This window comes from Triticum dicoccoides, chromosome 3A, assembly GCF_002162155.2.
Source record: "Triticum dicoccoides isolate Atlit2015 ecotype Zavitan chromosome 3A, WEW_v2.0, whole genome shotgun sequence".
NCBI classification, from domain to species: domain Eukaryota; kingdom Viridiplantae; phylum Streptophyta; class Magnoliopsida; order Poales; family Poaceae; genus Triticum; species Triticum dicoccoides.
In genome coordinates this window covers 362,220,080-362,292,168 of record NC_041384.1, presented here as the reverse complement: position 1 = coordinate 362,292,168, position 72,089 = coordinate 362,220,080, and positions in this window count along the sequence as shown.

Genomic DNA, 72,089 nt, shown 5'->3' with positions numbered 1-72,089 from the left:
TGCCCACCGCCATGGAGAAGAACCTTGCCACCGTGCTCCTTGTGACGGTGGATGGCAGGAATGAGGGGGGAGAGACAGTGTTCCGGGCTGGCTCCACCAAGCTGGAAACCTTGGGCGGCACCTTGTATCCCTTCTTCTTAGACAATGTCTTCACGGGGCTGGTCCCCCCTTCTCCTGCTTCTTCGACACTGTCCTTCGCCATTATGATCTCCACACCCTTCATTTTCATCCCAATTCCATCCTTCTTTTGTCGATCTTTTCCTTTTACTGCGAGGCATTTGTGGGGGAGATGCCGTTTGTGGCGCTGCTCTGCCATTTCTTCTACCTCCGAATCAAGGAAGGCTCATGCTCAGGATGTGCCAACTTTGTGGTGGCCAACGGCAGCAATGCTATCTTGCGAGCCAGGAAGAAGGTAGAAGATTTCAGGAACAAGTGGGTCCTCATGGGTGCCTCGCGCTCTTGCCCTCGACTGGCGCTGCCGACCGGGATGCCAGTGCCTCACGAGGGATGGAATCATGAGAAGCTCAATGATCCCCGGGTGGAGCAGATGATGGAGAGGATGGTGGCTAACCTGAGGCCTAACGACTCGAAGGCGGAGACTCTGATGGGGGCTATGATCGTCAGGGAATTCCTGATGCAGCGCCTGGCTCCGCTCCAGGCATGCTCGCGCCCCTTGTGGGAGCTCGCAGGCGAGGGTGGCATACTCCGCCTGCGGCTGGACGATCTACCAGAGGAGGAGTTGAACAAGGTCCTGCGCCTCCTGGTCGAGAAGGACCAGGGTTGCCTTCCGGACAGCCATCTGCTGCTGTACTGTCGCCCTGATGGGGCGAAGATTGCTGCTGCTATGTCGGTCTTCAATGAGCGCGGGCTCGTACCGCTGGCACCAACCGGTCCTCCGGGCTCCCCGGTTGTGGTGGCTTCCGGCGTGTCCGATGAGGAGGGGGGTCGGACTCGGAGGAGACTAAGGAAGGTACGGGGGAGGTCTCCCCCCTGCGCCAAACTGGCCCCCTCCTCGTCCTTTTTGACGATGATGGCGACGCCGGCGAGCACCCTTCTCGGGAGCCCCTGCATAGCGTCGGGTTCACCACAAGATCCAGGGGCACCCCTCCGAAGAAGCCGACGCTAGGGGTCTCGAAGGAGAGCCGATCGGCGTTGATTCCCTGAGGTGGTGCCTCCGACTTTCCGCTGGCCGGCACTGACGCAGGCCCAGGCGCCATGCCCCTATCTGCCCTTGGGGCTCGTGCGCCCGTGCCCCAGCCTGTAAAGACCAAGGGTATGGTGCTTCTGAAGAGGGCGAGAGACTACACAGTGACCATGCCCCGCCGCCCGCGACCGCGCCCCACCGCCTCAGTACCAGGTGCCGCCCTTCGCCGCCCTGTGCCGTCCGCTGCTGCACCTCCCCACCGGCTTCCGCCGTCGAGCGCCGCCTCCTCCTCGCTGCACAGCTCCGCCGCCACCCGGGCCGGATCCGGCGTAGATCCGGCCGGAGGAGCTCGCCGGACCTCACCGGCCATCATCTTCCCCGTCGTTGGCCATCTTCTTCCCCGTCGTCGGATCCGAACCCCTCTGCCTCGATCTGCATGCAAACCTTAGATCCAGAGGTGATTTTCTTCAAAATCCCCGAAATCCTTTTCCATGTGCACATGTTTGACCTGCCATATCTCCATGCTCGTTGCTCTGACTTGCGCATATGGTATACCGAAATGTTCGTATCGTGATGCTCTACATGCTAGTGTCATGTGCATGCATGTTACTATCCATATTGATGCTCTAATCTTCATTGCAAAAGTGCTATATGATGTTGTCTGCTGGTATCCATCATAACTTGCTGATTTGTCTTTTTCATAGCATTTTGTGTGTGCACCCTTTGAGCATCATGTGTACATGTTTTAGGAGCGTCTCCATGCCATATTTACAGTGGTGCAATCCTTGTATTTTTAGGAGCTCTGTGGTGACTAGCACAATCATACCAAGTAGGCCACATGATGTTGTTGATTTCAGACACTAAGTATTTCTGCTAAGTCTTTTCCTGTTACATTGTGTTACTATGTTGACATGTTCCCACAAGTAGATCCATGCATATTTTGATGCAGTTCAGTAAGAATGTTTTGAAGATATGCTTATTCTCTGTCCATTCATTCCTCTGGTTTTAATTATGGGGTAGTGTAGCTTGTCATTACCATGCTCTACGTTTGCTAAATATTGTTGCTGTCAGTTTGTTAACAGGAAGTGCATTTTTTCCATGAGTTTTGCTAGTGATCCATGCACCCTATGACTATGCCATTGCCATGTTTAGCCTCATAAATGTGTCTTCCTACTGTTGGTTACCCTGTGATGCCATGAAATGCTTTGTGGTGAGTGACATGAGCTTGCAGAGTTGTTATCATGAATCTGTTTCTGCCATGCCATGTTTTTCTACAAAGCCTGAATCTGTTCATATCACTTGCCATGTTTGTATTGATGCTACCATCTTTTCTGGGGGAATTTGATTATTTGCCACCCCTTATTCTGTACATTGACAATTTGCCACAGATTACATTGTAATTGATCCGGTGACACTTTTTACATGGAACATTCATAATTTTCCCTATGCCAGGTGGGTCCCGCAAGAAAAGACTAAAATACCCTTGCAGCTCGATTGAATAGGAATCGCTAGAGGAGCTCGGTCGTTGTTGTTCTTATCCCCTTCTCTCGCACGCAGGAGACGGCGGCAGCTCCTCTGCGCGACTCCGGTGCTACTCGACGGCGGTGGCTAAATCCCGGCCAGGAGGTGAGTTCTCCTCTCCCGCTCCCTTCCTCTCTCACGCTCCTCTCCCCGGCCACCTACGGTTAGGGTTACCTGGACGTGGAGCGACGGCGGCCGGCTGGGTTATGTTGCTGATGCCGCCACTACTGTGTGCTGCCGCTACCGCCGCTGCTGTGTGCCGCTGCTGCTGCCGCCGCCCTCCTGTTTTTTGTACTGCTGCTTGTGGGCTACCACCGCTGCTGTGTGCAGCCACCACTACTTGCATTTATTGGATAGATGGAACCTAAATGGGATAGAAGGAACCCCATATTAATGGACGTTGCTTGCTTGTTGTTGTAGATCTCATGATTTCTTGCTTGCTACTGGAGCCTCATGATTGTTTGCTTGCTTGTTGTTGCAGACCGCATCATTCATATGAGCTAGGTGTAGGAGATGGCTGAACCGGAGACGGGTGAGCATGTTGTTGTAGATGGCTTCGACTTTCCTCCTTTGTTTGTTCCGGACCTGACGTGAGAAAGCAAAGTAGCTTCTTTTTGGTGCTCATCTGAATGCACGTTAGCAAGTAGACGCTAACTCCATCATATATTGTTCGTTATTGGTCATTGTCGAGTAGGCCGCCTCCGCCGCCATTGGTGTTCACATTGACTATTAGAGTAGCTCCTTATGTCTACAAGCTTGATGATGGGAGCGAGCAAGTTGTTGACAAGCATGATGTTGTGTTTGATTTCAACATTTCTGGTATGTCATGGGTTAGCTTCAATGAAGCTGTGGCAGAACATATCAAAATGGGGATAGGAAAGGAGGTGCGGTTGTTTGCATTAGACACCGTCGAGAGCACAGTTGATCTTGTACTTAATGGTCAACAACTGAATATGCACTTTATTGGAAATCATTGGGACTTTGAGGCCAAGAAATCATTTCTGTTAGCTGAGGTTGTTACATTGGAGGCACCCAATGCAAACAAAGTAGGAAAGAGGGCTTCAAAACAGCCAACTGCTCCCAAACAGCCACGTGCTCCCAAACAGCCACGTGCTCCCAAAAAGCCAGCTACTCCCAAACAGCCAGCTACTCCGAAAAAGCAAGCTGCTCCTAAAAAGCAAGCTGCTCCGAAAAAGCAAGCTGCTCCTAAAAAGCCAGCTGCTCCCAAACAACCAGCTGATCCAAAAAAGACAACTAACAAATCTGTAGAATGTAGTGCTAGCTCCTCTGTTGTTGTTGACAATTCGAACTTTTCAGCTTTCGAGATGGCACAGACAATGGGTAGTCAATATAGAGTTTTTCCTGATGATTTGGAGTTTTCACCGGATGATATTGACCACCCAGCCACAATGCAATCGCAAATTTTGATGTGGTTGATAGTACTGAGAGATGTGAGTCCTCCGTGGTTAATCAGGAAGAACCACTCATAGATTGGAGCTTGATTGAGATAGCTCCTCCCATAACTGAAGAAGACAATATGTGTGATCCTCTTGGTATTAACGATGTCGACATTCCCATAACCGAAGAGAATATGTGTGATCTTCTTGGTATCAACGATGAGGCAGTCCCCGAGCCACCGCCTTCTCCACCTAGTGAGGAAGTTTACATGACCGATGAGGAGGACCGTCAGCTTTTCATTGAGGCTGCCATTCCTGTGGATGATAGTGTGCCACCGGATGAGGAGATTGCATATGACAAAGAGAACCCGCAGATGTATCTTGGTGCTTTGTTTCCTTCAATGAAAGATTTTAGGATGGCTATTAGACAATATGGAATTAAAAGGGAGATCGACGTTTGGGGATATAAGACTGATAAGAAAAGATATCTTGGCAAATGTAGAGCCAAGGGTTGTCCATGGAGGATTACAGCAAGCGTGAGGACTGATGGACAAAGCACAAGGGTACTATTGTTTTTTTAAGTATTGTTATTGTTGATGTTTTTTCTGTGTTTATCCTATGTTGTGATGGGCTTTTAAGCATTGTTATCGTTGATGTTTTCTATGTTTATCCTATGTCATGATGGGCTTTTAAGCATTGTTATAGTTGCTGTTTTTTCATGTTTATCCTATGATCTGATGGGCTTCATATTGTATTGCAGGTTACCAAGATTTTTGTGAAGCACAAGTGCTCCTCTATCGGTAGGATAAAAAGCAGCATGCCATCTCAAGGATGGGTAGCACAGAGGACCGTACCCATTATACAGAGTGAACCTACAATTGGATGCAAAGAGCTGTTGGAGAATTTGCAAGATACATATGGCACTACCATTGAGTATCATACGGTGTGGAAAGGCAAAGATATAGCACAGAAAGAGATTTATGGTAGCATGAGGCAAGGTTTTCAATATTTGTTTAACTTCAAGGCAGAAGTTGAGAAGAGATCCACAGGCAGCATTGTAGAGGTTGATATGAAGATGGTTGACGGTATAGTTCGCTTTAACCGATTCTTTATGGCTCTTAAACCTTGCATTGATGGCTTTAAAGCTGGTTGTAGACCATATCTTAGTATAGACTCAACTGCATTCACCGGTAAATGGAGAGGTCACTTAGCCACTTGTACAGCATTAGATGGGCATAATTGGATGTATCCTGTAGCATTTGCATTCATTCATGGTGAAACCAACGAAAATTGGACATGGTTCATGTCACAACTCAACAAGGCATTAGGTCATGTTTCCCCTCTAGCTATATGCACAGATGCATGTAAAGGTTTAGAGAATGCAGTCAAAAAAATATTCCATCATGCAGATCAAAGGGAGTGTTTTAGGCATCTCATGGCTAACTTCTCTAAAAAGTTCCAGGGAGATGTGTTTGGCAGAATGTGGCCAGCTGCTAGGGCATATAGGCCACAAGTTTTTAACAACCACATGAATAAAATCCTAGCAGAAGCACTTGATGTGCATGAATATCTTTCAAGGTACCACAGCTTAAAATGGATGAGATGCATGTTTGACCCGTCCATTAGATGTGATTACGTCAACAATAACCTTGTTGAGTCTTTTAATGGTTGGATTAAAGATTACAAAGATTTGCCACCTGATGAGCTAGCTAACACTCTTAGAGAGCTAGTCATGAAACTTCATGAGAAAAGGAGAAAGATTGGAATGAAACTAAAAGGAAAAATTATTCTAGCAATCATCCAACAGATTCATAATAGGACGAGGGGACTTAAACATTTGAAAGTTGGGAAATCTGGAGTTGCAAGTTGTGAGGTGAGGGACACAAGTAAATACAACTTGCGACATGTTGTGAAAACTGACCAAAGCGAGTGCACATGCTTGGAGTGGCAGCACATAGGGAAGCCTTGTGAGCATGCACTTGCTTTCTTGCTAGATAGAAGGAACCCCAGATGGGAGGATTATGTGCATGACTATTTCTCTCTAGAGAAGTTTCGGGTAGCATATGCTGGAGAGATTGAGCCATTGACAGATAGGTCTCAATGGCCACATGTACAATTTCCATTTGACATGGAGGCTACATTAGACAAGAAAAGAGGTGTTGGAAGGCCTAGAAAGAACAGGTACAAGAGCTTCCTTGAAGGTGGAGATGGTGGTCCTAAAAAGAAGAAAGAGCCAAAACAGCTAGGCAGCAAGAATAGATGCAAAAGATGCCACATTTTAGGCCACAGGTAGTCCACGTGTTCGTTGAATGGGTCAAAGCCAAGGTACTTGTAAATGATCAGTTTTTATTTCATCACTTGTTTTACTATATGTACTAACTTGTTTATCTGCAGGAAAAGAAAGAAGAGAGCACCAAAATATCCAGCCGATGATGATGCCTCAGCACCGGAACCTGAAGTTGCAGCCGAACAACCTGAAGTTATCACTCCCAGTAGGAACATGATCACTATAACACAAAGTCTTCAAGGCAGTCCCAATCCAGTGACAAGAAGGTAACACATCCACATACTATAGCAATTTTGGCTTGCACTTATTACATTTCTCTATACATGTAGCATGTTGGCTTCAGCGTTGGCTGATGAGGCAACACATACTACACCACAACTTGATGTGGCCGTCACTCCAACAAGGCACATGATCACTATGCCACAGAGTCTGCAAGGAAGTCCCAATCCTGTGACAACAAGGATGTTGGCCATGGCATTGGTTGATGAGGCATCGCAGAAACCTACCCCTACCATGCAGGACACCATGATAGCATACGACATGGCCTCAAGCTCAAAAGCTAGAAAGTTGACCCCGAAGAGAAGGAAGTACTAGTGATGTGCTTGATCTTCTCTATACTTTTGGTTGTAATATGATAGACTTAGCATCCTTCACTTTGGATGTAACATGGCAGCATGGCAGCTACTATTTCTTTATGTTTTTGGTTGTAACATGGCCAGTTACTATGGCCTTGTGCTTTTGGTTGTAAAACATGGCAGTAAGAATATATTGTCTTGATATTGTGTCATGGTGTATGAATATGTCCATCTGGAATTATATGTTTGAATTTTTCTGTTTTGTGCATACATATCTTCAAAAGTGAATTAACAGGCAAAATGCTGTCCAAATTGAGCCAAAATGCTGACCAAAAATTGAACATTTTTTTGAACCACCCAGAAAAAGTTCTAAAAATTAGAGAAATTCAATCATATATGTACGACTAATCTGGGAAAGTTTCATGCAATTTGGATCATTTGTTGAACGGAAAAATGCATTTCAACTTTGAGCTTGACTAGTTTGACCACATTTTGACCGATATTTAAAAGTTGTCAAAAAAAATGTAAAAATTACAGTAAATCATTCATATCTGTGTGACTAATCTGAGAAAGTTTCATGCAATTTGGATCATTGGTTCAAAGGTGTTCTGCATTTCAACTTTGAGCTTATGGAGATATATAATGGAGCTTAAGGAGTTTGAACAGGGGATGGAGGGGGCGCAGGGAGCAGCAAGGCAGCATGAGGCAGCAGGAGTTTAAATAGGGGAGGGAGGGGGCGCAGGGAGCAGAGGGTGAAGGCAGCAAGAGGAGCATGAGAGCAACAGTGAGGAAGAGAGAGAAGCAAGTACAGCAGCGGCGGGCGAGCAGCACACACAACAGTGGCGGCTGTATTATGGACGGGAATGACAGATGTGCTCTGTTTGGGTCCAGGGGTACAATGGTCCTCTATTTTGTGTACTTAGTTTGTCTATTATGTCCACAAATTGTTTTTGTGTTGAAAAGTGGCAAAAGATCAAAATACAAAGTAATAAGTGTCAACAGATCAATTACAATCTAACTAGTGGCAAATTGTCAAAGTCCAAAGTAAAGAGTGGGAAAAATCAAATCCCCCTCTTTTCTGTGCATTTTTAGATCAAGTTCAGTAAGGGAGTTTTGTTCATTGCCTTTAGTACTAGCATTCCATGCCCTTGTTTGCCATGTTATGATCAGCATGTTGTTCGCTAGCTCTAAACATTGCTACCTGATGCTGTGTGACGCCCGGATAATTAAGCAATAATAACCCTCTACTAATGATGCCATGTCACGACGGTTACTGTTACCGAGCTCACTTTGATTCAAATCTCGTTCGAATTCAAAGTTCAAAATCAAGTCAAACGGGAAAAGTTTTCAAACATTAAAACTAAAATGTTCTAAATATGACAAATAAATCATAAGTAGTAATGGTGGAGAAACCACATTCGGTTTTTAATATTTAAATGCTCCCAAATAACTGAAACAATGGCTATAACAATTAAATTAATGCCTTTTATAAGGTTATAATGTTATAACTAAAGTAGTAGTGTGTCCAAATAATTGTGGCAGTGGCCTAAATTATCAATACTAATTTAGGTGCTAACTCAGTATTTTATAAAACTAAAATAAAAGAAACTATAAATAAAAACAGTAAAGAAACAAGTGAAACAGAAAGGGAATACAAAAAAAGAGACCTAGTCCTACAGGGCACCTTGGCCTACTAAACCAAACGGCCCAGCCCACCATCCCCACCTCCTTCTTCCTACTGCTCACCAGGGGCTGGGTGGTCGCCGTGTGCCCGACCACGTCGCGCATCGACCACGTGTCGGCAATCCGTTGCACCCCAAGCATCTACAAAGCCGTCTCTGACGCCGTAGATCAAAACCTACCCCCAATTTCCCCCTCCTCGCGCCACCTTCGTCTCCACAGTGCTCGTCCACCCGCTATAGTTACCGTGTCATCGCCATTGCCGTGACCTCGTCCACTCCCTCGCCTCGTCCTCATGTCAGGAAGCACCACCATCGCCTGCTTCGCCTCCCTCGCCGGTGGATCGAAGCCGGGAAACCTCTACGCCGACGCCCATGTTCGTTCCCTCCGTCGGCGTCCGCCTTGGCCATCACTCCGACGCTCCATCACATCCCCGGCCCCCTTCGACCTCGACTTCCCCTCGACCCTGCGCCCCCTGTGAGGCCCTCCATCGTCCCCCCTCTTCCCCTTTTGTTTCAACCGCCGTAGATCGCCGCGACGAGCTCACGATGAGCACGCACTCATCGCGCCTCTGTCTTGCACACGACCGCACCCGACCACCGCTCGGCTCCACTCGTCGTGAGCCCTGGATGCGTCCGCGCGCCTTGGCTACCCTTGGCCACGTCACCGCCTTGCCTTGGCCGTGCCTGTGTCGCCCAAGGTTTGGCCACCCACCGTGCCTCTGGTCGCGTCGCTGCCCACTGCACCTGTTGCCTTCTCCTTGCCACTGCTCTGCTACTCTGCTTCCAGCGCGACTGTTGCTCGTCCGTCGCTGCTCTGTACTGTTGCCTGCTGCTACTGCCTTCCCATGCCGCCCGCTCGCGCTTGCTATTGTGCTGCTTGCTGCGGCCTTCTGCTGATGTTGCCAATGCCGCTTGCCGCTTGCTAGCGCTGCCGCCGCCGTTGCTAGCCAAGGCCGAAGCCCCGAACCCCCTTGCACGAGTTCGCTCCTCCGCACATGAGTCGGTCGTGCGTGCTTCCCCGCTACCTCCCGCTCGTCTCGCCCAGGCCACGGCCTTGCTGGTGCACGCTTGTGCGTGCCTGGCCGTGGTGGCCTGCTGGGCCAATGCCTTGTGTGGCCGGCCCTTTGATAGGTTTAGGGCTAATCCCCTGTTAAATAAACCCCACCCAATTAGTCTAGTGCCCTATGACAGGTGGCCCCACCTCTAATAATCCAATTAAAGAAAATGTTAAAATTGTGTCATTGACAGTTGGGCCCCACTTTGACCCTATTAAATGGACCCGCAGCCCCACCTGTAATACACATGGCTGGAGTAGCAATAGGTGACAAAAGATAATTGGAACACTGCTCTCTTTTGGTCTGTAATGGGAACCTTGGCTCTGAAGTATCTAGTCTGCAGACAAGATTCCCAAGGCTATTCTATTTTGCCAAGGACACCTGGGTCTCAGTTAAGGAAATTTTCAATACCCAGGATATGCACCAACTTTTTCACCATCCCTTATCTGCTCAGGCTTTTGATGAGTTAAACCTGATAAAGGATTTGATGGATTCACACAACAGAGACCCTAGTTCGAGGGATCTTTGGTTCTGGCAGGGCTCTTCCAAGATTTTCAAGCCCAAGATGTTTTACTCCCACACATTTGTGTCTGAGTCCTTCAATCCTTTGCTCTGTTGGATTTGGAAATCCTCCTGTACTCTCAAGATCAAGGTCTTTGCTTGGATGCTTATTATGGACAGGTTGAACACCAAGGATATGGTTGAGAGAAGCCACTGGCACATGGAAGATGGAGTCCATTGTAGGCTCTGCCCCTTGCAGGCTAGAGAAACCAGTGATCACTTATTCTTCAACTGCAATTTCAGTGTAAGGGTCTGGAATTATCTGCAGATTGATTGGTCTGCTGGCACCTCCATGATTGAGCTGGTTACTCAGGCAAGGAGTAGTTTTGATAGGCCTTTCTTCTCTGAAGTGGTATTCATTGCTTGCTGGAATATTTGGATCATCAGAAATGCCAAAGTATTCAGAAATGAGAGGGCTAGTTTCAATAAATGGAGGTTTGCTTTTAGGCATGATATTAGCCTCATGCAGCACAGAATCAAATCTGCTTACAAGGATGACTTTCTCAAATGGATCTCTTTCCTCCCCCCTTAAGCTAGTTTTGTAAGACTCTCTTTTATACCTTGTACTCTGGTTACTCCTTGTAATCAACTTGTTGTATCTGTTATTTATTTCAATAATGTTTTGATCTGCTGTGGGTGTTTTGCCCCACAGTTCACAGTCAAAAAAATAGGTGACAAAAGATTTTTTTTTATATTTTACTTAATAATCCAGAAAATGTTTAAAACTTTGAAAATTAATATAAAATAATCCATAACTCGGATGCAAATACTTTGTACATGAAAGTTGCTCAGAACGATGAGATGAATCCGGATACGCAGCCCGTTCACTCGCCACACATTCCTAGCATAGTGAACACGCAACTTCCCCCCTCCGGTTCCCCTGTGCGAAAACGTCAAACACCGGGGATACTTTCCCGGATGTTTCCCCCCTTCGCCGGTATCACCTCCTACCGCGTTAGGTCACCCCTAGCACCGCGTATTGTCATGTTATGCCTTGTGGTGCTTTGATTGCATTGTTATTTATTGTGTTCCCCTCTGTTACTTCTTTCCGGTAGACGCCGAGACCGCTGTCGGTACCCCTGTTGTCGACTACGATGTTGACGACCCCCCTCTATTGCCAGAGAAACCAGGCAAGCCCCCCCTTTAATCACTAGTTATCGCCTACTCTTCTCTCTACTTCTTGCATTAGAGTAGTGTAGCATGTTACTGCTTCCGTTAATCCTATCCTGATGCATAGCCTGTCCTTGCTACTACTGTTGTTACCTTTACCTGCAAACCTACTGCTTAGTATAGGATGCTAGTTTATCATCAGTGGCCCTACATTATTGTCTATCTGCCATGCTATACTATCGGGCCGTGATCACTCGGGAGGTGATCACGGGTATATACTTATACATAATATATGATACTTGTGGTGATTAAAGTCGGGTCGGCTCGTAGGAGTACCCGCGAGTGATTCCGATGTTGGGGGCTGAAGGGGCAGGTGGCTCCATCCCGGTAGAGGTGGGCCTGAGTTCCCGAAGGCCCCTGACTGTTACTTTGTGGCAAAGCGATAGGGCAGGTTGAGACCACCTAGGAGAGAGGTGGGCCTGGCCCTGGTCGGCGTCCGTGGTTATTTCAAAATAACACGCTTAACGAGATCTTGGTATTTGATCCGAGTATGGCCACTGGCCTATACGCACTAACCATCTACGCGGGGACAGTTATGGGCACTCGACGTCCTGGTATCAGCCGAAGCCTTCGTGACGTCAGCAACTGAGCAGCGCGCGCCGGGTTGGACCGTGTAACGCAACTTCCTTTGTAATGGAGGTTTCTAGGTCTGCTCACCGGCCACGTACGCAACATGCAGGTGTGCAATGGGCGATGGGCCCAGACCCCTGCGCCATAGGATTTAGACCAGCGTGTTGACCTCTCTATTGTGCCTAGGTAGGGCTGCGACGTGTTGATCTTCCGACGCCGGGCATGACCCAGAAAAGTGTGTCCGGACAAAGGGGATCGAGCGTGTTGGGAAATGTGGTGCACCCCTGCAGGGAAGTTGATCTATTCGAATAGCCGTGTCCCTCGGTAAAAGGACGACCCGAAGTTGTACTTTGACCTTATGACAACTAGAACCGGATACTTAATAAAACACACCCTTCCAAGTGACAGATACAACCGGTGATCACTCTCTCACAGGGCGACAAGGGGAGGATCATCTACTCTCTTCTCCTGCTGTAAGATGGAGGTTACCAGAAGCGTAGCCTTCGATAGAACTAGCTATCCCCCTCTTATTCCGGCATTCTGCAGTTCAGTCCACATATGATAGCCTTTTCCATTTGATACCAATGCATACATATGTAGTGTAGCTCCCTGCTTGCGAGTACTTTGGATGAGTACTCACTGTTGCTTTGCTCCCCCTTTCCCCCTTTCTATACTCGATTGTTGCGACCAGACGTTGGAGCCCAGGAGCCAGATGCCACGGTCCATGATGACTACTACAACTCGAGAGGTGCCTAGTACTATGTGCAACCCGCCGACAATGACCAGGAGTAGTTTAGGAGGATCCCAGGCAGGAGGCGTGCGCCTCTTTCGATCTGTATCGCAGTTTGTGCTAGCCTTCTTAAGGCAAACTTGTTTAACTTATGTTTGTACTCAGATATTTTTGCTTCCGCTGACTCGTCTTTGATCGAGCTCTTGTATTCGAGCCTTCGAGCCCCGTGGCTTGTAATATGATGCTTTTATGACTTATTTTATTTGTAGAGTTGTGTTGTGATATCTTCCCGTGAGTCCCTGATCTTGATCGTACACATTTGCATGTATGATTAGTGTACGATTGAATCGGGGGTGTCACAAGTTGGTATCATAGCTGACTGCCTGTAGGAAGCCCCCTTCCACACTCCTTGGCCGAAGTCGAGTCTATACATTACAAAACTTTTACTAACATGGCTGTGTGCGGCTTACGGGCCCACGTCGCCATTTGGTGGTAGTAGGATCTTTTATTCCTCGACCTATACTCTGGGACTCTGACATCTCTTCTATTCGGGTTAAATGAATTTACTAAAACTCTAACATTACGTTCTCGTAAATACTTTCTTCCAGAGAGCCCCTTCAGTCCAGATGATCGCTGGCTGCACTAGAATATTTTGAAGATACTCTCCGATGTTTCCCCGAGACCCTTGTGCCCTTCGCCGTTGCAGTTCCATACCACCGATAAATCCCTATGGAAAGCTACATACACTTGTCGTCCAAAACTTCATTTCCAATTGTTGTTGTTATTACAAGATACCCTGAAATACTTTGGATATTCCGAGGATCCTTTGTGTCTACTGTCTTGCGCCTCCTTTTCCTCATGAATACATGTATGAATAATTCCTCGCATTTACTGGGGATTAGTTCATCCCCAGTTGTTCAGGTGTTTCGCAAAATTATTCGAAATGCTATTCGATCTTCCGAAATCCTCAGTAGCCTATTGCTCTTGATCTTCTTTACCTGCTTGCATAATGGTTAATTCCATATGTCAAGCAATATTCATTAAAATCCTTGTGATGAACATTCTGACCATATTGATTCAGCATGTGTGCGAATGCACGCAATCATCAGTTGATCCTTATAAATTATCTTTCCGGCTCGGATGTCTTCCCGAATATGAGCTGGTTCTTGACCATTCAAATAGTTGTCGAATGTACCCCTAAGGCTATTCAACTTATCCAACCCTAATTACAGTGTTGCTTCCGATCCATTGATTTGAAAATCATAATTCTGCTGCATTTGAGCTTAAATTAGTCAGTTGTTCTTATGGTTTGATCTTCTTACCTTTTTCCTTCTTCTGGTTGAGTACCGATGCTCACATCAGATCCCTTGTGGACCACCAGATCCTTTGTTGGATTTTATACAACAACGTCCTTCATATTCAATAAGCATGTGAGCCTTTCCTAGGGTAAATATTGCCTTTGGTAAATTATATCCTTTGCTTGTCAACCATGCTCCACTTTCGAGCTCGTATTATTTACTCCTGAAGTTTGTGGTATATGTTTCCACGATGCCCCGATGGGTTGAACCTATGCCTTCCTTAATCCGTGTGAACCCGAAAGATTTCACGGGTCATAATTATCTGGTATCGCACCAGGTAAAACCTTCAACAACTAATGTCATTTTCAACAGCGAGAGGTGAATGAAAGGGTTTGCATTGGAGAAATGGGAGCCGACCTTGAACCTTGCGTTCATGCCCATGGACACGATGTAGATCTTATCATTAAAGCTTCTCTTAAATTAATTATTCCTTTGGTATAAGTTCATCTTATATCTAGGATCTGGCCTTTTGCAATCGTGGTTCCGACCATGTTCTCCTTTAAATACCATTTATCGTGCAAGTTTAAGCACTTGTCTTCTGTCGATTAATATCCCATTCCAACCTCTACTTTGATTTGTCGTCGAGTATTACCCCCTGGTATCTCAAGATTATCACGGAACTACATAACTTCTTATGAGTTCTTCATCAAGTGCTATATTCTCATTGATTCCAATTTTTCACGGGCTCTAAGTTATTAAACACTCAAAGACACCGATAACTGACTCGAGTCCGCATCGCGATTAAGCAACTCTTGGTAACCTTCATTACTTACGAGTTTAAACACAATCACGTCATTCCTAGCCTGTTTGGCTATATCCTTGTCGTGCCGATTTTAACTGTGCTACTTGGTCCTTAATCCCGAAGCACAACTTTTGACGATGAGCTAATCTTACACCAATCTTCCTCGTCATATCATTTGTCCTTGAACAACAAGCTTGATTTCGAGTTTGTGTCGTACCCATGGTTTCAATAACTTTTCGCTTCATCATTCCGTTGACTTGATCTCATCGCCGATCGGTTACATCTTCTTGAAACCTCTCAACAAATGTGTCGTGATCCTCATTAACATTCTGAGGTCTTCCAAGATATCAATTGAATTCATGATGATAAATAACATCCTTTCCCTCGATGATTGGTGCTATCATTGACCACTTTATTGCCTTCACTCCAACACAAACTTGTTCATGGTCTGTGTTATACCTTGAGTTCCCTGCCATCCAGCAATTGTTCTTCTTTACTCGGAACATTACCATCTCTTATGTCATCAATGTTGTGAGAATTACACCACCTCTTAAGAATTTTTGATACAGTGATGCTTCTCACCATCACCATTCTTTTCTTGGTCCCCGTGTTGAGTGAACTCTATTGCGCAAATTTAATATCTCTAGCAACCCTATTGCTTCAGAGTTGTTGGACAATAATTCTAATTTAGTGTGTTGGTTGCTCAATCGCCATTCCGACGTGGAGCGTGCAACCCAACCCATATTTCGAGTGCACTTTCAACCCATGTTTAATTGTGTATGTTTCCTCCAGCATACATCATTAAGTCATTTGATCTGGCTATTGTTATATCCTTGTTCACATGGTTGTGGAAATCCATCTTTTGAAAATCTCAACGAATTGTCACTGAGTTCACCAGTCACCTCCTCACCTCTCCTTGACTTAATGATGAACCCTTTTTTGGAACTTGCTTCCATAGTTCATTTCCCGAGAATCTTACATTGTCATCTCGTCAATTTGTGTTGCACCTTTTCTTCTCAGGCATCCTAAGTTGCAGTTATTCTGACACCAATCGGATCTGAACCTCGGTCAGATATGATGGTTGGAACATATTTCCAAGAGTTATAACATTGGTCTTTATATGACTCGGTAAGGTGATGTCATGCCTAGCACACCTGACCGGAGGACCTATTGTTATAGTTTCCTTTTTAGCAAGCTTAGCGATTATTCCATGAGGAAATCTTAAGACTTATTTTATAAGTTGTTCCTGATGAATCCTTTGTGTATCCAAAGTCTGACCTTTGCTCGAAGACCATGTCAATGCTATCTCAAAGCATGTTTGTGGTACTCCGATTTTCAACAAGAACATTTGAAGCCCAATGCTAAATGTTTCCTGCTCAACTATCCTAACACCGCTGTATGGGTAAAGTCATGAAATTTCTCTCACCTTACCTAAAGAGTTTTCTACGTTCTATCCTGTCGTGGATATCATTCTCTGCTTGTCCTTGGGAAGGACATACCCTTGAAATATGTGTTTAAACACTTTTTCCTTTCTGTTGTTCGGTTTAATCTGATAATCTTGTTTTCCTTTCCATTGCTTGGTTTAACCTTTCTTGTGATCTATATGATCTAAGCAGTAATAGTCTCCTGCTTATGTAAACCCCTCGGTGTACAATTCAGTCAGCAAGACCCTGTTACTATTGTTGATGACATTTCAGTAGCCATCGATGGATGAGAACCTTTCCTATTGGTTCGCCTCGTTCAACGAGTAGGAAGATGGTTCTCTTCGTCCTTCGCCCTTGGTACCAACGATGCTGTCAACATAAACTGACCGGTTATTCTCTGACATGCCTTGCTTACATGATCGTGCAAAACGTCACCCCTCTTCCTGGTGGGCCCATAACCCACAGTTCCATAGGATCGAAACCTGACTCTCCTGTACACCCCCTGTTCGCAAGGTTGTTCCTCGTGCGTGGCCTCGTATAATCCACGAGCCACCTTCCGTGTGATCATCAATTCTGGTATCAAACACAATACCTATTCTCGTTGCCTTGAACCCCTTTCACGCGTTGTTTCAGGCAATGACATTTGTCTATCCGCTTCAAACTTCTTATGGTACCTTATTACTTTGCTCTCGATGTGTTTCAATTGTTCAACTCGAGAGATACTCTTATGATCATTCTTGGGATACCCCCCCAGATGATTTTCCCTTATAACATTCAATTGTTGTAAAGCTGCCCCTTACCTATTTGTAAGCATGATGGAGATCCCGAGGAAAGGACGACAACTTCATCATGATGGCCTCAAACAGCGAAATGAAGGCATCAACTTAATGGATCAACCTATTCAAGAAGAACAACCAAGACCAAGAACACTCCCTAGAATTTCGTAACCCGAACCTTCCCCTTTACTTCCCTCTTAAATCTCGGGACGAGATTTCTTGTAGTGGAGGAGAATTGTGACGCCCGGATAATTAAGCAACAATAACCCTCTACTAATGATGCCACGTCACGACGGTTACTGTTATCGAGCTCACTTTGATTCAAATCCCGTTTGAATTCAAAGTTCAAAATCAAGTCAAACGGTAAAAGTTTTCAAACATTAAAACTAAAATATTCTAAATATGACAAATAAATCATAAGTAGTAATGGTGGAGAAACCACATTTTGTTTTTAATATTTAAATGCTCCCAAATAACTGAAACAATGGCTATAACAATTAAATTAATGCCTTTTATAAGGTTATAATGTTATAACTAAAGTAGTAGTGTGTCCAAATAATTGTGGCAGTGGCCTAAATTATCAATACTAATTTAGGTGCTAACTCAGTATTTTATAAAACTAAAATAAAAGAAACTATAAATAAAAACAGTAAAGAAACAAGTGAAACAGAAAGAGAATACAAAAAAACGAGACCTAGTCCTACAGGGCACCTTGGCCTATTAAACCAAATGGCCCAGCCCACCATCCCCACCTCCTTCTTCCTACTGCTCACCAGGGGCTACGTGGTCGCCGTGTGCCCGACCAAGTCACGGATCGACCACGTGTCGGCAATCCGTCGCACCCCAAGCATCTACAAAGCCGTCCCCGACACCCTAGATCAAACCCTACCCCCAATTTCCCCCTCCTCGCGCCGCCTTCGTCTCCATAGTGCTCGTCCACCCGCTACAGTCACCGTGTCATCGCCGTTGCCATGACCTCGTCCACTCCCTCGCTTCGTCCTCATGTCGGGAAGCACCATCGTCGCTTTCTTCGCCTCCCTTGCCGCTGGATCGGAGCCGGGAAACCTCTACGCCGACGCCCACATTCGTTCCCTCTATCGGCGTCCGCCTCGGCCACCACTCCGACGCTCCATCGCATCCCCGGCCCCCTTCGACCTCGACTTCCCTTCGACCCTGCGCCCCCTGTGAGGACCTCCATCGACCCCCCTCTTCCCCTTTCGTTTCTCCTGCCGTAGATCGCCGCGACGAGCTCACGATGAGCACGCACTCATCGCGCCTCTGTCTCGCACACGACGGCGCCCGACCACCGCTCGGCTCCACTCGCTGCGAGCCCTAGATGCGTCCGCGCGCCTTGGCTACCCCTGGCCACGTCCTCGCCTTGCCTTGGCCGTGCCTGCGTCGCCCAAGCTTTGGCCGCCCACCGTGCCTCTGGTCGCGTCGCCGCCCATTGCCACTATTGCCTTCTCCTTGCCGCTGCTCTGCTACTCTGCTTCCAGCGCGACTGTTGCTCGTCTGCCGCTGCTCTGTACTGTTGCCTGCTGCTACTGCCTTCCCATGCCGCCCGCTCGCGCCTGCTATTGTGCTGCTTGCTGCGGCCTTCTCCTGATGCTGCCAATGCCGCTTGCTGCTTGCCAGCGCTGCCGCCGCCGTTGCTAGCCAAGGCCGAAGCCCCGAACCCCCTTGCACGAGTTCGCTCCTCCGCACATGAGTCGGCCGTGCCCGCTTCCCCCGCTACCTCCCGCTCGTCTCGCCCAGGCCACGGCCTTGCTGGTGCATGCTTGTGCGTGCCGAGCCGTGGTGGCCTGCTGGGCCAATGCCTTGTGTGGCCGGCCCTTTAATAGGTTAAGGGCTAATCCCCTGTTAAATACACCCCCTCCCAATTAGTCTAGTGCCCTATGACAGGTGGCCCCACCTCTAATAATCCAATTAAAGAAAATGTTAAAATTGTGTCATTGACAGTTGGGCCCCACTTTGACCCTATTGACTGGACCCGCAGCCCCAACTGTAATACACATGGCTGGAGTAGCAATAGGTGACAAAAGTATTTTTTTATATTTTACTTAATAATCCAGAAAATGTTTAAAACTTTGAAAATTAATATAAAATAATTCGTAACTCGGATGAAATACTTTGTACATGAAAGTTGCTCAGAACAACGAGACGAATCCGGATATGCAGTCCGTTCACCCGCCACACATTCCTAGCATAGCGAACACGCAACTTTCCCCCTCCGGTTCCCCTGTGTGAAAACGTTAAACACCGGGGATACTTTTCCAGATGTTTCCCCCTTTCGCCGGTATCACCTCCTACCGCGTTAGGTCACCTCTAGCATCGCGTATTGTCATGTTATGCCTTGTGATGCTTTGATTGCACTGTTATTTACTGTGTTCCCCTCCGTTACTTCTTTCCGGTAGACCCTGAGACCACTGTCGGTACCCCTGTTGTTGACTACGATGTTGACGACCCCTCTCTCCTTGCTACTACTGTTGTTACATTTACCTGCAAACCTACTGCTTAGTATAGGATGCTAGTTTATCATCAGTGGCCCTACATTCTTGTCCATCTGCCATGCTATACTATCGGGCAGTGATCACTCGGGAGGTGATCACGGGTATATACTTATACATAATATATGATACTTGTGGTGATTAAAGTCGGGTCGGCTCGTAGGAGTACCCGCGAGTGATTCCGATGTTGGGGGCTGAAGGGGCAGGTGGCTCCATCACGGTAGAGGTGGGCCTGAGTTCCCGAAGGCCCCTGACTATTACTTTGTGGCGGATCGACAGGGCAGGTTGAGACCACCTAGGAGAGAGGTGGGCCTGGCCCTGGTCGGCGTCCGTGGTTATTTCAAAATAACACGCTTAACGAGATCTTGGTATTTGATCTGAGTCTGGCCACTGGCCTATACGCACTAACCATCTATGCGGGGACAGTTATGGGCACTCGCGTCATGGTATCAGCCGAAGCCTTCATGACGTCAGCAACTGAGCGGCGCGCGCCGGGTTGGACCGCGTGACGCAACTTCCTTTGTAATGGAGGTTGCTAGGTCTGCTCACCGGCCGCGTACGCAACGTGCAGGTGTGCAATGGGCGATGGGCCCAGACCCCTACGCCATAGGATTTAGACCAGCGTGCTGACCTCTCTGTTGTGCCTAGGTAGGGCTGCGATGTGTTGATCTTCCGACGCCGGGCATGACCCCGAAAAGTGTGTCCGGACAAAGGGGATCGAGCGTGTTGGGAAATGTGGTGCACCCCTGCAGGGAAGTTGATCTATTCAAATAGCCGTGTCCCTCGGTAAAAGGACGACCCGGAGTTGTACCTTGACCTTATGACAACTAGAACCGGATAATTAATAAAACACACTCTTCCAAGTGACAGATACAACCGGTGATCGCTCTCTCACAGGGCGACAAGGGGAGGATCATCGGTTAGGATTATGCTATGCGATGATACTTGGTGAACTTACCATCTACTCTCTTCTCCTGCTGTAAGATGGAGGTTACCAGAAGCATAGTCTTCGATAGGACTAGTTATCCCCCTCTTATTCCGGCATTCTGCAGTTCAGTCCACATATGATAGCCTTTTCCATTTGATACCAATGCATACATATGTAGTGTAGCTCCTTGCTTGCGAGTACTTTGGATGAGTACTCACGGTTGCTTTGCTCCCCCTTTTCCCCCTTACCGTCGACGATGACTACTACTAGTCGGGAGGTGCCTACTACTATGTGCAGCGCGCTGACGACGACCAAGAGTAGTTTAGGAGGATCCCAGGCAGGAGTCCTGCGCCTCTTTCAATCTGTATCCCAGTTTGTGCTAGCCTTCTTAAGGCAAACTTGTTTAACTTATGTCTGTACTCAGATATTGTTGCTTCCGCTGACTCGTCTTTGATCGAGCTCTTGTATTCGAGCCTTCGAGGCCCCTAGCTTGTAATATGATGCTTGTATGACTTATTTTATTTGTAGAGTTGTGTTGTGATATCTTTCCGTGAGTCCCTGATCTTGATCATACACATTTGTGTGTATGATTAGTGTACGATTGAATCGGGGGCGTCACATGCTGTTTATGCCATGTTTAGTATTTTCACTAAGTCTGTTAAACTTTGTCATTTGCATTTTTTCCATGCTATTTTAGTCTTGTTCTGGTAAGTTCTAGCAGGAGCTCAGTGTTCATGATTTGTAGAGCTTCACTTGTACTTCACTGCCATGTGCCTTGTTGAAATGTTGGAGTGTTGTAGCATAGTTTCGTTATGCATTTTAAGTGCTATGATGTTGTTAAGCGTAGTGTTGCATTGTTCTTGTTTTGCTCGTCATTTTGCAAACCGTGCATCCGTTTCCGGTAATCCTTATATTTATTTCGACCGAAATCTCCTAACCTTTCCAGTGGCATGCTTGGTTTGCCAAGTTGATGCCATGACCATCTTTTTCCTTTCGGAGTACCCATTTACATTGCACATCATATCTTGCATCACTTGCGTTGTCTTGCATCATGTTCCTTGTGCATTGCACCATGATTGATTGTTGTTCCTTTGCTTGTGTTCTTGGTTTGGGTAGAGCCGGTAGATGAGTTCATGAACAAGGATCCTGTTGAGTACGTTTATGAGGAGGAAGCTTTTGACAACCCTGAGAACTTTGCAAGCAAGATAATCATTACCCCAGGTATCACTTCTATCTTTGCTTGCTAGTTGTTCGTTCTATCGCTATGTCACGCTACCTACCACTTGTTTATCATGCCTCCCATATTGACATGTCAACCATCTAACCTACCTTCCTAGCAAACTGTTTTTTGGCTATGTTACCGCTTTTGCTCAGCCCCTCTTATAGCGTTACTAGTTGCAGGTGCCTTGTTGGTTGTTCCATGTCGGAACATGTATATGTTGGGATATCACCATATCTATTATTTAATTAATGCATCTATATACTTGGTAAAGGGTGGAAGACTTGGCCTTTTTCTCGGTGTTTTGTTCCACTCTTGCCGCCTTAGTTTCCGTCATACCGGTGTTATGTTCCTTGATTTTGCGTTCCTTCCGCAGTTGGGGTTATGGGACCCCCTTGACAGTTCTCTTTGAATAAAACTCCTGCAGGAAGGCCCAACATTGGATTTACCATTTGCCTAATAACAACTAAAAACTTTCATAGGGACTTTCCGGACTCCGTGGAGTTAATCAACCCCCAGGCCAGTGCTCCACATGAGGGTTGGTCCAAACTAGAGCACCGTGCGGGCCGCCCCTAGGCAACTTGGGGTATTTGGTATATACCTGTACGCGTTGCTCATCTTGTGTACCCTGAGAACGAGATTGCGCTACTCCTATCAGGCTAGGTCAGTGCACCGGGAGGTCTTGCTGGACTAGTTTTACCATTGTTGAAATATCTTGTGCACCGGGATTCCGAGTCAGATCGGAGGGTCCCGCGATGGAGGATTGTCTCTGCGGATCGTGAGCTTGTCGTGGGCTAAGTTGGGACACCCCTGTAGGGTTTTAAACTTTTGAGAGCCATGCCCATGATTATGTGGCAGATGAGAATTTGTTAATATCTGGTTGTAGATAACTTGACACTTGACTTATTTAAAATACACCAACCACGTGTGTAACTGTGATGGTCTCTATTCGATGAGGTTCGGGAAGAGAACTCGGTGGGGTTATGTTTGAATGTAAGTCGTTCAGGATCACTTCTTGATCACTTCTAGTTTACGACCACTGCGTAGTTTCTCATCTTACTCTTGTACTCGTATGTTAGCCACCATATATGCTTAGTGCTTGCTACAACTCCACCTCATAACCACATCCTACCCATAAGCTTAAATAGTCTTGATCTCGCGAGTTTGACATTGTTGAGTCCTCGTGACTCACAGATACTACCAAAACATTTGTAGGTGTCGATGATACTAGTGCAGGTGATGCCACCGAGCTCAAGTGTGAGTTCGACGAAGACCTTGGCTATTACTATGTTTCCTTTCCGGATGATCAGTAGTGGTGCCAGTTGGGATGATCGGGATTTAGCATTTGGGGTTGTCTTCTTTTCAGTCGGATCCTTCCCTGGTCGTACTATATGTGTACTCCGAATGATGTATAAATTATTTGATCTTTGTGTGATGTGGTGATTGTAAGCCAACTATCTATTTATCCTTGTTCTTGTACATGGGATTGTGTGAAGATGACCCTTCTTGCGACAAAACCAAAATGCGGTTATGCCTCTAAGTCGTGCCTCGACACGTGGGAGATATAACTGCATCTTGGGCGTTACAAGTTGGTAACCAGAGCCATCCCCGACTTAGGAGCCCCCTGCTTGATCGAACCGCCGACGTTGTTGAGTCTAGAACAAAACTTTTTTGAGTCTTACGATTATATATATCGGAGAGTAGGATTCTTATTACTCCTTAGCCCCTTCGTCGCTCTGGTGAGGTCTCTTGACGTAGATGTTTTGATTTTTCTCTCCTCATTTTCACTAAAAAAATTAGGTTTAGGGTGGTATCTTGGGATCATTCTGATATTCTTGTGACGATAACAATTTTCTTGGTGCCTCCTGACATTTAGGGGTTGTGGCAGTGTCCCGGGGAGTTGAGCTCCGAGGTGTTGTTTCAGAGTAATGGGCCACAGGTAGGCTAACCCGAGGCCCAAAACCTTTCAAGACAGCGGGGCTGACTGCGCCCCTCGAGACGACAGATGAAGAGCCGCCTTCTGGAGGACGACTGAAGGAACAGTCGGCTGCCCGCATGCATCCGAGTCCCAAAGGCAAGGTCAAGACCGCCCAACTCCTGCCTGGCGGCTTCCAGAAAAGCCGGCCGCGGGGAGTCGGCCCACGGCACCAACAAAGCCCACACCCTCATCAGGGGGGATGGGACAGGGAGTGGCAACAGTGAAGCCCACTCCCTTCCCTTTTCCAGGAGATGGCTAGGCCACAGTGCGCTGTACCAACGGAGATCTCCGTCTGGCGCGGCACTGTTGCCATGCCACCCCTGACATCAGCAACAGTGGGCAGAGTCCTGTGCCCACGACGGCCTGTCAGTACGGTCCATGGATGACGGGCCCTACCAGTCAGTGAGAGTCCAGAAGACGGCAGGAGCGCCACCAGTCGGACCCGTAGGGAGCCGGGACCCGGGAGTCAGCCTACCCCTCCCACAGGTTCCCCGCGCCATTAACCAGACGGGACCGGGAGTGGCTACAATGATCACCTGCCAGACGGCGGGGCTGTAACCACGACCCCATGACCAAGCCTGCGTCATCAGAGGCACGGCTACAGTAAACAGCAGCCGGCAAGACCCGCAAGCGGCGGGTATGGCTTGTCGGCTTCGTACCAGACCAGTCGGCGGGCCCCAGCAGTCGGTGGAAGGGCCGGCAAGCGAAGAGACTGACGGCTGGGCCCTGCGCCCAGACAGTTTTACATTGTACCCCTGGGGGGTAGGCCTATATAACCCCCCCAGGGCACCCATGCAAAGGGTTCGGAAACCATTAGAACTAGACCAGTTCCTAGAGGAGGGAGAGAGCCAACCCTGCCTTCTCCTACCTTTGGCATACAGCTCGAGGAGCACCCTTGTATTCACTTTGCCTTAGTGATCATGCGAAGACCCCGCAGAGCAGGACTAGGGGTGTTATATCTTAGGAGAGCCCCGAACCTGGGTAAAGTACGCCGGCAATCGTGTCTATGCCTCATCCCGTTTCCAGGAACCGGCGACGTTCTACTTGCCCCCACCATGATAAGCCATCCATTGGCATATGTCGCACCCAACCCCCGACATTTGGCGCCCACAGTGGGGCCAGGTGCACCGTCGTCCGGAGACCTGTTCTGGACGGGAACCCTCTTCCTCCCTGACGAGCGCAGCCAACCCGGCACGCCAGACGGAGTCTACGCTGACGCGCTGCATGGCGCTGAAATCACCTACGCGGCCAGTTGCCTCACCGATCTTGTCGGCGAGGTATGCCTCTCCGACGAGCCCGCATCCGATGCGGGCACAGGCGGCCCCGAGAGCCTCCTCGCGGGCCTGCTCAATCAACTCCACGTCGCCAGTGAGCCAGCTGGGGACTTGGAGTCCGTAGGCTCCACTGATCCGATGTTGGTCGACTCCGACACCGCGTCGCTTGACACGTTCCCCACCAACGTGGTGGTCTATGACGAGCCGCTCCCTTGCATGGAGAGCAGCGCAAACACCGTCACGGAAGTGCTTGTCATTGATCATGGCGGGCACTCCGGTGGGGGTGATTATGACCCGCTCAACGCGGCGCTGCAAGACCTGGCAGCACCCATTCCCGAAGACACCGACGCCGAGACACTGGAGGCATGCTGCCTTCAGCTGGTCGAAGGCGCCAAAAAGCTGGCCAGCATGAGACGCCTATCAGAGGCCTACCAGCACGAGATGGACCGCGCTTTGGGCGGCACGCCGGCTCCAGCTGGGCCTAGCCGCCTTGGCACGGTCCAGCAGCGCGGCGTGGCCATCGCTGACCTGTTCGGGGAAATCTCCCCATTTACGCCATGCCTGCGGAGAACATTCGAGTTGCCCAGGCGGCGGTAGACGAGCTGGACAAGTTTGAGGGCGAAGAACGTCGCTTGATGACGGAGCGCGTCCAGCGACTCCTTGACGCGGTTGCGGAGCAGAATAAGGCCGGCTGCCGCACTGATGCGCCGCACTGACAAAATGACAACCTGTCTCCCCGCCGAGACCAAGGCGCGATGTCTCGGATGCCGACTGGCGGCGTCCGCGGAAGAAAGGACAAGGAGCTGGCTGCCAGCCGTAGTCGGACTCGCATCACCATAGAGCGCGACCGAGACGACCGCCCAAGAACAGTGGAACGACATGACGACTGTCCACCTCCTCCCCCTCGAAGGGAAAGGCGAGTCTCCCTGCCGCCTATTGATCACCCGATGGTCGGCGACCACCTTGGCCGCCGAGAGGGAGTCGGAGAGAATGACGCCCGCCACCAGATCGACCGTCTCCACCGATCCCTGGCGCTTGAGGAAGAAGATGAGTTCGGTCCGTCGTGTTTCGGCCCCCGCATCCGAGACGAGCCCTTCCCCAAAGGGCTCACGCTCCCTAGAGACACACCCAAATACACCGGCTCCGTGAAGCCGGAAGACTGGCTAGTCGACTACTCCACGGACGTCAGCATAGCAAACGGCAACAAGCGTGTTGCCGTGAAGTACGTTCCGCTCATGCCCCAAGGCACGGCCCGGACATGGCTGAACAGCTTAAGGCCCCGCAGCATCAACAGTTGGGTCGACTTCACCGACGCTTTCGTCCGCAACTTCACCAGCACGTACAAGCGGCCTCCTAAACCTCGCCAGCTCTCCTTGTGCGTGCAAGGCCCCGACGAGTCAGCTCGCGACTACCTCACACGCTGGGCTGAGCTCCGCAACTCCTGCGAGGGCATGCACGAGGTGTAGGCCATTGAGTACTTCACTGCGGGATGCCGAGAGGGCACCCTCCTAAAGCACAGGCTTCTCTGTGATGAGCCGGAGACCCTCGATGAGTTGTTGATCATAGCAGACAAATATGCCACGGCCGACTCCTCCATGAAGATGGAGATTCCAATTAGTGCGACAGGCAAGGTGGCTCCTCAGGCTCCTCGAACCCCGGCTGGAGACACTAGTCGGCCTCAACAGCAAAACGACCACAAGCGCAAAGCCCCACAACCGACTTCCACCAGTCGGCAGGTGGCGACAGTCGAAGACCAGCAGCCGGAAGGGCAGCCTCCGCCCAAACGCCAGAAGGGCGGCAAGCCCAACTGGCAGCCGACCTTCTCATATGAGCAGACTTTGGATGGACCCTGCAAATTCCATAGTGGTGCGAAGCTGTCCAACCACACCACTCGAAAGTGCCACTGGCTCACCAGGATCGCCAAGGGACATGGCCTTTTGCCTCCCCCACCTGCTGGGCAGCCGCCTCCTCCTCCGCCCCAGCAGCCGGCGGTCAGACCAGTCGGCGCGATACAAGACAAGTACCCAGAAGAGCATGGAGCCTATGTCATGTTCACCAGCATGGCCGATGATCGACGCAGCAGGCGGCTGCAGCAGCAGGAGGAGAATGCAGTAGCATCTGACACACCAGAGTTCATGCATTGATCTGAGAAGCCCATCAGCTGGAGCACAGCTGACCACCCGGAAGTAATGCCCAAACCCGGCTCATACGCCTTGGTTTTGGACGCCACCTTTGCCACGGACGAGCGAGCTGCTCGCTTCTCCAGAGTCCTGATAGACGGCGGCAGCAGCATCAACATCCTGTACAAGGATAATATGGAGAAACTAGGAATCAGACAGAGGCAGCTTCAGTCCAGCAGGCCAGTGTTCCATGGCATAGTTCCGGGCCTTTCCTGCTCACCAATCGTCAATATCTTGATTGACGTCCTCTTCGGAGACAAAGATCATTTCCGCCGCGAGTCAATTTGGTTCGAAGTGGTGGACCTGGAGAGCTAATACCATGCGCTGCTTGGTCGGCCTGCCTTGGCCAGGATCTTGGCTGTCCCCCACTATGCCTACCTCAAGATGAAGATGCCGAGCTCCAAAGGGATTCTGACCATAACTGGCGACTACAAGAAGTCGTCCGCCTGCATAGCAGAGAGCAGTCGGCTGACTGAGTCCCTCGTGATCGCAGCTGAGAAGCGGCTACTTGACCGGGTTGTGGCGATGGCAAGCAAACAACCCGAGATGTCACCCGATCCTCGGGAGTCAGAAGCTAAGGGCTTGTTCAAGCCGGCCAAAGAAACAAAGAAGATACCTTTGGACCCGGAGTACCCAGAGAGGTATGCTATCGTAGGCGCCAACCTCAACAGCAAATAGGAAGGCGAGCTCGTCGATTTCCTCCGTGAGAATCGAGACATCTTCGCGTGGTCCCCCAAAGACATGGCTGGTATCCCGACGGATTTCGCCGAGCACAAATTGCATGTCCGATCTGATGCCAAGCCAGTCATGCAGCCTTTGCGCCGCCTGTCAGAAGAGAAGAGAAGAGTTGTTGGAGAAGAGATAGCCCGGCTGCTGGCAGCCGGCTTCATCATGGAAGTGTTCTTTCCAGAATGGCTAGCCAACCCGGTCCTGGTACTGAAGAAGAACAAGCAATGGCAAATGTGTATTGACTATACTAGCCTCAACAAAGCATGTCCCAAGGACCCGTTCGCTTTGCCAAGGATCGACCAAGTGATAGACTCCACAGCCGGATGCGAGCTGTTGAGTTTCTTGGATGCATATTCAGGATATCACCAGATCAAGTTGAACCCGGCCGATAGGCTGAAGACCGCCTTCATCATGCTGTTTGGAGCCTTCTACTACATGACCATGACGTTCGGCTTGAGGAACGCCGGCGCTACCTTCCAACGTTGCATGCAGAAGTGCCTCCTCAAGCAACTCGGCAGAAATGCTCACATTTACGTGGACGATGTGGTGGTGAAGACAGAGAAGTGTGGAACACTGCTGGAAGACCTCGAGGAGACCTTTGAGAACTTGCGCCGATTTCAAATCAAGCTCAATCCGGAGAAATGCGTCTTCGGAGTACCATCCGGCCAGCTCCTTGGCTTCCTGGTCTCTAAACGCGACATAGAGTGCAACCCTGTGAAGATCAAGGCTATTGAGAGGATGGAGGTACCCAGCCGACTGCTGGACGTACAGAAGTTCACCGGCTGTTTGGCATCCATCAGCCGATTCATCAGTCGGCTGGGCGAGAAGGCTCTCCCCATATACCAACTCATGAAGAAGACCACTTTTTTCGAGTGGAACCACAAAGCGGACGAAGCTTTTCTCCAACTGAAGAAGATGTTGACTACTCCACCTGTCCTGGCGGCTCCGACTCCTAAGGAACCCATGCTCCTCTACATCGCCGCCACCAGTCGGGTAGTCAGCACAGTCATCGTAGTAGAGCGCAAGGAGGAAGGCAAGGCACTACCAGTCCAGAGACCGGTATATTATTTGAGTGAAGTAATGTCGACCTCCAAGCAAAACTACCCCACTATAAGAAGATGTGCTACGGCGTGCACTTTGGCGCCAAGAAATTGAAGCCCTACTTCCAAGAACATCCAATCACTATGGTCTGCACGGCTCCACTAGCCGAGATCATCGGGAGGCGGGATGCTTCGGGTCGTGTGGCCAAATGGGCCATAGATTTGCCCCCCTACACCATCTACTACCAGCCTCGCACCGCCATCAAGTCGCAAGCGCTAGCCGACTTCCTCGTCGACTGGGCCGAGACCAAGTATCTGCCGACAGCGCCTGACTCCACCCATTGGTGGATGCATTTTGACGGCTCCAAGATGCGCACCGGCTTGGGAGCCGGCATTGTCCTCACCTCTCCGAAAGGCGACAAGCTCAACTATGTGCTGCAAATCCATTTTGCCGCCTCCAACAATGTCGCCGAATACGAGGCACTCATTCACGGGCTCCGGCTGGCCAAAGAGCACTGGATTCACCGGATCCTGTGCTATGGTGACTCCGACTTGGTGGTCCAGCAGTCGTCAGGCGATTGGGACGCCGAAGACGCAAACATGGTGATCTACCGCTTCCTCGTACAGCAAGTTAGCGGATATTTTGAGGGGTGCGAGTTCCTCCATGTGCCAAGAAACGACAACGACCAAGCGGACGCCCTGGCACGAATCGGCTCCACCCAACAAGCAATACCGTCCGGCGTCGCCCTTCAACGCCTCCTAAAGCGTCTATCAAGCCATTACTAGAATCAGACTCTATCTTCATACCATCTCCTCCTGAAGCAGTCAGATCCTACCCGAGGGCCCCCACAGACGGCACGAATATTCCGGCAGACGGCACGGGGATCGTGGCAGTCGCACCCAGCCCGGGGACTGCGGCGGTCGGCCCGGAGACTCTAGAGCCCGCTTCAGGGACCTCGCCAGTTGGCCCGGGGACTTCATTGACACAGCAAGCGGCTGCCGACTCCATCCCACCACCTCCCAGCCTAGCCGCCCACATCCAAGTCGAAGTCCTGACGGTTGCAGAAATTACAGCACCATCATGGGCTGAGCCCATCCTCAAATTCCTGGTGAACAAAGAGCTGCCAACTGATGAGATCTTAGCTCGTCAAGTGCAACACCGGGCGGCAGCCTACACCATAGTCAATGGAGAGCTCGTAAGGCGCAGTGTCACTGGTGTCTACCAGCGCTGTGTGGAGCCGGAGTAAGGCCAAGCAATTCTCAAGGACATCCATCAAGGCGAGTGTGGCCACCACACGGCTTCAAGAGCACTCGTCGCCAAAGCCTTCTGCCATGGTTTCTTCTGGCTGACTGCTCTTGAAGACGCCAAGGCCTTGGTACAAAAATGCAAGGGGTGCCAGAAGTTCCGCTCTAAGCCACATCAGCCGGCTACTGCACTGAAGACTATTCCCATTGCCTGGCCCTTTGCTGTTTGGGGCCTGGACATGGTAGGGCCATTCAAGATGGCATGAGGCGGCTTTACTCACTTACTCGTCATGGTGGACAAGTTTACCAAGTGGATAGAAGCAAAACCAATCAAGAAGTTGAATGGTCCGACTGCTGTGACCTTCATCTCCGACATCACAATTCCATACGGCATACCGCACAGCATTATCACCGACAACGGCACGAACTTCGCCAAAGGTGCCTTGGCCCGTTTCTGCGTGACGCAGGGCTTAGCGTCCGTTGCCCACCCGCAGTTCAACGGCCAGGTAGAGCGAGCAAACGGCATAATCCTGTCCGGCATCAAGCCTCGGCTAGTCGAGCCTCTGGAGCGCTCGGCCGGCTGCTGGCTTGACGAGTTGCTAGTCGTCCTCTGGAGCCTACGCACGACTCCAAACAAGTCAACCGGCTTCACGCCCTTCTTCCTTGTCTACGGTGCAGAAGCCATCATCCCAACGGACATAGAATTTGACTCCCCTCGAATCACCATGTACACCAAAGAGGAAGCAGAAGAAGCACGTCAAGACGGCGTCGACCTGTTGGAAGAGGGCCGACTGTTGGCACTCAGCCGGTCCAGCATCTACCAGCAGAGCCTGCACCGATACTACAACCGGAAGGTCAAGCCGAGATCTTTCCAAGAAGGAGACCTTGTGCTCCGGCTGATTCAGCGAATAGCCGGCCAGCACAAGCTCTCAGCACCTTGGGAAGGCCCTTTCATCATCAGCAAAGTGTTGGGAAACGACTCCTACTACCTGATCGATGCTCAGAAGCCCCGAGCACGCAAGAGGGACGACTCTGGCAAAGAGACGGAGTGGCCATGGAATGCAAACCTCCTCCGAAGATTTTACAGTTAATGCAGTATGTACCACGCTACCTTTTGTATTAAAGTACGAATACCTCGGCCCCTCGAGAAGAGCTCAGGGACTGCCCTCTTTTATCTATATGATAGGAGTTATGCCTATGAGTATGTTATTCTTTGTTATACCGCTTGGCACTGGGTTTGACTAGTTGGCCCGGGGACTTGCCGTCTTAAACTACGAAATGACTTCCTGCAGCCGGACAAGTAGTGTGTGGCACTTAAGCCGTCTCCTATTAGAAGCTGCAGATTGCAGAGCGACTATCTGGTGGGCAGGAGTAAGGTAGAACGGGTGTCCGCATGAAAAACGGCTAAGGACTAAAAACATGCACATAGTTTAAGCCAGTTTCCAGCCTTTTACAACCGACTCTTGAGCAGCCGACTCGCCGTTCTCTAAATTAACTTGCTAAAAACTCTAAACAGCTAAGTACTTGCCTTCCCAAAGAAGCTAAGTACTTGATCCAGCAGCAGTCCACAGAGCGGCTGTTCGACTGGCAAGACGGCAACCAAGGGAAGGCGGCAAAGAAAAAAGCCAAAGAGCAATAAGCAAGAAGAGATAGAATGCGGATAAATATTTACATAGAAAAGGCCCTTGGCCGAATCCTCAAACAAAAGTTCAAGATACACCCCATGGGTTGAATTGTGCAAAATAACAAGTTCATTGAGACTATTAATCAGGTAAAAACAAAGATAAAGTGGCAGCCTAGGAAACCACGGATGGACTCGGAGGACCGGAGGGGTCGGCGGTGCAAGTTGCTCGGGCGGCCGGCTGGTTGGTCTCCGCTTGATCACCTCTAGAGGCAGCTGGCTCGGTTGGGCACGGCTCGTTGCTAGAGGTGCGGTTGAGCTGGGGCTGGCCGTCTGCTCCGACCTCTGGTGCCTCCTCCTCGTCTCCTTCCTCCTCCTCGCCTTCTTCCTCGCCACTAGAGTCAATCACCTCCGCCGAGTCCTCGCCGTCCTCCGGGTTCAGCCCGAACCACTCCGGCGGCGCCTCCTCGCCGTTTTCGGCCCGCTCTGGGACGAAGACGCTGGTGTCGGTGTATTTGGCGATCGACGTGGCGCGCTTGACGAGATCGTCTTCCACGACCGCCAACTCCGCCTGAACTTCTAGCTGGAACATGGCTAGCTGGCCTAGACTCGGCCTAGGATACCACGCCTTGGCGAGCTCTAAGGCCCGGCGGGCTCCAGCCCAGGCTGAAGAGCCCCTCCAGGCCTCGAGACGGCCGGCCGCTACCTCCAGCCAGTCGGCAGTCCGACTGGGGGTGCGCGGCGCCTGCATATCCGGCTACAGGTCCGCAATCGCCTGGGCGCCGACACGTTGAAGTCGGTGCAGCATTCGATGGGCCGGTCGAAGGCGGGCCTCGATGCTCAGGATCTGCTCGCCAAGAGTTCGGGGGGCGTTGGCGGTGATTTGTGTGTCGTCCGCCCTCCGCCCTTCACGATCAGCCTCGATGGCTTGATTGGCGGCGGCCGAATGGCCGGGTTAGAAGTCTGCTAAGAAAGAAGAAAGAAGAACAAGGTTAAAAACTAGAGGCCGACTCAACTAGCAGTCGGCAGCTTAGAAAAGGAAAAGCTGAAGACCAGATCTTCGATTGCGTGGAAGCCGGAGACCAGCGTCATCTCCGTGTTGGTCCAGGAGGAGCGCTCGGACGCGATTTCGGCAAGGAGGGCGGTCTCCTTGTCCTCCGCCTCCTTCTAGGCCTTCTGGAGCAGCTCCTTCTGCTCCGCCAGCTGTGTAGCCAGCCGGTCGCACTCCTCCATCAGCCGGCCGCACTCCTCCTCCTTGGCACGCAGCGCGCTGTTTGCCTCGCCCAGCTGCTGCTGTTGGGCAGCGTTAGCCTTTGAAGAAGAAGAAGGAGGGGTGTTAGTCGTCAACAAGGAAGAAAGATCGCCGGGGAGATCCAGCCCGATTGCTCAGCAGTCGGCCCGGATCTCGGGGACTACAGCCCGCGGGTGCGCCAGCGCGCCCCCGTGAAGAAAGGAATCATCAACCAAAGAAAAAAGGTTGCCGGGGAGATCCGGGCCGACTGATCAGCAGTCGGCCCGAATCTCAGGGGCTACAGCCCGCGGGTGCGCCAGGGCGCTCCCACAGAGAAGGAAGAGGACTCACCCCGGCTGTCCGACAAGTCGGCGGTCCGCTTGGCCAGCTCCTCAACGTTGGCATTGAAGGTGGTCACGCGAAGATTGTGATAATCCTGCATCAAAAAAATGTTGGTACTTAGAACTCACGGATTGGAGTTCCGAGCCGCCTGCTCAGCAGCCGGCCCAAAAGTCGGGGACTACACCCAGTGGGCGCGCTGGCGCGCCCCCAGAAAGAAGAACAAGAAACAAAAGCAAAAAAGGAAGGACGCACACCTGTATGGCTGCTTGCGATGCCAGATATGCCTTGGTGCATTCCTTGATGGCCTCACCCTCGGCTCGGAGCTTGGCTTGGACGTCCAAAAGCGCCCAGTTCAATGGGCCGTCACGCCTCCCCGCACCCACCCAGTGGGCGCGGCGCTCATCACCTCGGTATCCGGGATCGTGGAGCTCGTGGCGCCGGTCGCCAGAGGGCGCGGAGTCGAGGCCGCCTTCGCAAGATGGCGGCGCATCAGCGTGCCGACCTCGAGAGCCAGGCCTGTCGCCACCATGCCTTCGGTTGGCGGCACCGGCGGGTCCGCCGGCTGCCCGCCTGGCACGCTCCCGGAGGACGGCGGTGGTGGCACGATTACGTCCGGCGTGGCAGTGTCGTCGGCGTCCCTCTCCATGACCGGGTTCTCGTTGCCAACTTCCCAAGTTTGCGCCATGAACTCCGGTGGTGGCGGCACCGAGTTCAGGGGGATGACAAACACCGCTGACTGGTGGTGTGTGGCTTCTTCAACGCGCTTCTTCTCCGCGTCGGCGGCCTCGACTTCCGCTAGCTTCTTCAGGGCGGCGGCCTCCGCCTTGTCGGCTTCCGCCTTCTTCAGGCCGGCGGCTACCCGCTCCTCGCGCGCCTCCCGCGCGTTCCGCTCCGTCGCCTCCCGGAGGTCAGCGGCTGGATCAATCCGCTGGGTGGTGGAGGAGGTCTCCACCGACTTCACGATGGAGCCGGTGTCCGACTTCTCAAGAGAGAGCGGGGCCCTAAAACTTGAGAATATAAAGCAAAGGAATTTCAGACAGAGTTAACGAAAAAATGTGAAGGTGCAAAGGGAGGTAGCACTTACACCGAAATCAGCTGTGGCGTCTTCACCACCTTGCGGAAGCGGTTGGCCTTTACGGCCGCTTCGTCCCTCTTGGTCGCCGCGGCCGAGCCCTTGGGTTTCTTTGGCCGGCTACCGAACAGGCTTGTCCCGGCCCTGCGCTTCTTAGCACTGCCTTGGGCGTCCGGCGCGGCAGGCGAGCTCACGCCCGGCTGGCCGGCTCCCGGTTGGTGGCGCGGGCCGACCTCCTCGTCATCGTCAGGCCAGTCCTCGAGACTGGCCCCAAGTCTCGGGCCAACCGCTGTGCCGCTTCCTCCCTCGGCGTCGTCCTTCAGGGTCGCCGCCCCCAAGTCGGGGTCGCCAACATCGCTCTCCACTCGGTCGGGGAGGAATTCGCGGTCCGTCCCCACGGTGCCGGCTGCTAGCTGGAGGAGGGGGTTCTGACCAAAGCCGACTGGTCAGATCAGACAAGATGGACTCGGCAGCGAAGAAGTCAGGAGAGTCAAAGGAAAAGAGAAAAGGAAAACAACTCACCAGAGGCGGAGGGGCGACACGTGAATACGGCTCCTTGCCGAACTGCCACTCTTCTTTGAGGTCACAGCTCGCAAGATAATTCACCATATAGGCTACCTCCTTGTGAGGCATTTCCTTGGTGCACATCCGACTCGGGTCCCGATGCCCGCTCATCTGGCAAATCCTGTGGGGGCGACTTTGGAGTGGGAGCACTCGGCGCGCCACGAAGGCGGCCAGTAGATCCGACCCGGTCAGGCCCTCCGACCGCGTCAGCACTCGAAGCCGCGTGACGGCGCCGGCTCCTGCGGGCGTTAGCGTCCTGGCCCGATGCGACTAATTGGGCTGCCTCCCCGCCGGTGGACCGGCTATGTAGGCCGGAAGATTGACCCAATCACCCTCCGCGGAGACGTTCTTCATGTAGAAGTACGACCACTGCCACATCTTCATTGACTTTATTAGCTTGATGGACGGAAACGGGTTGTCGGCCCCCAACCTCCGCACGGTGATGAATGCGCGGCACTGAGCCGGCACGCCCACGGCCTGGGTGCCGAGCTTGGAGTAGAAGAACTCACCCACAGCTCGATTTTGGGGAGAACGCCGAGGAAGCCTTCGCATAAGGTGACGAAGGCGGACAGTAGCACCATCGTGTTTGGGGTGAGGTGGTGCGGCTGGAGTCCTTACAACTCAAGAAAAGAGCGGAAGAAGCTGCTTGCCGGTAAGCCCAGGCCGCGTAGGCAGTGCGAGCGGAAGACGACCCGCTCTCCCTCCAGCGGCGCCGGCGAGATTTCCCCCCTCCGCGCGAGGCGGACCCGCACGAGGTCCTCGACGGGCAGCCGACGGGTCTTGCGGAGAAAATCGACGTGATCGTCGTGGACCTCCGAACCGTCCCAGGTGCCGGAGTGTGCCATAGGGGGCGTGACAACGGAGGAAGAACTCATTATGAGCGGATCACCGTAGCACTCAACGTAGCTTGAGGTGCAGCGGCGAGAGAAGAAGAAGGAGAAGCAATGAGGAGGAGGGACGCGCGTGCTCCGCCGCTCTCCCTCCCCCCTACTTGTAGCCTCATGGGCCGCGAAGCCGAGGGGGCGGTTGTGGGATCTACTGCGCCCACTACCCCACGCCCCCCACATTTATCGTGCAAAGTTACTGCATGCGATAACTCCGCGGGAACTTCAACCGTCCACTTCGGCCGCAGCTGATCCGCTCGCGCGCCGGGGCACGGTTGTGGCGGGCCTCGCCCATAGGCATGTCCCGTCGCACATGTGGATGGCCAGACTGGCCTAGCCGCTTGTTGCCACGTGACGAGCCCGAAACGGGCGGCGGCCTGGAAGCTTAGCAAGCACGCCACTGGGATCCCGCCAGGGCATTCGAAATTTTTTGGACAAATCAAATTGGGTGAGTTCGACTCTCGCCAGTCGGCACTGCAGACGCCGAACGAGGTTTTCACCTCGAATACTCGGAGAAAGGAACTGCTGAGGCTCCTCGGCTGGTTGCCCGTGGCGCCTCATCAGCTTCGAGGACTACTATCGGAGTAATGGGCCATGGGTAGGCTAACCCGAGGCCCAAAACTTTTCAAGACAGCGGGGCTGACTGAGCCCCTCGAGACGACAGATGAAGAGCCGCCTTCTAGAGGACGGGTGAAGGAACAGTCGGCTGCCCGCATGCATCCGAGTCCCAGAGGCGAGGTCAAGACCGGCCGACTCCCTCCTGGCGACTTCCAGAGAAGCCGGCCGCGGGGAGTCGCCCCACGACACCAACAAAGCCCATGCCCTCATCAGGGGGGATGGGACCGGGAGTGGAAACAGTGAAGCCCACTCCCTCCCCTTTTCCAGGAGATGGCTAGGCCACAGTGCGCTGTACCAACGGAGATCTCCGTCTGGCGCGGCACTGTTGCCATGCCACCCCTGACATCAGCAACAGTGGGCGGACTCCTGTGCCCACGACGGCCTGTCAGTATGGTCCACAGATGACGGACCCTACCAGTCAGTGAGAGTCCAGAAGACGGCAGGAGCGCCACCAGTCGGAGCCGTAGGGAGTCGGGACCCGGGAGTCGGCCTGCCCCTCCCACGGGTTCCCCGCGCCATTAACCAGACGAGACCGGGAGTGGCTAAAGTGATCACCCGCCAGACGCGCGGGGCCGTAGCCACGACCCCATGACCAAGCCTGCGTCATCAAAGGCATTGCTATAGTAAACAACAGCCGGCAAGACCCGCAAGCGGCGGGTACAGCATTGCGGCTTCGTACCAGACCAGTTGGCGGGCCCCAGCAGTCGGCGGAAGGGCCGGCAAGCGAAGAGACTGACGGCTGGGCCCTTCGCCCAGACAGTTTTACATTGTACCACTGGGGGTATGCCTATATAAACCCCCCAGGACACCCATGCAAAGGGTTCGGAAACCATTAGAACTAGACCAGTTCCTAGAGGGGGGAGAGAGCCAACCCTGCCTTCTCCTACCTTCGGCATACAGCTCGAGGGGCACGCTTGTATTCACTTTGCCTTAGTGATCATGCGGAGACCCCGCAGAGCAGGACTAGGGGTGTTATCTCCTAGGAGAGCCCCGAACCTGGGTAAAGTACACCGGCGTTCGTGTCTACGCCTCATCCCGTTTCCAGGCACCGGCGACGTTCTACTTTCCCCCCCCATGATAAGCCATACATTGGCATATGTCGCACCCAACCCCCGACAGTTGTCGTCACAATTTTATCGTTGCAGTTCTAGAATACCTAAGTTCGCCGACATCGAAAATCTCTTTTATGCAGTTGGTGGTGAGATAACCTTGACGCCACCCAGTACTGGGGAGGGAGTTCAGGAGTATTGCAACATCTCGTATAACGAATGCTTTTCAAAGGTTTAGGTACACGATTCCAGGAGTTTTCTTGGTTATGTGTTGATGGATGGATACAGTTGGAGCGTAGGGCTTGTTAGTTGTGTGATATATATTGTGCCTCCCTGTATCCCCAACACCAGATTGCATAACCATAAAGTTTCGGGAGTTAATAGGTGGGAATTCAAGTAGCTCTTAGTTATTCTTCTGACAGATAATTGGTTGGGATTGGGTGATCCTTACCACTTATTTGTTCCTATCATACCTTGTTGTTTCTTCCATCAATCTCTTTTACAGTGGATTCTCACCCTAATGGTCTTGAAATGTTAACTTTGGAATTCATTCATTCAATCTCTGTTCGAATGTTTTTTGTGAAGACTATATGTTGCCATTTCTATCCTTTGTTTCAGCTTGTCTATCTGTCTATCTTGGTTCTAACGGATGTGACCCTCTTCAGGATGGCTTCTCCAACACGTCTGAATCTAGACTGCAACGATGGGGATCAGACGAACCCTCCACCTCCGCCACCTCCTCCGCCTCTGGAGGCATGACAAGATGTCATGGCAGCCACCAATGCCAATACCTGGATGCTTTTGCAACTCTTGCAAGAGCGCAACCATGGCCAAGGCAACCAAGGAAATCAAGGTTAAGGGCAATTCAACAATCAACCTTAGTTTGCTACCCTCAACCAGTTTCTTGCAAATCAGCCAAAGTCTTTCAGCAATTGTGCCGAGGCCATGGATGTCGATGATTGGCTCGTGGACATCAACAAGCATTTTGAATGTAGCATTGTCAGGACTAAGGACTACATAAAGTTCGCTTCTTTTCAGCACAAGGACCAAGCAGCTCATTGGTATCAGCAATACAAAGATTTGAGAGCGGGTCGAGTGATTACCTAGACTGGCTTCTATCGGGACTTTAAAGCTCATCACATGCCAACAAGTGTTGTTGAGAGCAAGCGTGAGTAATTTCGCAATCTCAAGCAAGGAAGCATGTCCGTGTATCAATACAACATCCAGCTTCAGAAACTTGCTCACTTTGCAAGGCAAGACGTTCCTGACGAAAAGAGCATGATCTATCACTTCAGGGGTGGCCTCAGAGAGGATCTGCAGTTAGCTCTTGTTCTTGTTGAGCCTACTTAGTTCGATCGGTTCTATAACATGGACCTCAAGCAAGAAACTGCTCAGCTCAAGTGTGAGGCTTCAAAGAAGAGAATCAGGGATGCAGTTCACTAGTCTTTTTCCTCTCAACTGGGAGTTAAGCAACAGATGTTCTGGCTTCCTCCGCCTCCTCCGTTTCGTCATCCCTACCAGCTGAAGAATTTAGGTGGCCATGGATCTTCCCAACCACCCAACCCAGGCTATCAGAACAAGTCTCAAACTCAAGCTCCGAGGATAGGTGGTCCTCCTCCTCCTTATCATTGTCCGCTCTTAGAGGTTACTTGCAACAAGTGTGGTCTGAAAGGTCACTATGCAAACAAGTGCTCCCAGAGGCGCCTTCCGCCTCCTCCTCTTGTTAGGTCTTCAAGCAATGCAGTTGCCAAGCAAAGCATGCAAAGGTGAACATGTTGAATGCAGCTCAAGTAGATGATTCCTTAGATGTGATCATGCGTAACATCTCAGTTAACTCTATTCCTGCTAAAGTTTTATTCAATACTAGTGCATCGCATTGTTTCATGTCAACGCCGTTCTTCACGAAGCATGATTTCATTTCGGCACGTTTGGAAAAACCATTAGTGGTTGTTTCCCCAGGCAAGCACTTGAGTTCTCGTTTGGTGGTTCCGGATGTTTCCATCAAGTTGGGCAATTATAAATTTCTGGCTTCTCCAATTGTTCTCGGCGACCCTGATATTGATCTAATTCTTGGCATGGATTGGCTTTCTCAGCACAAGGTTGCGCTTGATTGTGCCGCCAGGGAGATTAAATTGACGCACCCTTCTGAGGATGTGATCATCTATGCCGCTCGTGATGAAACCATTCGGTTATTCTCTCTCAATGAGAAGGGTGAGTTAGATGCTATTTCTCGGATTCCAGTTGTTTGTGAGTACCAAGATGTCTTTCCAGAAGAGTTTCCGGGTATGCCTCCTCACCGGCCAGTTGAGTTCATTATCGATCTTGAGCCCAGTACAGAACCCGTTTGCAAGCGTCCATACAAGCTTGGGCCAAAGGAGCTGAAGGAATTGAAGAAACAACTTGATGAACAAGAGCGTCTGAGTCTGATCAGACCAAGTTCATCTTCGTGGGGTTGTGGTGTTCTTTTTGTCTAGAAGAAGGATGGCATGGACCGACTTTGCATCGATTACCGTCCATTGAACAAGAAGACAATCAAGAACAAGTATCCACTTCCCAACATCAATGAGCTATTTGAGCAACTTAAAGGTGCAAAGGTGTTCTCCAAGCTTAACCTCTGTGAGGGTTATCATCAGATACACATTCGTGAAGAAGATATCCCTAAGACACCATTCAGAACAAGCTTTGGTTCTTATGAATATAAGGTCATGTCTTTCGGCCTTGTCAATGCCCATCCAACTTTCTCTCGTATGATGAACTTCATCTTCAACCCCTACACCAATGAATTCATCCTGGTGTATATCAATGATATCTTGGTGTTCTCCAAGAATAAGAAGGATCGTGCCAAACATTTGCGATTGGTGCTCGACAAGCTCAGAGAGTATCAATTCTACGTGAAGTTCTCAAAATGTGAGTTTTGGCTTGATGAAGTTCTTTACCTTGGCCACATCATCTCCGCCAAAGGCATTGCTGTTAATCCGGAGAAGGTTTCTGCAATTGTCAACTAGGAACCTCCTCAGAATGTCAAGCAGCTCCGCAGTTTCCTTGGTCTTGCAAGCTACTGCCGAAGATTCGTTGAGAATTTCTCAAAGATTGCTAAACCTCTTTCCAACCTCCTCCAGAAGCATGTCAAGTATTCCTGGACTCCTGAGTGTGATGTTGCTTTCAACACTCTCAAAGAGAAACTCATCACAGCTATAGTCCTAACTCCTCCTGATGAGTCCAAGCCATTCGAAGTTTTCTATGATGCCTCGTTGCAAGGTCTCGGTGCCATGTTAATGCAAGAGAAGAAAGTTGTGGCCTATACTTCTCGTTAGTTGAAGCCGAACGAAATGAACTACCCCACTCATGATCTTGAGTTGGCGGTAGTTCTCCATGCATTAATAACATGGAGACATCTCTTGTTGGGAAGGCAAGTGGACATTTTCACCGATTACAAGAGCCTCAAATATATGTTCACTCAACCCAACCTCAACCTCCGGCAAAACTCGTTGGGTCAAAATGATTCAAGAGTATAATCCAAGTATTGAATATACTCCAGGCAAGGCTAATGTTATTGCAGTTGCTTTGAGCAGAAAGGCTTATTGCAACAGCTTAATTCTCAAGCCATTCCAACCAGATCTTTGTGAATCCTTCCGCAAGCTCAACCTCCAAGTTGTTTCTTAAGGTTTTCTTGCCAACCTTCAAGTCACTCCAACTTTGGAAGACCAAACTCGTGAGGCACAACTCCTTGGTACCATGGTGAAGAAGGTGAAACATGGTATTGCCAAGGGCTTACCCAAATACAAGTGCTATCGCATTGATGACAAGGACACCTTATTCTTTGAGGACCGGATTGTGGTTCCTAAAGGTGATATAAGGAAGGTCATAATGAACGAAGCACACAATTCTATTCTTTCCATTCATCTAGGCAGTTCAAAGATGTACCATGACCTCAAGCAATCACTTTGGTGGACTCGAATGAAGCGAGAGATTCCTCAGTTCGTGAATGGATGTGATGTATGTGATGTATGTCAAAGGGTGATAGAAAAACACCAACGACCAGCTGGTCTCCTCCAACCTCTTACTATTCCAGAATGGAAGTTTGATCATATTGAAATGGACTTTGTCACTGGCTTTCCCAAGTCCAAGCGTGGGAACGATGCAATCTTCGTTGTCATCGCCAAGCCTACAAAAGTGGCTCATTTCCTTCCAATCAAAGAATCTATCATGACTGCTCAGTTGGCAAAGGTATACACCTCCAAAATTGTCTCGTTGCACGGAATTCCGCAATTGATCTCTTCAGACCACAGAAGCATTTTAACTTGTAAGTTCGGGGACTCCTTCTAGAAGGCCATGGGCACCAACATTCGCTTGAGCACGGCTTTCCATCCTCAAACAAGTGACCAAGTCGAGCGAGTCAATCAAATCCTCGAAGACATGCTCGGAGCTTGTGTCATCTCTTTCGGTATGAAGTGGGAAGATTGTCTCCCATATGCCGAGTTCTCCTACAACATGAGTTTCCAAGCAAGTCCGGGCAAGGCCCCATTCGATATTCTTTCTGGAAGAAAGTGTCGTACTCCTCTCAATTGGTTCAAGACTGGTGAACGCCAACTTCTTGGCAACGACTTGATCACAGAAGCTAAAGAAATGTGTGAAGTCATCCATGAAAATCTCAAAGCCGCGCAATCGCGCCAGAAGAGTTACTATGATAGCAAGCACCGTGATTTGGCTTTCGAGATCGGAGACCATGTCTACCTCCGCGTCTCTCCCATGAAAGGCACTGGACGCTTCTCTATCAAAGGGAAGCTTGCCCCGAGATACATGGGTACTTTCAAGATCATTGGAAAAAGAGGCGACCTCGCCTATCAACTTTAGCTCCCATCCAACTTCACAAATGTGCACGATGTGTTTCACGTGTCACATCTTGGCAAGTGCTTCAAGATGCCCAAGCGCACTATCAACTTTGAAGGGAATGACCTCCAAGAAGACTTGTCTATCATGAGCATCCCGTTGCCATTCTTGAAGAAACCGAGCGGAAAACTCGCAACAAGTTGATCAAATTCCTGAAAGTTAAGTGGTCTCACCATTCTGACCGAGAGCTACATGGGAGCACAAGGATTGCTTCCGTTCCAATATCCGAAGTTCTTTCAGTCCTAGATCTCGGGTCGAGATCCTCTTGTAGTGGTGGGGAGTTGTAACGCCCTGGATGTAACATTCCATAATTGTAACTCCAACTCTTGCCCTTTCCGGCTAAGTTATATGTTATATCCTTTGTGGTCGAGTTCTGTCCTCGTTTTGCATTTTTCTCATGTCATCATGTGCATCTCATTTGCATTCGTGTTCGTCTCATGCATCCGGTCATTTTCCCCATTGTCCGTTTCGGAATCCGACACTCACACATGCACCCGTTGCACATCTCAGATCTCGTTTCGTGAGCGGGAGAAAAATGTTCTCGGAATGAGCCAAGATTTGTCGAGTGGCCTTGGTACATCACCGGTAGGCCGCCTGTCAAATTTCGTTCCATTTGTAGGTCGTTTGATGCCCCAACGGTTAACCAGGTATCCATCATTGGATCATGATCGTGTGGGCGCCTCTATCATTGCAGCCCAACACCCCTCCAAAATAGCCCACTAGCCCATCTAAACCCCCTCCATGCTATCCGTCATTGGATCACGATCGTGTTTGTGAAAACTGCACCTCATTTGGACTCTCCTATCTTCGCCTACCTATAAATATGCCTCTACCTCCGAAATTTGCGGGCAAACCCTAGCCTTCCCCTTCCTCTGCGCGCCGGACACGTCCGTCGGTGCCGCCCGAACGAATTGTGTGCCACCATGTAAACGCACCACCGCCCACCGCCTCACGGGCTCGCAAGCCTGAGGCCAGCCCTCCCGGCCCACGCCTCGCCCGCCGCCGCCAGCGACCGCGCCCCGCCGCCTTGTTCGCCTGTGCCGCTCTTCGCCGCCCTGCGCCGTCCGCCGCCGCACCTTCTCGCCGGCCGTCGCCGTCGAGCGCCGCCTCCTCTCCGCATAGCTCCGCTGCCACCTGCGCCGGATCCGGGTAGATCCGGCCGGAGGAGCCCGCCGCCGGCCGGACCCGCAGCTCGCCGGACCTCGCCGGCCATCTTCTTCCCCGTCGCTGGATCCGGAGGTGATTTTCTTCTAAGTCCTCTAAATCCTTTTCCATGTGAACATGTTTGACCTGCCATATCTCCATGCTCGTAGCTTCGATTTGCGCATATGGTATACCTAAATGTTCATCTCGTGATGCTCTACATGCTAGTGTCATTTGCATGCTTGTTATTGTCTATATTGATGCTATAATCTTCGTTGCAAAAGTGCTATATGATGTTGTCTGCTGGAATCCATTATAACTTGCTGATTTGTCTTTTTCATAGCATTTTGTGTGTGCATCCTATGAGCATCATGTGTACATGTTTTGGGAGCATATCCATGCCATCTTTAAAGTGGTGAAATACTTGTATTTTTAGGAGCTCCGTGGTGACTAGTACAAGCATACCAAGTAGGCCACATGATGTTGCTGATTTCAGACACTTGGTATTTCTCCTAAGTCTTTTCCTCTTACATTGTGTTACTATGTTGTCGTGTTGCCACAAGTAGATCCATGCATATTTTGATGCAGTTCAGTAAGGATGTTTTGAAGATATGCTTATTCTCTGTCCATTCATGCCTCTGGTTTTAATTATGGCGTAGTGTAGCTTGTCATTACCATGCTCTACTTTTGCTAAATATTGTTGTTGTCAGTTTGTTAACAGTAAGTGCATTTTTTCCATTAGTTTTGCTAGTGATCCATGCAGCATATGACTATGCTATTGCCATGTTTAGCTTCATAAATGTGTCTTCATACTGTTGGTTACCTTGTGATGCCATGAATTGCTTTATGGTGAGTAGCATGAGCTTGCAAAGTTGCTATCATGAATCTGTTTCTGCCATGCCATGTTTTTCTACCAAGTCTAAATCTGTTCATATCACTTGCCATGTTTGCATTGATGCTACCATCTTCTCTGTGCATTTTTGGATCAAGTTCAGTAAGGGAGTTTTGTTCATTGCCTTTAGTACCAGCATGCCATTCCCTTGTGTGCCATGTTATTATCCAGTAGCATGTTGTTTGCTAGCTCTAAACATTGCTACCTGATGCTGTTAATGCCATGTTTAGTATTTTCACAAAGTCTGTTAAACTGTTGTCATTTGCATTTTTTCCATGCTATTTTAGGCTTGTTCTAGTGAGTTCTAGCAGGAGCTCAGTGTTCATGATTTGTAGAGAATCACTTGTACTTCACTGCTATGTGCCTTGTTGCTATGTTGGAGTGTTCCAGCGTAGTTTCATGATGCATTTTAAGTGCTATGATGTTGTTAAGCGCAGTGTTGCATTGTTCTTGTTTTGCTCGTCATTTGCAAACCATGCATCCGTTTTTGGTGATCCTTATATTGATTTCGACCGAAATCTCCTAAGATTTCCAGTGGCATGCTTGGTTTCCAAGTTGATGCCATGATCATCTTTTTCCTTCCAGAGTACCCATTTGCATTGCACATCATATATTGCATTCCATGCCTTGTCTTGCATCATGTTGCTTGTGCATTGCACCGTGATTGATTGTTGTTCCGTTGCTTCTGTTCTTGCTTTGGGTAGAGCCAGGAGATGAGTTCATGAACGAGGATCCTGTTGAGTACATTTACGAGGAGCAAGCTTTTGACAACCCTAAGAACTTTGCAGGAAAGATGATCATTACCCTCGATATCACTTCTATCTTTGCTTGCTAGTTGTTTGTTCTATCGCTATGTCACGCTACCTACCACTTGTTAATCATGCCTCCAAGATTGCCATGTCAAGCCTCTAACCTACCTTCCTAGAAAACCGTTGTTTGGCTATGTTACTGCTTTTTCTTAGCCCCTCTTATAGCGTTGCTAGTTGCAGGTGCCTTACAGGTTGTTCCATGTTGGAACATGGATATGTTGGGATATCACTATATCTGTTATTTAATTAATGTGTCTATATACTTGGTAAAGGGTGGAAGGCTTGGCCTTTTGCTCGGTGTTTTGTTCCACTCTTGCCTCCTTAGTTTTCGTCACACCGTTGTTATGTTCCTTGATTTTGCGTTCCTTACGCGGTTGGGGTTATGGGACCCCCTTGACAGTTCGCTTTGAATAAAACTCCTCCAGCAAGGCCCAAAATTGGGTTTACCATTTGCGTAATAACACTAAAAACTTGCATAGGAACTTTTCGGACCCCGTGGACTTAATCAACACCCGGGCCAGTGCTCCACATGAGTGTTGGTCCAAACTAGAGCACCGTGCGGGGTCGCCCTAGGCAACTTGGGGTATTTGGTATATACATGTACGCTTCACTCATCTGGTGTACCCTAAAAACGAGACCGTGCTACTCCTATCAGGCTAGGTCGGTGCATTAGGAGGTCTTTCTGGACTAGTTTTACCATTGTCGAAATATCTTGTGCACCGGGATTCCGAGTCTGATCGGAGGGTCCCGCGATGGAGGATTGTCTCCGCAGATCGTGAGCTTGTCGTGGGCTCAGTTGGGACACCCCTGCAGGGTTTTAAACTTTCGAGAGCCATGCCCATGGTTATGTGGCAGATGGGAATTTGTTAATATCCGGTTGTAGAGAACTTGAGACTTGACTTATTTAAAATACACCAACCGCGTGTGTAACCGTGATGGTCTCTTTTCGATGAGGTTCGGGAAGAGAACACGGTGGGGTTATGTTTGAATGTAAGTAGTTCAGGATCACTTCTTGATCACTTCTAGTTTACGACCGTTGTGTAGTTTCTCATCTTACTCTTGTACTCATATGTTAGCCACCATATATTGTTAGTGCTTGCTGCAACTCCACCTCATAACCACATCCTACCCATCAGCTTAAGCAGTCTTGATCTCGCGGGTTTTGAGATTCCTGAGTCCTCGTGACTCACAGATCGAACCAAAATAGTTGCAGGTGTCGATGATACCAATGCAGGTGATGCCACCGAGCTCAAGTGGGAGTTCGACAAAGACCTTTGCCGTTACTACATTTCCATTCCAGATGATCAGTAGTGGTGCCCAGTTGGAACGATCGGGATTTAGCATTTTGGGTTGTCTTCTTTTCATTTGGATCCATCCGTAGTTGGACGATGTGTGTACTTTGAATGATGTATGATTTATTTGTTCTTTGTGTGACGTGGCGATTGTAAGCCAACTATCTATTTATCATTGTTCTTGTACATGGGATTGTGTGAAGATGACCCTACTTGCGACAAAACCAAAATGCGGTTATGCCTCTAAGTCGTTCCCCAACACGTGGGAGATATAACCGAATATTGGGCATTACACACGCGCCATGAGCAACGCAGCCTGCCCATTCGCCGGACCATGATGAGCGCGGGACGACGAGCCAGCCGGAGTCAGCGACTCGGTGGCGGTGTGTCCGTCCCGCCGCATTGAGGGGTGCTGCGACGAAGCTTGCTGATCGTGCCCCGTCAGGCCGGTGACGGCGTTGGCGTCAGGTGATGGAGAACGATAGGGAGGCCCTCCGATGGGCTCCGTCTGGGCGAAGCGCACGGCGAGGGTGGTTCGACGCTCAGCACGGGCTTGGCGAGCATCACCATGGAGACGGTGGAGCGACGGCTAGTCGATCGGTGGAAGAGAAGCTTCGACGCACCCTTACCTGGCATGCCAAATGTCGGATGCTGGGATCCACAGACCCTTGAGAGGTTCGAGCACTAGGGTGCGTACGAAGAACTCCTTCTACCCAACCTGCTGGCCCAACGATTCCACAGCCTAGCTCGACGGACCCAAGAGACAAGAGACACAACAGTTTATCCTGGTTCGACCACCTTGTGGTGTAATAGCCTCCTCCACCTTTGTGGTGGATTGCGTCGAGGGGCTGAGGATGAACTAGTACAGTGGTTGAACAACCTCAGGAGGTGAGGTGTTCTTGAGCTCAATGAGCTAGTGAGTGTGAGCATGGTCTGAGTGATCCGATCCCTCTCCCGGGTGGTGGCTAAGTCCTATTTATAGTCGCCTTGGTCCTCTCCCCAAATGCCGGCAGGAAGGGATCCCAGAACGGACAAATTCAAAGGGAGACAACTAGTACAAGTTATCCTAACAAAAGTAGTCTTCGCCTGCAAAGGCTCTGGTGGTGACGTCGTAGTGGGCTCCGCGATGACCTCCATCGGCGGTCTTGGTCTTGTTGCACCAATATGGAAACCTTTTCCTGATTCCTCGGGACTCCGCGCCTGCGCTTTCCTCCTTGGTACTGAAGGGGAAACTGGTACACTGTGCCTGCTGGCGCCCGCCTGGCCTTGGTCATCATGGCTCACGTCATGTGAACCTCGCTAGGTGCACCTTGCATTGATATCTCCGCTCCTCGGGAGCCAGCCTAGTGAGGCCGCCCCAGGGAGGTCTTGGTGTTGTCCGCCTCGCGAGGCTTGGTCCCTCATGAGGGTCTTGTGTTGCTGATGTCGAAACTGGGCCATACCGGGCCGCTGATGGAGCCACGCCTTGGGCCGCACGCAGGCAAGTCCGGGTACTCCCATTCCCAGGACGCCTACAATCTTTTTTCAATCTTAAAACTATATGTATTTGCCAAATTTTAGTTCAAATAATTTAATCTCTGGAGTCCATGTTTGTGTTTTGTAAGGTATGTACTCGTTTGATCAGCATATTAATGAAAAAGATGAACCTTGCCGGGGACTTGCGCATGTATATGTCCATGCAGAGGCGGAGTGCCTCTTTATCTTTAAATAAATGAGTTTCCCTGGCAGGCTATCCTACCGGTGCCCTCTATTTTGTTGCCGGGAAACCAAGCCTACCAGGCATCAATAAGGGATCAGCCCCCCGCTAATATTTTTTCATCAAAGGCCACTGCGACCATCCTAATCGAAGCACCGTTCGAGTCCAGGGATGGGAGCACCTAAGTTTCAAAAAGCGGCGAGGTTTTCTGTGGGGACCCCGACTCATAAGTCGTGATCATCGAATGCACTTGTACAGTGATCCCAGAGATCAATGCTCTCTGAACACATAGAAGCTGAATAACAAGAGTCTTACATCCATACATACCGTATTACACAAGTAGGACCATTATGGTCAAGTCTTGAGTATAACATCGCAGCGGAAATCTTCGTTGATAACTTGGACCCATGCCATCTGCCTTAACCCTACAGGCGTTCTGACTGGGAAGCATCCTAGATCGCATGTTCGTCACCGAGGTACTCTTCTTCATATTATGTTCTTTCATGCCTAGCCAATAAAATAACCAGTGGCAAGCCAATGAGTACTTTGAATGTACTCGCATGCAACCCAAGGGTGATAATAGAATAATTATGCAAGGCACTACTGCTAATTTGGCATTTTTGCGGAAAGCTAATTTTTCTCATGCAAGTATGATCAACATTTATCAAGGATATGAATGCGTCTGCAACAAGTATCAGGAGGTTATAGACATCAACATCGGGATAGAGTTGTGAACAACTCATACTCAAGCTCATCGTGACTTCCGCACGAATCACGTCAACAGATTTACCAAACCGTGTTGTTTGTCAGAAACATATGGACGTAGTCTAAGCAGCACCACCCAACTGTCCTTGACCGTGGACATGGCTATTCGAATAGTTTTACACTCTGCAGAGGTTGCACACTTTACCCACAAGACCCGGGGAACTTCTGTGTCATCCACGACCCGCGATACCTCAAGTACCCGGGGTAAGCACCCGATCACTATCTTTCCCTAGACGACACTAACAAGGAGTCCACTCGTTGTTCCGTATCCTCACGATGTACATCATACGAGACTCACTCGAGATCATAACATCCGAGAGGGGACACAACGGTGTATCCGGTGCCCTGTGAAAACAGTCATGGCTGCCCTACCTGGCACGACCCCGTCCCGAGAGAGAGCACCAACTCTCCCCCGTCACTAGTAATGCGGGCTCCAAGCTAGTATTGGCCTAGGTAATCAATAATGCCCTTTCCCATACAAGGGTAGAGTGGTTGCGCATGTAAGGTTGGGACAGTCGACAAATCTTAAATCTAATCCGTCTCTGTAAACAACACTTCTATCGAGCCTCGGTACACTACCTCTCCACCAAGTAGTGACCTAGTTCATCATCATCTCGTAGGGGCATTAGTGGCACCCACTGGGATTTTTGCAAGTATGTCAAACCACACTTGTTTCTTTCCATGCATAACCCTCATCTACTTTGCGTAGCAACTACTTAGCATCCTATCTACTTCCACCGGCATAACCCTCATAGAAAGGTAGGGTCATGCATCATGCAAGTGTCAACGAGAAAGGCAACGGAGGCACCACCTAAAGTGGCCACCGTTTTATCATGACTTCGATGCAAGCAATAAAAGTGCTATATGACATGCATAAAAAGGGTTTCATAGACATGGTCAAAGGGCTGCTTGCCTTGGTCTTCAAAGTCTTCAAGGTCTTCAAATATCTCTGGTCCATCTCTGAGCATTTCGTCTACTTCGTCAACTATCGTCGAAAACAACCATAATAAGCAACACAACAAGGCAAGAATAAATGTGCTCTAAAAATATGAAGTTGACTTTTATTGGACACCTCTAGTCATATGAGGAATGACCAAAGTGATTTCATTAGAAGTGGATCAATGGATATTTCTAAACATTTCGATATGATGGAAACAAGGGGTTTATGGAATTGCAAGAAGTGTACAGAAACATATTTTTGAAAAATGAGCAAAGGCACCCATTTAACAAAGGATGATTTTAGAAGCATCTAGGAATTGGTCTCACTGGATTTGGAGTTGAAATGATTTTTCTATGAATTTGCAAAGTTGACCAATATGAAGAAATAGACCATTATTTGATGTGATACAGAAAGTATTAGTAAAATTGTTGAAAAACTAAGTTTTGAACTTATAGACACCTAGGATTTTGAATCATGGAATTTGGATCAAAAATGGGCTCTCTGTGATTTTCTAAAGTTTATCAAAGAAATGGAAAAATAGGATTTGCTAATTATTTGTGAAAGAAATATTTCTGTAAAAATGTGCAAGTAGCACCATGTGATAGGGAATGATTTTAGAAACTACTAGAAATTTGAATAATCAAATTTGGAGTTAATTTCAATTGTTTATGGATTTTTGAAGTTGACTGGAAAAAGAAAAAGGAAATAAGGTTTTAACCTGATCCTGCGCACTGGGCGGCAGACAGGCCGTGGGCCGGCCCAGCTGAATGGCCGCACGGGGTGACCGAGGCGACGTCGAAGGCGCCCACGCGAAGTGCGCCTTCACCGCAGGGACGCGAGAGGGGGCGAACCCGCCTCCACTTGCCAGCGTGGCCCGGTGGCTGGGCCACTAAGGAGCAGGGCCCACCTGCAGGGCCTTCGTCTTCCTCTTCCTCCCGCGCGCTTGCCTGGCTGAGGGAGCAGAGAGCCCCTCCGGTGACTGCCGGTGCTACAGAGCACCTCCGGTGACGCCCTGGCTATGGATGAGCTCGGCGTCGAGTGCCGCATCCATTCGTGTATGCCATGGCTGCCGGGGATGGTCGAGGCGCCAGCGGCTTGGATGCCGGCGGACGGTGGCGTCGGGCGAGATTGCGCACGGCGCTACGGTGCGTCCTCGGACGAGGGAAAGAGTGTGGGAGCTCCGCCTTGCTCAGGGGAGCCTATTGGTGGAGAGAGGAGAGGGAGAAGAGCTCGGACTCGACTGAATTTAGGCGATGGACGGCGGGTCAGCTTCGGCCTTGGAGGTGGACGGAGGGCACGGGAGGAAGAATGGCGCGGTCCGGGCGGTCCAGGGGAGGGAGAGAGGGCGAACCGAGGCTGGAGAGGTCTCGGGGGTGGCCTTTTATGGCGGGGCGATGGTGCATCGTGGGCTCGTGCGCCGGCGAGCTCGTGCTCGTCGCTACGGGCCACGGGAGCTCGTCGCGGTGTGTCTGGGGTGTTCCTGGATTCGGTCTAGAGCTAGGGGAGAGAAGAGAGAGAGCAGGGGGGCTAGGGGCACCGCGCGTGTGAGCTTGCTCACTGGTGTACTCGGGCGGCCGGCGCGCGTGCGAGCAGGGGCAGGAGGAGGGAGAAGGAGGAGGGGGACAGGGGTGTAGCATGCTGCGGACGTCGAGACGCGTCGGCAGGCTTGCGGGGGAGGGCCGAGGTGGTCGGAGGCATCGGGCAGAGGGCAGCTACAGTGCAAGGGCGCACTGTAGCGTGCTCCAGAGCATGCATTTGGCCGGCATGGCCATTTTAAAAGGTCAGGGGCATGTCCACTTGTGTCCTGGAGCTTCCTTGGATGCTCTAGAGTGGTCAGGAGCTAGGTGGGGGGCTGCATATAGAAATGAGAGAGAGAGGAGGAGTTGCCATGGGTAAACAGAGAGAGAAAGAGATGGGTTTCACCCCCAAAATAATTGAGCTGTTGAAGGAGGAGAGTTACTGGAGGTAGGAGGTGACCTGGGGCAGTTGTGGTAAAAACATAGGGTCATGGAGATTAGTGGAAGTGGTCAAAAATGGAATTTTGGTAAAGTGGCAGAAGGTGTTTGATGCTTGTTTGGTTAAGCAAATGAACTCCATTTGGCATGACACTCCACAGGGTGAAATGGCACATATAATTAGGTCCTTCAACCAATTTTGAGCTCATTTGGGCAAAGTTGCCAATGCAGCTTTTGTAAACCCTAGAAATCAGCAGAAATGGCTTTACCAAGATTTAGTCATGCAAATCTATTCTCCTTGATGGACCACTTGGTGTAGTGTCATCATTTCAGGATTTGAACATGTCCACAAAAATTCAGATCAAGAGGACACACTTGACAATGTAGAGTTGTTCAAATTTGGTTCTGGACAAAAAGGGTTTTGGGGTACTTTGATCAAGATAACATTCTCTCCAACTTGTGCCATTTGGTATAGATGCATTATTACACCATTTGAGCATGTGCACCAAGTTTTAGAGCATTTGGACATGTTTGGCAATGTAAAGTTGCTCAAACTTCAAAATGGACAGAAATGGCTTTGGGGAGATTTCATGGGGTTATACTATTCTCCATGACATGATACTTGGCAAGATCATCAAACATGTCATATGTAACATGCTATAATTTTCTTGGAATTGTTGGGGAATATTTCCTATAGAAATATTTCAAATCCTTGAAATGGGCAGAAATGGTTTTTGAGGGATTTGACCAATATTTTGAACATGGCTATGTGTTGAAACTCTTATATATGGACAATATATGTCCATTGAGTTTCCATGATTTTTGTCAAGTATTTTTGAAACAATAAAATAATTTTTCCCTATTAAAGACCATTTCTGGACTTAAGAAAAAGCTTTTAAATAAAATAGGAAAATAACTTTTAAAATTATATTTTTGTGGTTTATGGGAGTCCTATATCCAACAGGATTCAAATATACCTTTTGAAAGATTTTTCACATGCCAAATCAAGTACTTGCAGTGCAAACCTCAATTCAGGGGTTTTGGAAAACTAATTTTAGAAAATTCTTTTTGGCCAAAATATTTTTCCAAGAAATTGTTTTTATGTCCTATACACATGGAATTGTCATTGGGCAAGGTTTTGGATCAAGGAGAAGGAGTATAGGAGTTGGAGGATTTATGTGATTTTTAGAGCACTTGCAAACAACAAACAAAATCCAATCAAGGCAAGGTCCAAAACACTCAAAAGTTTTTGTCAAACCACATTTTATCATGATTTATTAGCTTAAGTGTTGTGGCATGAAAATCAGGGTGTGACAGACCTACCCCCTTACAAGAATCTCGTCCCCGAGATTCCCAGACTAGGCGCGGAAAGGAATATGGAAACTTGGATTTGGGGTAGTCTTCACGTCCTCATACTGCTTCTGCTTCCGTTTGGTGCTCCATTGAACCTTGAAGTACTCGATGGCATGGCTTCGTGTTTGTCGTCCTGCTTGATCCAGGTTGCAATTGGGGTCTCTCGCGTAGGTCATATTGGGCTGGAGGTCGATGGCTCGTGGTCGATGTCCTTGTAGAGACCGGGCTAGTTAGGAAGTTGGAAACGTTTCTGGAGTGGTGTCGTGTGGAAAAATGTTGTGCACAATGGGTGACTCAGGTGATAACTCTAGCTGGTAGCCGTCTATTCTTTGTCTTGCAGTGATCTTGGAGAGGGCCGATAAATCTTGGTGTGAGCTTCCCTTTGACATGGAAATGCTTGGTTCCTTTGAGAGAAGTGGTTTGCAGATATGCCTGGTCTTTGATGCGGAGGTATACTTCTTGAAGATGGTGGTTGGTGTAGTTTCTCCTCCTTGGCATGGCGGTTTTCAAATGTTTCTTCATCAGCTCAGTGATTCTTCTTCCTTCTTCGGGTAGACAAGTATGTTACCAAAATAAGGATGACAACTATCTTGTCTAAGCACTCCAAGAAAACTTTGTCACGGGGTACATAAAGTAGGCTGGGGGTATTGGTGGTGGTCACGGTTGAGTATGGTCCGAGGTGTTCTCGATTTAGAGTCAAGACCTATGGTAATGACCCGACCATGTTGTGGCTTAGTAGGGCTTAAGGGTTTCAAGGATTCTAGTGTGCGAGGGAACATTTTATTATCTTATCCTTAAGCATGGTTTCTGAGATGCCAATAGTCTATCTAGTCCTTCAAGCAAATAACCTTATACCATCAAAAGCATCATCTCATATAGGCCAAATCCAATCATCACTCATGATTTACCAAAGTCTCAGATAATTCCTCAGGGTCACTGATACAAACTCATGAAGTCATTTGCCCTCTATTCCTATATCCTCAACTTGGTCTTCCTTATGGCATCGTCAGTTCTTGTGCTATATTAGGGTGATAATGTGCTCGTTCACTATGTCCACTAGTTCCATAATGAACCCAGTGCTGTGCAAGGTTTATAGAGGCTTATCTGGTTCTCTTGCAATTCTATGGGTTAAGCACATGGTTAAGGACTCGAGCTGGGGTATCTCGTGAAGTCTCGAAGGGTCTAAGAATGGGTTTCTAATCTTGAGGGTTAAATATAACTCTACGGGGTTTCACTTGGTCGAGGAGACGGTAGCAAAAGTCTTCATTGCCAGTTGGTTGCCGAGGTAGAATCCTTGGTGCATCTTCTCTTGCTGATCTTCAGTTGATGAAAGAGATGCGGGGGAAAAGTAGCATAGAGGAGGGGAATGCCTAAAGGGGGTTCTATAGTGCAAGTGCAACCAAACGGGTGCCAAAAGGTCCAAACAAAGGAAAACAAGGAAGGTGATATAGTCGCGTACTTGTTGCCTAGGGCAAAAGTGCGAATTATATCAAAACACAATCAAATAAAAACAAGCAACACACAGTCATGGTTCTATTTGAACCATCATACGGACTCGACTGCGCATAGGGGGTACACGACTCATCCTACCCTAGGGGTTCTCGGACTAAGTAGTCGTGCTTTACTTCGTGCCTCGTGCAATCTTCTGGGTTTTCCTCAGGTGTTGCTATGTCTCTTGTAGTTGTTCGATGAAACAATCCGGGTTGAGCCTGAAGATTCTTCAACAACTTCTCGCCTGTTGAAGTGATGGGGTGAAGGTGGCTTCTCGTAGCAGGCATTAACTCGGTCTTCTGTTGTCCTCTTATTCATGACGATCCCGTTTTGTCTTCTAAGGCGTCGATGGTACCAGGTAGGTAATCCTTTATGCAATGACATTAACAAGGCATAGTAGAGGTCCAACATGTCAGTTACGTTGATGACAACATCGACACCAAGAGCGGGGGATGAAGAGAACCATTTTCCTGCTCACTATAGTGAGGCGGACCAAATGGCGAGGTTCTCATCCACCGGTGGTTGCCGATGCAACAACGGTAGTGACAGGGTTACTCTATTAGTGATGTATATCATGATATTGCATATCCTATGCCATGATCATCATAGGCTAACGTTGCATCATCCTGGGAAAATTCGAAGGTGTCACCGTCCTCTGGGTCTTCATGTCCTCATTCTTCAAAGGAGTATCTTCTGTTGGCACTGTCTTGCTGTGGTGTTGCCAATCTTGTGTTCAGAAGAGGTGGGTGAGTGTTTGGCAAGATGTAATCCTTCTAGGATACCCACGAGGATTACAAGGAATCCCGTGGTCAGGGGCTTGAGGGTGCTAGCGACCGTAAGTTTTGAAGGGGAAGAGATCAATAAGGAAAATATACCTTAGTTTTTCAGAAAAACAAAGAGGGGAAGGGCAGTATAGATAGTTTTGAAAACTAGTAATAGTTTTGGAAATAGTTTTACCCTAACTAACGACCATGCTAACTAAGGCTTCCTACAGTCAGGATGGCTCTGATACCAGCTCTGTGGGGACCCCGGCTCATAAGTCGTGATCACCGAATGCACGTGTATAGTGATCCCAGAGATCAATGCTCACTGAACACACAGAAGCTGAATAACAAGAGTCTTACATCCATACATACCGTATTACACAAGTAGGACCATTATGGTCAAGTCTTGAGTATAACATCGCAGCGGAAATCTTCGTCGATAACTTGGACCCATGCCATCTGCCTTAACCCTACAGGCGTTTTGACTGGGAAGCGTCCTAGATCGCATGTTCGTCACCGAGGTACTCTTCTTCATATTATGTTCTTTCATGCCTGGCCAATAAAATAACCAGTGGCAAGCCAATGAGTACTTTGAATGTACTCGCAAGCAACCCAAGGGTGATAACAGAATAATTATGCAAGCCACTACTGCTAATTTGGCATTTTTGCGGAAAGCTAGTTTTTCTCATGCAAGTATGATCAACATTTATCAAGGATATGAATGCGTCTGCAACAAGTATCAGGAGGTTACAGACATCAACATCGGGATAGAGTTGTGAACAACTCATACTCAAGCTCATCGTGACTTCCTCACGAATCACGTCAACAGATTTACCAAACCGTGTTGTTTGTTAGAAACATATGGATGTAGTCTAAGCAGCACCACCCAACTGTCCTTGACCGTGGACACGGCTATTCGAATAGTTTTACACTCTGCAGAGGTTGCACACTTTACCCACAAGATCCGGGGAACTTCCGTGTCATCCACGACCCACGATACCTCAAGTACTCGGGGTAAGCACCCGATCACTATCTTTCCCTAGACGACACTAACAAGGAGTCCACTCGTTGTTCCGTATCCTCACGATGTACATCATACGAGACTCACTTGAGATCGTAACATCCAAGAGGGGACACAACGGTGTATCCGGTGCCCTGTGAAAACAGTCATGGCCATCCTACCTGGCACGACCCCGTCCCGAGAGAGAGCACCAACTCTCCCCCGTCACTAGTAATGCGGGCTCCAAGCTAGTATCGTCCTAGGTAATCAATAATGCCCTTTCCCATACAAGGGTAGAGTGGTTGCGCATGTAAGGTTGGGACAGTCGACAAATCTTAAATCTAATCCGTCTCTGTAAACAACACTTTTATCGAGCCTCGATACACTGCCTCTCCACCAAGTAGTGACCTAGTTCATCATCATCTCCCAGGGGCATTAGTGGCACCCACTGGGCTTTTTGCAAGTATGTCAAACCACACTTGTTTCTTTCCATGCATAAACCTGATCTACTTTGCGTAGCAACTACTTAGCATCCTATCTACTTCCACCGGCATTAACCCTCATAGAAAGGTAGGGTCATGCATCATGCAAGTGTCAACAAGAAAGGCAACGAAGGCACCACCTCAAGTGGCCACCATTTCATCATGACTTTGATGCAAGCAATAAGTGCTATATGACATGCATAAAAAGGGTTTCATAGACATGGTCAAAGGGCTGCTTGCCTTGGTCTTCAAAGTCTTCAAGGTCTTCAAATATCTCTGGTCCATCTCCGAGCATTTCGTCTACTTCATCAACTATCGTCGAAAACAACCATAATAAGCAACACAACAAGGCAAGAATAAATGTTCTCTAAAAATATGAAGTTGACTTTTATTGGATACCTCTGGTCATATGAGGAATGACCAAAGTGATTTCATTGGAAGTGGATCAATGGATATTTCTAAACATTTCGATATGATGGAAACAAGGGGTTTATGGAATTGCAAGAAGTGTACAGAAACATATTTTTGAAAAATGAGCAAAGGCACCCATTTAACAAAGGATGATTTTAGAAGCATCTAGGAATTGGTCTCACTGGATTTGGAGTTGAAATGATTTTCCTATGAATTGGCAAAGTTGACAAATATGAAGAAATAGACCATTATTTGAGGTGATACAGAAAGTATTAGTAAACATGTTCAAAAACTAAGTTTTGAACTTAGACACCTAGGATTTTGAATCATGGAATTTGGATCAAAAATGGGCTCTCTGTGATTTTCTAAAGTTTATTAAAGAAATGGAAAAATAGGATTTGCTAATTATTTGTGAAAGAAATATTTCTGTAAAAATGTGCAAGTAGCACCATGTGATAGGGGATGATTTTAGAAACTACTAGAAATTTGAATCATCAAATTTGGAGTTAATTTGAATTGTTTATGGATTTTTGAAGTTGACTGGAAAAAGAAAAAGGAAATAAGGTTTTAACCTTATCCTGCGCACTGGGCGGCAGATAGGCCGTGGGCCGGCCCAGCTGAATGGCCGCACGGGGTGACCAAGGCGACGTCGAAGGCGCCCACGCGAAGCGCGCCTTCACCACGGGGACGCGAGAGGGGGCGAACCCGCCTCCACTTGCCAGCGTGGCCCGGTGGCTGGGCCACTGACGAGCGGGGCCTGCCTACAGCGCCTTCGTCTTCCTCTTCCTCCCGCGTGCTTGCCTGGCCGAGGGAGCAGAGAGCCCCGACGGCGACTGACGGTGCTACGGAGCAGCTCTGGCGACGCCCTGGCTATGGATGAGCTCGGCGTTGAGTGCCGCATCCATTCGTGTATGCCATGGCTGCCGGGGATGGTCGAGGCGACGGCGGCTTGGATGCCGGCGGACGGTGGCGTCGGGCGAGATTGGGCACGGCACTACGGTGCGTCCTCGGACGAGGGGAAGGGCGTGGGAGCTCCACCTTGCTCAGGGGAGCCTACTGGTGGAGAGAGGAGAGGGAGAAGAGCTCGGGGTCGGCTGAATTTAGGCGATGGACGGCGGCTCGGCTTCGGCCTTGGAGGTGGATGGAGGGCACGGGAGGAAGAATGGCGCGGTCCGGGGGGTCCAGGGGAGGGAGAGAGGGCGAACCAACGCTGGAGAGGTCTCAGGGGTGGCCTTTTATGGCGGGGCGATGGTGCATCGTGGGCTCGTGCACCGGCGAGCTCGTGCTCGTCGCTACGGGCCACGGGAGCTCGTCGCGGTGTGTCTGGGGTGTTCCTGGATTCGGTCTAGAGCTAGGGGAGAGAAGAGAGAGAGAGCAGGGGGCCAGGGGCACCGCGCGTGTGAGCTTGCTCACTAGTATACTCGGGCAGCCGGCGCGCGTGCGAGCAGGGGCAGGAGGAGGGAGAAGGAGGAGGGGGACAGGGGTGTAGCATGCTGCGGACGTCGAGGCGCGTCGGTAGGCGTGCGGGGGAGGGCCGAGGTGGTCGGAGGCATCGGGCAGAGGGCAGCCACAGTGCAAGGGCGCACTGTAGCGTGCTCCAGAGCATGCATATGGCCGGCATGGCCATTTTAAAAGGTCAGGGGCATGTCCACTTGTGTCCTGGAGCTTCCTTGGATGCTCTAGAGTGGTCAGGAGCTAGGTGGGGGGCTGCATATAGAAATGAGAGAGAGAGGAGGAGTTGCCATGGGTAAACAGAGAGAGAAAGAGATGGATTTCACCCCCAAAATAATTGAGCTGTTGAAGGAGGAGAGTTACTGGAGGTAGGAGGTGACCTAGGGCAGCCGTGGTAAAAACATAGGGTCATGGAGATTAGTGGAAGTGGTCAAAAATGGAATTTTGGTAAAGTGGCAAAAGGTGTTTGATGCTTGTTTGGTTAAGCAAATGAACTCCATTTGGCATGACACTCCACAGGGTGGAATGGCACATATAATTAGGTCCTTCAACCAATTTTGAGCTCATTTGGCCAAAGTTGCCAATGCAGCTTTTGTAAACCCTAGAAATCAGCAGAAATGGATTTACCAAGATTTAGTCATGCAAATATATTCTCCTTGATGGACCACTTGGTGTAGTGTCATCATTTCAGGATTTGAACATGTCCACAAAAATTCAGATCAAAAGGACACACATGGAAATGTAGAGTTGTTCAAATTTGGTTCTGGACAAAAAGGGTTTTGGGGTACTTTGATCAAGATAACATTCTTTCCAACTTGTGCCATTTGGTCTAGATGCATTATTACACCATTTGAGCATGTGCACCAAGTTTGAGAGCATTTGGACATGTTTGGCAATGTAAAGTTGCTCAAACTTCAAAATGGACAGAAATGGCTTTGGGGAGATTTCATGGGGTTATACTATTCTCCATGACATGATACTTGGCAAGATCATCAAACATGTCATATGTGACATGCTATAATTTTCTTGGAATTGTTGGGGAATATTTCCTGTAGAAATATTTCAAATCCTTGAAATGGGCAGAAATGGTTTTTGAGGGATTTGACCAATATTTTGAACATGGCCATGTGTTGAAACTCTTATATATGGACAATATATGTCCATTGAGTTTCCATGATTTTTGTCAAATAGTTTTGAAACAATAAAATAAATTTTCCCTATTAAAGACCATTTCTGGCCTTAAGAAAAAGCTTTTAAATAAAATAGGAAAATAACTTTTAAAATTATATTTTTGTGGTTTATGGGAGTCCTATATCTAATAGGATTCAAATATACCTTTTGAAAGATTTTTCACACCCCAAATCAAGTACTTGCAGTGCAAACCTCAATTCAGGGGTTTTGGAAAACTAATTTTAGAAAATTCTTTTTGGCCAAAATATTTTTGCAAGAAACTGTTTTTATGTCCTATACACATGGAATTATCATTGGGCAAGGTTTTGGATCAAGGAGAAGGAGTATAGGAGTTGGAGGATTTATTTGATTTTTAGAGCACTTGCAAACAACAAACAAAATCCAATCAAGGCAAGGTCCAAAACACTCAAAAGTTTTTGTCAAACCACATTTTATCATGATTTATTAGCTTAAGTGTTGTGGCATGAAAATCAGGGTGTGACATTTTCTTATGCACAAGTTTTGGCTTACAAAACACGTATGGACAAGAGATAGAACTTATTTGTTTGGCTTGTCGGAGATTGCAGCGTTGGTTCATCTTTCCAGCTTCCTTGAGAGGCGAAGTTCTCGGCAGAACCTGCAGTTTTATGCAGATGGAAATGATGCCAGATGCGATCTTATATACATGAACTTGCGATGCTCATGAAATGCATGCAACTTGTGCCCCCCTAATGCTTCATTTATTTCTCTGTTGCTCAGGGTCTGCGCCTGGCTTTGTACAAGGGGTTACATCCAACTGAGGCAAGGCCTGTACAAAAGGTTGGCTGCCGTGCAGGGCCCGATAGCCGCACCTTATGGGTAGAACTTGTGGAGATGCTCAATATTCCATGAGTTTTGCAATTGAATGCCATCTTAGATATCCATACAGACTGCCCCAGGTCTGGTGACTCGTACTACCTGGTAAGGGCCTTCCCACTTCAGCATCAACTTGTTTGCACCATTGGCGGACTGAACGCGCCTAAGGACAAGGACGCCTTCCTCAAAACAATGGGCCTGAACCCTGCAGCTATGATAGCAACGCCGGGCTTGCTGGTAGCGTGTAGCACGCGTAGCAGCCCGGAGACGGTTTTCCTCGAGTAGCATAGCATCGTCACGCTGGTGCTAATCTTGCACTACTTCATCGCAGGCAAGCACTCGAGGCAACCCGTAAATGAGTTCCGTGGAGATAACTGCTTCTGCCCCATAGACTAGGGAGAAGGGAGTCTGCCCGGTAGCTCGATTTGTTGTCGTTCTGAGGGAGCAGAGAACTACCAGCAGCTAATCGATCCACCGCCTGCCGTACTTCTGCAGCGTATCAAATGTTCTCGTCTTGAGTCCTCGCAACACTTTAGTGTTCGCCCTCTCAGCTTGTCCATTGCTTCTGGGATGTGCAACAGAGGCAAATGAGAAATTACTTCCGAGGGCATGAATGTATTGCATGAAGTAGTGGCTCGTAAACTGGGTGTCGTTGTCGGTGATGATCCGGGTATGGACCGCGAAGCGGCACACCAATCCTTTCAAGAACTTGATAGCTGACTGAGCAGTCACCTTTCTCACGACATCTGCTTCCAGCCACATTGTAAACTTGTCGATGGCAACGAACAAGAATTCAAAGCCCCCGGCACCTCGGGGGAAAGGGCCTAGGATATCAAGCCCCCTAACCGAAAACGGCCATGAAAAAGCAATTGTCTAAAGAGCTTGTGCAGGCAGGTGGATGTTCTCGGAATGGAACTGGTAGGGTTCACATTTGGTGACTAGCTCGACTGCATCTTGGAGGGCTGTGGGCCAATAGAATCCTTGTTGGAATGCTTTCTCAAGTAATTCCTTTGAGCCAATGTGGGAACCTCACATGGCTTTGTGTATTTCTGCCAGCAGTTCATTTCCCTCTTCCTAGCAGATACACTTCAATTTCACGCCATTGGGCCTCCTTCCGTACAGAGTTTCTTCGACAAAATGATACATAATGTGTCGGATTACGGGTTCCGGCAAAACCCTTGAGGTTCAAACTCCAGGGTGCGCACAAAGATGTCTCTCCCCCTAGCTCACACTCTTACCACGATCTCAAAGCCTAGCTCGCCGAACCCGAGGAACAAGAGACACAAGAGTTTATACTGGTTGTGGCCACCATTGCGGTGTTATACCCTACTCCATGATGACGTTCTCGTGGGCTCCATGATGACCACCGTCCTGCTGGTCTTGGTCTCGTTGCACCGATACGGAAACCTTTGCCTGATGCCTCGGGACTCCTTGTCTGCACCTGCCTCCTTACCACCAAAGACGCAACTGGTACTCTGCGCCCGCCTGGCCTTGGTTGTCATGGCTCACGTCATGAAACCTCACGTGGTGCCCCTCGCCTTGATCTCTCCGTTCCTCGCGAGCCAGCCTAGTGAGGCTTCCCTTGAGGAGGTCTTGTGTCTTCCACCACGTGAGGCTTGGCCCCTCGCAAGGGTCTTGAGTGGTTGTTGATGAAGATGGGCCATACCAGGCGGCTGGATGAGCCACGCCCTGGGTCACAGGTAGGCAAGTCTGGGTACCCCCATTCACAGGACGCCGACAGTAGCCCCCGGGCCCAAGGCGCGCTCGTGCTCGGCTTCGCGGCGAAGCAAAGGGTCAAGTGTGGAGCGTCGCGGGCCCTAACAGCCTGCGGCCTTGATTGACATGTGGCGATTGATGGGACGTGGGTGTCTCCGCTTCCCCATGCTGTCTCGACAACTGCCTGACTTAATGGGTCCTTGTTGCATGCTGAAAAAGGTCATCATTACCTTAGATTGTGGAGGCCAGCGGTTGGCCTCCCCTTGGCTATAAATGGGAAGGGGAGCAGAACCCCTGTCACCCATCTCTTCCTCCGATCCTCCTGCTTCTTATTCTTCCTCCTTGATTCGCTGTCGCATCATCCATGGCGCCGATACGGAGGTTCTCTGCCACTGAGAAGGGAAAAGCCCCCCGCGAAGAACTTGGGACTCTCCCGCCGAAGAAGACGCTGGCTCGCTCGCGTGATGTCGTTGTGAGGACCGAGGTGACGAGGCCTTGGCACGAATAGCCTCCCTCCGACTATCCGCTACCTTTGTACGCTCAGGCAGAGGGCTCCGGAGGAGGAGGCAGGGACCAACGCCCCTCGCACCACGACCGCAGTGGCCGTGCAGTGGTGGCGCGCACTGCCGCCTCGCAACCCATGCTGAGGGTTCCTCTCCTGAACTCGTGGTGTGGGCGGTGATACCACCACGCACGTGGATCCGGTTCCCGCTGTTCTTCACCGAAGAGATGCTGCCGAGGGGGCCACTAGAGTTGTGGCTGCAGCACGCCGGGTGCGACACCACGGCGGCGGGGGCGGAGGTTCAGGTCGTCACCCCAAGCAAAGTCTTCATGACCCGCGGATGGGGTGAGTTCGCTCGCGTCTGCCACGTGGAGGGAGCGCTCGCCATCTATTTCATGTACGACGGCGCCTCCACGCTGTTCTCCAAGGTCTTCGACGAGGAGGGCAATTGCGAGGAATGCTGCCCTAGAGGGGGCCCTCAGGACGGTGCGGCGGCAGGCGCTCAACCCACCCTTGAACCTGCTGACAGCTCTTCCAGCAGCAGCGGCGTCTCCTAGGGATCCAACGACTCTCCCGAGCCCGACGAGACTCCGAAGACGAGCGACGACAGCTACGTGCCCCCGAGCTCGTGCCATGCCCGGAACGCAGAAACGGCGACCGCTCGTCGCCGCCGTTGATCTGGATGGGGTTGGTGTTGGCGTCCCATGGCCCACTGTTGATGATGGCGTCGGCGATGACGCCTGTAGATAGGGCTCCTAGAAACCTTCTTCTTTTGTTCCCTGCAAGGAGTCGAGATGAACCCTATGGGGGCGTGTAAAGGATTTGTAGTGTCTTTTGTTAGTAGTTTCCTTATTATGAAGATCTATGACTGCGCGTCTTGTTTCGGCTCAGTCCCCCCTTTCCAACCTCGCGGTAGCTTGGTGCTCTACGCCAATAGGTCCCGGTCCCCAGGCAGGCTACAGCCGTCGCTGGTATGCCAGGTCGCGATGCCGTGGTCAAGGCCAGGAGGTGAGCGGCCCGAGGTCCAGTAAGAGCTCCTGAGGCGTGATGCTCAAGAGGTCCCCTTTAGCATGCAAGCACGTAACTAAAGGTAGGAAAGGAAGGCGGCTTTGTCGTAGAAGGGCTGCAAGAGATGGGAATCTTGTGTCGTAACGCTTGGCTGATCCGAGTGCGAGACTTATCTTAGCGGTCCGAAGTCGATTCTTTGTGTCTTGCTAGCTTCGTGCGTCAGTTGGGTCATGCTCACACGAGCTTCCCTTTCCTTTCACGTCCTTCTATGTGCTCTGCGTCCTCAGGTCTCGGCCCTCGAGCGAGCTCAGTCGCCGCTGGTATACCAGGTCACGATGCCATGGTCAAGGCTAGGGGTGCGGGCTGGAGAGCCAGTAAGAGTTCCTGAGTCACAACGCTCAGGAGCCCCCCTTTAATGTGCAAGCGAATTATGTGAAAAAAGAAGGAGCCCGCGGTGCTGCCCGCCTTCAGCCTCTAGAGGTTCCTGTAGATTAGCTCGAGGGAGGAATACAGGTTGCAACCACGCTTGCCGGTCTGCCACTGGTCGTTCTACAGGAAGATGGCGGCACTGAGGGCCTGGTGAGGTGACGTGCGCGGGGCGTGCCGCGAGGTAGAGCTCGGCCGCTCAGATTTGTCAGCGTTGCAGGGACGGACCCGAGCACAAGCGCCGTGCAAGCATGAGTAGCCCCCGTTGCGGCATGAGCATGGGGGCGATGGGCAGCGCAGGTGGCTGCGATGGATAATAGGAAAGCCGGTGATAATCATGAAATGACTCAAGCAGAGAGGCAAGTTAGCTCAGATAGATACAAGAATGATACATGCCACTAGGACGGACCCGAGCGGCATGGGGATGATGCAGCCCGAGGGGCGCCCACAATAGGGTAAGCTAAAGATGCAAAAAGGATACACGTCGCAAGGGCAGACCCGTGCGACTTGGGGATAATGCTGCTCGAGGGGCGCCCCCAACTGAATGAACTGGAAAGAGTCACTGATAACGCCGCTGGGCTGATGTTGGTGTAGCCGATGATGCATGCCGAAGAGTTGTTCCTCACGAGCCGCCAGGGTCCTGACCCTCGGGAGGCTCCGCTGGCCCTGGTGGCTCCTGGAGAACCATCGCGATCATCTCTAGGACGGTGTGATGCCTGGCCTCCTGATCCGTCAGGATGCTCCGCAGATGGCGCTGGTAGGTGATAGTCGCGTTCGGCAAGCCAAATGGCATGCAGACATAACTGTGAGGTGGACCCTTGCACCGACTAATGCGCGAAGGCCGGAAGCGCTCCTGAGATGCAGCCCTGTTGAGCCTAGAATGTTGACGCAGACGCATAGCCCGCCGTCCTCGCCGGGATGGGGAGCTACACCGGGTGGTGGGTGGCGGTCGCCACGTATGGCCCTTGCCTCTTGAAGCTCCTGGGTCGCCTTGACGATGAACTCCTGAGCACCGGGCGCTCCTCGCCCCGTGCCCTCCTGAGGGAAACGTGCGGTGAAGCACGCCTCCACATGGTGCCCGAGCGCCTCCCTTATGATGTTGGCTAGGTCTGAGGCCCTCCAGAAGAGAGCCCCCGAGCTTTGCCTGAGGAGGGCGCCGGGCGCACCTTCCTATGCGAGGGAGGGAGGCTCCCGAGCTTTGGGCGCAGGTCCTGAGGTGGTGCCGCTGGAGACGCCGCTCTCCTTAGGCCCTAGGTGGAGTAGCTACTTCTTCTTATTGGGGATGGCCTCAGGAGGGTACGTGGTGCCTTCATTGTTGGGGTCTTCAATCGTAGTGGCTTGGAAGGCGCGCTCAAGGGAGCACACTGCATCTTTTTCTTCGCAGGAGACCATGATGACTTCGCCACTCCCTGGCATCTTTAGGACGTTGTAGCCGTGGTGGGTCACTGCCATAAACTTGGCCAAGGCTAGATACCGAAAGATGGCACTGTACGGCAGACGGATGTGGGCAACGTCGAAGTCGATGAGCTCTGTGTGGTAGTTGTTACGCTGGCCGAAGGTTACAGGGATGCGGACCTTCCCTATCGGGGTGGTGGAGCTGTCGGTCACTCATGAGAAAGGCTTGGTAGGCTGTAGTTGATCATATGGCACTTGGAGGCTATCGAACGTCTCGACAGACAGGATATTGAGCCCTGCGCCGCCGTCGGTGAGGGTCTTGGTGAGTTGGACGTTGCTGATGACGGGTGAACAAAGCATCGGAAGGACGCCGACGGTCACCGCACACTTGAGCTAGTCCGCCAAGCTGAAGATGATGGTGCACTTGGACCACCTGAGAGGGCGAGTGGCCTCGAGGCTGGGAAGGGCCGCATTCACCTCATGAGCAAACTGCTTGAAGATGCACTGGGAAGCTGGGGCCTGAGCACCGCCCAAGATGAAGGCGATAGTGCGTGGCTCCTGGAAGCCCCCAGGCCCCTCGTCCCGACAGTGGTCGTCGTTCCTCCTTGGTGATGGCGGCAGCAGAGGGAGGCCAGCATTTCCCTGAGGATGGTCCTCATGGGGCTGGTCCCTCCAGGCGCCCTCGCGAGGCTGGTCGCGCCACTCCTGACGGGGGCCGCGGTCATCCTAGCGTCCCATACTTCATCCTCCTCCTCGGCCGTAGCCCCGGTCGTTGCGCTCGGGGCGCCGACTGAAGTGTCCATCTCGAATGGCCCTGACCTCTTGGTAGTCGTTGGTGTTGTGGTTGTGTACATTTTGGAAGACGCAGAATGGACGACTACTCTTAGACGACTCGGGGTGGTCCCGGCCGCGCTTCGAGTCTGGCTCCGCCGCCAGCACGGCTACTCCCTTGCGCTTCACGTCCTTGGCCTTGTCTTTCTTCTCTTCTGGGTCGGCAGCAGGGAGCTCGAGGAGGGAGAGGCGCCCCTCCTCAGCTCTTGCGCACTTGGTCGCCATGTTGAACATCTCCACGACCGAGCATAGCTCCTCGTGGATGGCAAGCTCCTCGTTCATCTTGACGTCATGGACGCCATCGGAGAACGCGGAGATGATGACCTCATCTGTCACCTTGCAGATCTTGAGGCGGACGTTGTTGAAGCGCTGGATGTACTTTTGCAGGGTTTCCCTTGGTTGCTGCTTGATGCGCCGCAGGTCGCCTACGGCTGGCGGGTGGTCGCGAGTACCCTGGAAGTTGGTGACGAACGCTCGCGCATCTCGCCCCAAGAGGAGATCGATCCCACGGGCAGGTTCAGGAGCCACGAGCGAGCACCATCCTTGAGAGCCATGGGAAAACAGTTCGCCATGACTTTCTCATAGCCGTTGGCCGCCTCGATGCTCAGCTCGTAGAGCTGCAAGAACTCCGCAGGGTCGGCGGTGCTGTCATAGCGCAAAGGCAGGTCCGGCTTGAACTTGCCTGGCCAGACGATGATGCGCAGCTCAGGAGTAAAGGCTCGTTAGCCTACTGTGGTCACCGGAGCCCGTCGTGCTGGTGGAGCCTGGTCTTCGTACCCACGCACCGCCATCCCTGGCGGTGCACGGTCTTGACGTGGTGGAGCGGGGAGTGCAGGAGCATTTTCTTCCGGTCGAGGGACCTCCTGGCATCTTCCTTCTTCGTGCGCGGACACACGGCGCGACGGATCAGGCCGCGGGACCACATGTCTTGGGGCGAGGAGACCGTCTTGATGCGGAGGAGGCAGGGCGCTCCGTAAGCCGCCCGTCTCGGTGCGAGGGCACCATATTGATGCAGAGGCGGTGAAGGCGCTCCGTGAGCTACGTCGCCCATGGCTGGGGGAGGGCGAGGCAGCGAGAGGGATGGTGCAGGAGAGCCGCAAGCGGCGCTGACGTGCTCGGCGATGCGGTCCAGCCAGTCCTCATAGAGGTCGTCGACCGGGTGGTAACACAGGAGCTCGCGTGCCATGAGCGGCGCGGCCAGCGTGTCCGTGGGCGCGGGACGAGCGTCGGATGATGAGCCGGCCAGAGTCAGCGACGGGGTGGCCGTGCGTACGTTCCACCGCATTGAGGGGTGCAGTGATGACGCTTGTTGCTTGTTCGTTGTCGGGCCAGTGCCGGTGTTGGCAGCGGGTGATGGAGAACGACAGGGAGGTCCACCAATGGGCACCGTCTGAGCGACGCGGGCGGCGAGGGCGGCGCGGCGCTCAGCACGGGCTCGGCGAGCGTCAGACATGGATGCAATGGAGCAGTGGAACGCGGATCGACGGAAGAAAAGCTTCAGCGCACCCCTACCTGGCGCGCCAAATGTTGGATTACGGGTTCCGGAAAAACCCTTGAGGTTCGAACTCTGGTTTGCGCATGAAGATATCTGTCCCCCTAGCTCACACTCTCACCACGATCTCAAAGCCTAGCTCACCGAACCCGAGGAACAAGAGACACAAGAGTTTATACTGGTTCGGTCCATCGTTGCGGTGTAATACCCTACTCCAGTGTGGTGTGGTGGACTGCCTTCTAGGCTGGGGATGACCAAGTACAAGGGAAGAACAACCTCCTAAGGAGAGGTGTTCTTGAGCTCGATGAGCTTGTGTGTGTCTGGAGGGTCTGAATGATCTGTCCAGATTCGATCAGATCAGATCCCCTCCTATGGTGGTGGCTAGTCCTATTTATAGAGGCCCGGGTCCTCTTCCCAAATATTAGGCAGAAGGGATGCGACAACGGCAAATTTGAAGGGGGACAGCTAGTACAAGCTATCATGACAAAATGTGGTCTTCGTCTGCCAAAGGCTCTAGTGGTGACGTCGTTGTGGGCTCCGTGATGACCTCCATCTTGCCGTCATGCTGGTCTTGGTCTCGTTGCACCAATATAGAAACCTTTTCTTGGTGCCCCAGGACTCCTCGTTTGCACCTGCCTCTTTAGTGGCAAAGAGGCAACTGGTACTCTGCGCCCGCTGGCGCCTGCCTTGCCTTGGTCGTCATGCCTCACGTCACGGAAACCTCACGAGGTGCCCCTCGCCTTGATCTCTCCGCTCCTTGCGAGCCAGCCTAGTGAGGCTGCCCCTAAGGAGGTCTTGTATCATCCACCTCGTGAGGCTTGGCCCCTCGTGAGGATCTTGAGTGGTTGTTGATGATGATGGGCCGTACCATGTTGCTGGATGAGCCATGCCCTGGGCCGCAGGCAGGCAAGTCTGGGTACCCCCATTCCTAGGACGCCGACATACTGGCCCTCCGGACTACTCCTTTAGCTTCCTCTTGCTCATCGGGAAGTTCTCTGGTTTGGAGGAAATGGACTATGTGCCTTACCCAAGTTGGAGCCTAGGGCTCAGCAACAGGGACTAGCGGCACCTCCTCAATTTCGGGAGTGCATTCCTTGACTACGGGGACCAGTGGCCCGATAGGAGGGCGCAACGCAGCAATCGATGGAGAGTTGTTTCCGACAGGGTCCCTACTAGGAGCCCCGGGAGGCTCTACCGAGAGAGGCTTACCACAGTCCAACTTCCTCCTCTTTGGGGCCATTGCTGGGATACGAAGGGCTGAAAGATGGAGAACAAAAGTTCCTAGTTCCACAGGAACTTTTACACAACACACTTTGGCAGATTATCATCTATGCTATTTTCCGCATGGGGTACGTGCTTTGTTTGCAATTCATCAAAGTGGTCATCTAATCTCCTCACTTCCTCAACGTATGCCTCCATCAATGGACTTTGGTAATCCTTGTTGACTTGTGTCACCACAAGTTGTGAATCTCCACGAATGATCAACTTCTTGATTCCTAGTTATGTGGCAAGCCTAGCCCGGCAAGGAGCCCTTTAGACTCTGTTGTATTGTTGGTTTCCTCCTCCCGGGGAAAGTGCATCTAGATGACGTACTTTAAGTGCTCCCTAGTGAGACCAATGAGAGGCACGCCAGCTCCTGGACCTTGCAGGGAGAAAGCACCATCAAAATACATAATCCATTCTTGGGGCGCTTCCTTGCCAGCGCTAACTGTTTCCAGTACTTCTTCATCAGTGGTTGGCATCCATTCTACAATAAACTCTGCCAATGCCCTGCTCTGAATTATTGATGTGCTCTCAAACTTTAGGCCAAAGCTGGATAACTCCAAAGCCCACTCCACTATTCTGCCGGTAGCCTCAGGGTTTTGGAGTATCCTTTGCAGCAGGAAGCGGGTGACAACTGTAATCTCATGGGTTTGGAAGTAGCAGCGCAGTTTCCTTGAGGCCACGATGAGGCCAAAAATTAACTTTTTTGCACACCAGAGTACCTCGACCTAGCCCCCTGCAATAGGGAACTGATGAAATATACTGGGCGCTGCACCACTTTCTTCCTTGCCGCATCCTTGGGGTTGCACCTGATGTCGTTCTCTTCTTTGTCCTGATCCTCATCTGGTCCTGCCTGGGTTTTCTTACTCTATGTCTCCTCCACTTCCCAGTGTGCCACTAGGGCTACACTAACCACTTGATTATTTTCCACTAAGTATAGCAACAACGACTCTTTTGGTTTGGTGGCAACCTGGGTGGGCACAGAGGACAAGTAGGTCTTCAAATCTTGTAAGGCTATGTATGCTTCTGGTGTCCACTCCATGGGCCCTGCCTTCTTCAAAATTTTGAAGAACGGCAGGGCGCGCTCGGCAGACTTGGAGATGAATCTGCTAAGTGAGGCAAGGCACCCTATCAGATGTCTCACATATTTGACTGTCCTGGGTGCTTGGATCTGCTCGATAGCCTTGATCTTGTCAGGGTTGGCTTTGATCCCACAATGGGACACGAAGAACCCAAGTAGCTTGCCAGAGGGAACGCCAAACACACACTTCTTCGAATTTAGCTTCAAGTTGATCTTGCGCAGATTAGCAAATATCTCCTCCAAATCCTGTATGACGGTTGCTTTGTCCTTGGTTTTGACCACAATATCATCCATACAAGCCTCAATGTTTTTGTGCAACTGTGGCTGAAAACCAATCTGGACTGCTCTTGCAAAAGTGGACCCGACACTCTTTAACCCAAAAGGCATGCGCACAAAGCAGTACGTACCACATGGGGTGATGAATGAGGTCTTCTCTTTGTCTTCCTTGGACATGAAGATCTGATGATAGCCAGAGTATGCATCCAGAAAGGAGAGCAAATCACAACCCGAAGTGCGGTCCACAATCTGGTCGATGCATAGCAAGGGAAGTGGGTCCTTCGGGCAACCTTTGTTGAGATCTGTGAAATCTATGCAAAGTCTCCATTTCCCGTTAGCCTTGCGTACGACCACTGGGTTTGCTAACCACGTTGTATGCAGTACTCCTCTGACCAGACCTACTGCCTCAAGCTTCTTAATCTCCTTGACAATGAACTGCTGCCTCTCTAAAGTCTGCTTCTGAACCTTCTGCTTGACGGGTCGGGCATGTGGGCAGATAGCAAGGTCGTGCTTGATTACCTCCCTGGGAACACCGGGGATATCAGATGGTTGCCACACAAACACATCGATATTTGCCCACAAGAAGGCAACGAGCGTGCTTTCCTATTTTTCATCAAGGATGGCGTTGATAGTGAAGGTACCATCAATGCCAGCCAACCCTGCTAGGACCTTTTTTACATGCGGTGCAACGACCTTGGATTTCTTGTTGTTGGAACTCTACGGCAAGTCCTCAACAGGCGCAGGACACTCCATAGAGGTATACTTCCTGGATTCATTGCTGGTGTCCCTACTATCCTTCTTCTTTCCTTTGTTTTCCTTGGCGGGAACTGTCGCTGCCATGGCCTCTTCCGTGAGTGCATCCTGTTACATCTTATCTACACAAATGATTGTGTCTTTCTCATATGATAGAATGGAAATGACTCTTAGTGGCCGTGGCATCTTAAAAGTGTTGTAGGCATAGTGCGATGCCGCCATGAATTTTGCCAGAGCTAGCCGTCCAAGGATCCCATTGTACAACAGGGGGAGGTCAACCACATCAAACACAATTTTCTCAGTCCTGTAGTTCAATTCTCCCCCAAATGTCACTCGCAATGTGATCTTTCCCTTAGGATGACTCCTGCCGGGATTAACTCCTTTAAACGTGCCCGTGACCTTTCGTTCTTCCTCTACTATCTGAAGCTTGCTGATTACCTTTGGGGAAATCAGGTTCAACTTAGCCCCACCGTTAACCAACATCTTCATGACTTTGAGGTTGCGAATTGTTGG